We start from the raw sequence: 70,422 nt of genomic DNA, 5'->3' as shown, positions 1-70,422 counted from the left end.
CAGGTTGACAGTACTCCTTAAAAAATGCAGCTGTAGCCAGCATTTCTCTGCATGTTGCAGAATTCCTGTTCTGATGCCCTTAACACTAATAAAGAGCAGCTTTAAACACAACTGTCTACTTCCTACCTCTCCTAGAATAATAGGTGGGTAAGTTATTTCCTTGCTACAATAGGAAAATCTCACTTCCAACCATTCTTAATTGCAATGTAATGAAATGATTTTACCAGCGTCCCATCAGGAGGCTTTAATGACAGATTTCACCTCCACCTTTCAAGAAATGCTCCGTTGTTTCTTCATAAAACCCTTAAATTGCTTAAAAAACTAAAGCATTCAATGATTGTACCACAAACAGTTACAGAATTAAAACCTCCTGCCTGACTGCTCTGCATTTACATTTAAATAGCTCACTTCAGTGGGACCTGGGGGGGGGGGGGGGGAATATTTTCTCTGTTTTCATTTTTCTTAATCACCTTTGATTATTTGAAATTTTAGGATTTCAAAGAATTTTAACCCCTTAAATGAGTCTCACAACATCTTTCTGGGACTGGTTCGTGGATTTGCGCTTCACTTTTTCAGAGGTGCATTACAGATGCCACTATTTCGGGTCTCAGTTGTCTGGCCCATCCAGGGGGACTCACTGGCAGGGGGAAGAAACAACTGCTTAGAAAAGAGAAGGCAGTTAAATTCACCATTTTTCCTCACAAAACACTTAAGCAAAACTATATTAGGGACTGCAGTGATAGGACAAGGGGCAACGGGTCCAAACTTACACAGGGGAAGTTCAGGTTAGATATAAGGAAGAAGTTCTTTACTGTAAGGGTGGTGAGGCACTGGAATGATTTGCCCAAGGAAGCTGTGAATGCTTCATCCCTGGTGGTGTTCAAGGCCAGGCTGGACAGAGCCTTGGGTGACATGGTTTAGTGTGAGGTGTCCCTGCCCACGGCAGTGGGGTTGGAACTGAGTGATCTTAAGGTCCTTTCCAACCCAAACCATTTTGTGATTCTATGTGGTTAAAATAATTATTTACATCCATTTTTGTGTTAATATTTGCATGTAAATAAATTGCGTGGATTAACGCATTTTAGATGAACTTGTAATTTTCAAAATCAGCCTGTGAGGCACTAGGGCAGGAGAGGACAGCAATATGTTTTATGTTATGAGACTCCATTGGCACTGCACAGCAGGCAGCACAGTCTGACCTCTGCTGAAACACTCAGCAAAGGTTTTATCCCAGCAAACAGCTGGGATATCTCCTCACTAGCAGCCTTCTCATCCTGCTAAAGACCACGAGTGGAAGGACCACTATGTTACTCATCCCTGTTTCTCAGGGCAGTAATGGGCATATAAATGTTTCTAAATTGACAGGTTCTAAAATTCATTCCTATTTGTCTTCCAGCTGAGTACAGGATGCCTTGAGTCATGTGTTCAACCCTTCTTTTGTGGTTTAGAAACATATTTTCACTTAGTCATAGACTGCCAGAGCATGAATTTAATCTTCTTCCCCTAAAGAGTGGGTTCAGACTCACCAGGGTGGCCATCGGCTGAGGAGAGTTTTGCCTGTTCTGCTGCACTAACATTATTTATTGTGGATGCACCAAGTCCTCTTGAAAACCCTGACTCCAGTCAAAGCTCTAAGAGCTGAGATCCCACAGCCTGCTAGTCCATGTCTGGTGCCCCAGACAAACTGCTGTTGCGGAGGTGGACCAAGCGGTGCATCACCCTCTGTATTATGAACAGACACAAATAAGGAGCTCGGATCTCTTTTATCCCCAGGTGTTCATTCCTTCTTGAGGACTTTGGATAGATAGCATACTCCTGCAGTTTGGAGATGATTTATGTCTGTGTACGGATGTGCACAGATGTCAGGCTGTATTTATTCATAAGAATAAAACCATATCTCATGGGTATTTAACCAACAAACACTCCCACCACTGTGATATGCTTGCAAAAATAGCAACTGTATTCATTAAGGATTAAGCAGCAAATGATCATCTTCAAAGCGTGTTTCAAATGCAGGCCCCAGCATACAGGTTTTGTCACATAGCTGTATTTGAGGGAGCGGAGGGGTGGGGAGGAATAGGTATTACATTCTTGCGTTATCCTTTTGGTTTTGCAGTCCATGCTGAAAACATGTGCCCAACCCAAGGGTGATGTGTGTTGTCTTTATTCTGTCAAGCTGCTGTGGCTGTAGGAGCGCAGCAAGCTGGCAGCTAGCAAGACAGCGTACTTTAACCAGAACCTGCAAACATATAATCAGTGCTAGTTACACATGGAGTGCAGCTCGCTTCAGTAGGTGCTGCAGAGCTTTATTCTATGGCCCTGTTTCATAAGCAGTGTTTTTCTATAAATACGCTGGAATTAAACATTAGCATTAGAAAGGAGAAAGTGGGAATATGGCTTTAATTCATCTAGGCTTCACTGGCATAAAAATACGTCAGGCGTTTCTTTCATGAAGCTTAACAGGAACACAGAGATGGGATTTCAAGCCTGTAGTATTTTTTTTCTCTCTTCTCAAGTAGTAAGATTTCTCTTAGAAAAAAACATGCTAAACATACTGTGGGGGGAAAAAAAGGCATTTTAAGTGTATTATTAACCTCTTCTGTTACTACTTTCAGTTGTGAACCAATGTGTATAGATTGCTTTCATTCATGAATGACTGCAATCACCAAGGTATTTACTGCCATTTTTAAATGACTATAGAAATCAGTGGGCTCATCCCATCAACCACTTGTGCTTCACCACTTGAAGTCGGTAGGGGAGGTAGAACACTGCTGGGGACACTTGTTGGTGTCACAACAATGTTAGGAGCAAGCCGAAGCACAGTGCTTTGGTTGACACTTAGACCTGCAGAAATCAGTGTTTAACAGCACTCTGAACACATAATCAGGTATTCTGATATTGTAATTTCAACTTGTGAAACAAAGGCAGTAAGAAAATATCTTCCCCATGGTCAAGCAGGGTAACACTGGGACAGCCAGGAACACCTCTCCTTCTGAAATACCTATGTAAACCCAAATCCTAAGGCAGCAAGACCATAGTGCAGCTTTCTCTCACCTTTGAATTCAGTGGGGTTTCTAACAGGTGAATGGGAAAAAACAGCCCTATCTCAAGAGACCTGGGCATGCACATCAGTCTCAGTGTACTCAACCCACCAGGCTTTCAAGGAACAAGGAGCACTTGTTCTGAAAAATATGCAAGCCAACCAAATACAGGTTTCCCTTCCAAGAAATCTTTTTCTTGTGCAAAGGTACCAAGTTCTTTTGCTCTCAAGCCCTGTAGTCATCTGTGTGCATTGCAGTGCAAGAGTCTGACCCTCCACCAAAACCTGCAGAAATGCCTGTGTCTTTGCCAGTGAACTGCCTGTAAAGAAAAATCTCAAAAGAGAAAACCCTAAGCCTACAGGCTTTGATAAGGGGTGGATGTAATTACAGGTTTAGATGCTGCCTGCACATTGTTAGTCAGTGGTATACGTGTTGCAATAGTGGGTACCCGTTCCCACCACTGTCAGACCCTTTCCTTGCTCCTTTTTGTCTCTTGTGCCAATGTTTCACAAGGCAGTGGGCACCCCTGCTCCTGCTCCCTGCCCACATCCATAGTGGGGGTTATACACCGTAAGAGGTAATAGGCAGAAAGGTATCAATATACCTGTATACAAAGCACAAATGTGCCCTCAGTGGTGATAACAGCACTTACTCCTGTGATTTGGGAATGATCCGGTGCTGCTGGTCACAGCTGCTTTCAGAGGAGGGCAGAGCAGTAGCTGCCCATTGGCTCTTGCCAGCGCAGTGCCGCAGGCAGCAGGCAGTGGGTAGCTGTATCCCTCCCATTGCCTGCCACCACGTTTGGATCATTAGCTCTTCTCTGTGTGTTTTATAAGCTGCTGGGGGTGGAAGGGTCCTGTCAGGCCACAAGAGACCTGCCAATCTCTCCTGTTATTTCCTCGCAGTGGGTGCTCTGCCGATCATGAAAAGCATCAGTGTATTTTTTTTTGCTGCTTCTCCTCTGACTTTTTTTCTATGTGCTTGAAACAACTCAAAACAGTCAAGCAGCTTCTTTTTAAAAATAGTGTTTAAAAATCTCTCTTAATCTTTATGATTCTTTGAATATGTAAAGGCAAATAGTTATTGCTGACTGTTCAGTATTCATCCATCAACTCATTCATCCAACCACATTTTGAGAGAGCTAACATGCTTGTCAAGAAGAGAGTGGCAGGGTAAAACAGCAGAGTAAGATGAACAATAGGAAAAGGTTCCTTTTAAAACCAGTGTATTTTATTAAGAATTAATCTGCTGCAGGCTTATTAAGGGAAAGCAGTTGTTATAGAATCACCCTGCAGCTGAGCCTCCCTATGAATAAAACGTGGTTGTGGTTGAATTAACTTCACTCGTTTCACTCATTTTCTGAAGCAAGCCACAGCATACACACAACATGAATTACAGACATGGGTGCTGGAGCAGGGCTGAGGCAGGAGCTTTGCTGGCAGGGGCTGTTGGCCAGGCTGGCTCCTGCTGTGGGGTGAGAGGGGCCGCATCCTGCCAAGGGGTGGAAACCATCTATGTTTCTCTTTGCTCTGATGCAACAAAGAGCTTTGTTGCATTTGTCAGTTTTGTGAAAGAAAACATTGCTCTGTGGTGTTTCTTTTTTAACCCCCTGACAAGGGAAGGGCCCTGCAATGGGCTGGTTATGGGGTCAGTGGGGCTGGAGGGCACCCCCAGGTCTGTTTTCAGGTGGTTTGGAAGTGAAGGAGAAGTGAATCAGGGACCCTGGAGCCCACACAACTTTTGCACCCAGTAGAAGCCCACAGCACCCCTTGGCTTTGGTGAAGGCTGCCTTGAAGTGGGGCTGATTTGGCATCAGCTCATAGGCTTCAAAGCAGGAGGCTGTCTGCTTTTGGGAGTCTGCAGTGTTCCCCAGTGGGGCACCTACCTATGTACCAGCAGAGCTGGGGGACAGCTCAGGGAGGACAGGATCAACTGGTTCCCATCAAAATAAATGCTAAGACAGGGTGACCTCTGAAGACCTGCCTGATCCCAAGCTCCGGTGAAAGATCGCCAGCTCAGACAGCAGTTTGAGCCTGGGAGATGGGGAGGTGAGCTAACAACAGTCTATTTTGCTTCCAGAGAATCTCCCCATGTTCAAGCAAGCAGGAAACATGTTCCAGGCAGTAAGAGAGCCATGCAGACACAAATACATGCATCCCATCCGCAGGGCTGCTTGCTCTGAAGCTGTGTCCACAGAAAGACTGATTTCTTGTTGTTATAAAAGAGTGGGTGAGGGACCAAGGGGAAGCAGTGGTGCCTGTCCTAGCCTGGGAGGTGTTGCTGGTTAGATGATATAATTGACCAAAGGGATATTTTGCAACCCATTCCCGCAGTGCCAGGACACAGACTAACCGGGGACCACAGAGGCTCCCTGGGGGAATTGGCTGGTGGATACAGAGAAATCTCTGAATGACTGCACTTGGTGTGGGTGGTGAGCCGGGCTGCAGGGCAAGGGACAGAGAGAGCCCACATGGGCCTGTGACCCAAGCTGCTTCATTTCAGGGCAGCTTTTTTTCAGTCATTGTGACCAGTACAGACAAAATGTTGTTTGACCCAGATGGCAGACTGCACATCTGCCTTCCACAGAGCATCCTGAAATGCTGAAAACTCCCTTTCCTCCCACCTCCATCCCTCTTTAGCACTCCACTCAACGAGGCGGCTGCAGTAAATTTGTGATTTGATTGGAACAAACCCCATGATTTTGGCTGACCACATCCATCCAACAAAGTAATATACTTCCAAACTGACAAATACATCAGAATCTCATTGCCTGGATTTTACTCCCTCTTTGAGCCATCCTTCTGCTCTGCAGCCTTCCACAAACAAATGTGATTTTCTAACCAGGGCACCAAAACCAGCCACAGGAAAAGGCAGACTCCTTTCTGCAAGGCGTTTTCACACTAACACAGGTGAGCTGCTGACCTTATGGTGTCTGTCTGACCGACTTTGGCAAGCTGCAGCAACTTCACCTGACACCGGGTGGCTCCCCTAAGTGTGAAATTTCCTCCTGCTCTTTGAAGATCAAAGGAAAGCAAAGATAACTCCCAACTTTATCATGGAAACTAAAACCACCACCCCAGGGATTATATTGGACTTCTCTCCCCATTAGCACTCAGCATGTCCCAGGCTGAGCCCAGGGGCAGCAGTACATCCTTCTTCAATCACACCCAAGCTGGCAGGCTTCACCAGAGCCGCTTTTCACACTTCAGCCCAGATAAAGGGCATTATCTTTTCCAGCCCTCCAAGGAAGTGTCCTGCTGTTTATTCTACATGATCTCCCCTTGCTGTGCCTGCTGCCTCCCCTGGTGTCCCCAGCTCCCTCCCTGAGGGGGAGCCTCAAAAGAAGGGAATAAGAAGAGCCGAGATGGGAACACTGCCTCTTGGCAGCCTCTCCTGCAGACATCCCCCACTTGTCCCAGTGACCTTTCCCCACGGCAGTGGCTGGTTATGCAGAAGCCTTCTGCCTCCCCCCACACAAATGGCCGAGGCATATCCCCATCAGATGTCACATTCAAGTTCAGGAAAGCTCCTTGCAGCTGGGTTTGGTAATCACAAATGCCAGGAGCCTCTTTAGCACTTAGTGCAGGGAACAACATACCTTCCCCTTCTCCCTTCTCCCCACTGGCGGCCCCTGATCAATTCTCTCAAGCGTATCCGCCTGCATAGGTCATGCTCACTGCCAGAAAACCAGCTGCTCTTCACAGCTGGATTTAGTAAACTGAACCATGTCAATGCTTTAGCACTCGGTAGCACACAGATTTTTTGCCACCCACCCAGGGTTCCCATTGCTTCCTTCCTGGCAGAGCAGCTGCTGTACCCCATGGTGGCTGTCTGAAAGTGCTGCCTGATGGGATTTGGTTTTAACTAAGTAAAACGTTGTATCTTGGAGGGAAAGAAGAAAAAAACCCCAAACCAACAACAAACCCTCTCTTGTAATATGGAACATATGGCATCACAATATGATAAATACATCATGGTAGTGAGATTTTGAGCTTAGCATAGCCTTTGTCCACGGGTCTAATGTGCATTGTAAGAAAAAAGCTTTACGCCTTGCTCAGAATGAGATCAATATCATTAGCCCTGATGCAAGTCAGGATGCAGAGACATATGGATAAGCCTACAAGAAACATTTAGAGAGAAATTCAGGTCTACTCTAGCAGCAAAATGCTTCCTGTGCGAGCAAAGCCACATCAGCAAAGCTCTGCTTTTTTACCAGCAGAGCAGAAATATCCTCCGCAGGAGAAATGAGCTGTCCTGTGGAAAACACAGTTTTGCTGCTACAGTCCTTTTCGACATACTCAAGGGATCCATCTGGCCAGCTTGGTCAGCCCAGGTCTCACTCACTTCCTTTATGCTTTTGACAAATGTGACTGTGCCAGCAGGAGTGCACAGAGCAGCTGCACCACTTGCTTGAAAAGCCAGGGGCAGAGCCCACAATTAATCCCAGACTGCCTGACCCCCCTGGCTCTCTGTTAGCCACAGTAATTACCCAGGGCAATGTGGACATTGCTAGGGAGACCTCAGGTTAACAGCATCCCTAGGTGATGAACATGCACGGTTCTGCTCCATCCCTGCTAGAAATCTGCTTCATCTTGGCCAGCCTCTCAGGGCCCAGCCGGATGGCAGTTAATGGTCCTGCTGGAATTCGTGTCAATTGATTTTCCAGTTAACTTGACTGAACATGATTGGAGGCGTTAGAGCAGAGAGGATATACCCGCTGTTCCAGTTTGAATCCTGTAGACCTCATATTCCATTTTAATGCAGCAGCAAGTTTAGTTCCGATTAGAACAAGCCATTCCTTAAAATAAAGACTTAATGGAAAGATTCATCCAGGGCCTGATCTGAAGCCCACTGTATTCAGGAGCTGTCCTCCCCACTGATGGCAATAGGCTTTGGATCAGGGCCTGGAGGCAGCTCACAATGTATGGGCAATTTAATAACGAAAGATGACTCACTATCGAAAGCTGCCTGCTTTACAAAAGAATCTCAGAAATGGGGTATCTGTATGACAGAAATAAACTGCTATTCACACACACACACACATACAAAGGAGAGCCCATAAAACCCTACATTGTCATTTCACTTGGGAGCCTCAAGCCTGGTCCAATGAATGCTTGCTCATGTGAGTAACTTTACTATCATGAGTAGTGCAGTAAAATGAAATCTGGAAAAATGGTTATGCCAAAGGGGTTTGAGGTTGTCATCCGTTTTCCTGTCACTTCTGAGTGTCTTAAGAGTCCCAGCAGATGAGACACCTTTATGTGCTGCCTGTCCTGAAATCCTAATTATGACTACAATGAGCATGGGCTGAGGCTGGGGCAGGGATCCTCATGTCATGTAGCTGTAGGATTTATACTACATAAATCCATAGTTTATGGGGCTAGTGGGTCCCATGGATCCCATGCTAGGTGAAATGCATCTAGAGGTGCCTTCCACCTGTGGTCTCCTGTGCCCTATTCTGGCACATGCAAAAGATTCCTGACAGAAGTGAGTCCTAGGGCAATGGTGCCTATAAGGTGCTTTGAGCTTCTTCATCCCTTGCTATCCATCATTGTCACTCCCGGTCTTGTGTTTCTGGCTTTCTGGGTTTGTTTGGTGCTTGTACAGCTCCTGGCACAACAGGCCCTGCTAGGATTCTCAGGAGCTACAAGTAACAGCCAGCAAGCTAGCACTTGAAAGGGATATCTAGGGGCCATAAATCCTCTTAAATAACTAGACAAAGCTGGAAGAAGTGCTAAGCATTTCAGCTATAACTGCAGAAGTTATTTCTCTTGGTAATCTTTACATTCCCTGCAAGTGCTCATAGGCAGGATGCACACGGATGCACTGCAGCTGCTTATAGAAAAATGAACTCATTCGGTAAGCTTTACTTGGATGTCAGAGTGCTTTGAATTCTGAGGCTGAAATAAACAGACTAAAATGATCCCATTGCTTATAATGCAATGGTAAAACAAAGTAGGACTTTACAACTGAGGCCCTGGTGTCAGAACTTCATCTGATTTTCTCTGATGACTCAACCCGTTTCACAAGCTGTTTTCATATTCCTTATTTAGTGAACTTACTCATGTCTCGGTAAAAGCCTACGATGTGATAAAGCCAAGGAACCGTAACGTGTGGTACTGGTAACACCTCCCACGCCAAAAAAAATCCTACTTCCATATTTATATGGCTTTGCAAATTGGTTCCTGCCTTTTTCTCTCCGGAGAGTGAGCTGGCAGTGTGTCTCCTCCCCAATTAGCATGAAGCTGTGAAAAGTGAAGATAGAGGGTGAGATTCACCATGCCCGGAGCCCCACTTATTTCTGCCATGTTACAAGCACATTTGGACCTTTGACTTCCTGACAAGGCAAGTGTTGCTTTTAGCGTACAAATAACAATGCCTGCAGAATACCTTGTTCATTGAGCTTTGTCTCCTAAAAAGCAAAAGCAGCTCACACCAGAAGGCAAGAAGCTAAGGAGAGCTTGTGTTGCTCAGGGACTGGGGATGGGCACCTCAATATAAACTCCGTATGGAGCAGACGAATTTTACCTGGTCAGGATGGAATTTCTGCCTTTTGAAAAGTCCTTTAATCAGAGAAGCAGGAGAAGCCTTTGTAATCAGTATAGGCTGGAAATCACACCAGCAAATTACATGGAATGAAAGAACACGTAGGGACGCTTAACACCCACCCATCCACCCCCACCCCATATCTCTTCACAGTGTGATTTGCAAGCATGTCAAGACATGTATTTTTTGTGGCAGTTTACAGAAGAGTTTGTTTGTCTTGGAGGCAGAGAGGAAAGGCAGCATGTGCGACATAGAGACAGGGGCTGAGCATCAGCACTCATGCTTACAACATGACTGCTCTTTGCAAGCCTAAACACAAGGGACCACTAAACAGTGGTACAAACCCAGTTTAGCCACACACCGGGATCTGAAACATTCCCCAACTGACATCAAATAGTCCAGGACATAAAGGTGCGCCATCAGGAGTTTTAAGGGAGAGAGATGCTCACATCCCAACACAACCCTGAAGCAGCACAACCTACAAATTCCCCTTTTTTCTAACACTTCCTCTCATCTCCTTTGGATTCAGGTATCATAAGAGATAAACTCTAATCAAAGCTTTGCCTAAGGGTACAGTATTCCTGGCATCTTTCCCTCATTTGCCTTTTCTGATGTCTGAAATGATCCTGTGTTAACCTTCCCCTTGTTGTTACATCTATGTAGGTCTCTACTTTCAATCAGAACTTTGTTTTTGAGATCCTTATTCCTCTGCTAGGGTTAGCTGGTAGATAGACACAGGTATCTTGAAATAGCCAGTTCAGCCCCCATTACTGTCAACCCCCATTCTGCAGCTCTGACGTTCCCCACACACCTGCCTGAATGCGAACTTCCATCCTTAGGAGACAACTACCCAAACCCAAGCCCATTTTGGCTAAGAAAGCCTGTTAAGTCTTCCATCCTACCCAGTCTGTCAAATTGGCTCAGCACACAAGCCACAAAACACTATTGGAGCTGTTCTTTTCCCTAAGGATGAAGGTAGCTTTTGTGTGTTGGTATGTGGAAGCAGAGAACCAGGGCTCCTGCCTTGCCCATGCAGTTTAAACTCACACATCCCATCTTTCAGGTAGGTACCACCCTGATTTGTCACACTCACCTTCACACACTGGTGCTTGGATCCTCAGCTCCTCCCTGCCCGTGGGAGCAGCATGCCCAGGGAGGGAGGAGAGCACCTACTCTAATACCAAAGCCCTGTAGTCAGATGGCTGTGATATCCCCTCAGAGAGGTGGGATCGGCCGAGCAAGGAGCTGAGCTGGGGGCAGAAGTCTTACATTAGACTGAAACAGCAAAGCAGACACGAGCATGGGAGCGCATTCCTCTGGGAGGCAGCATTTACATCCCACTCTGCCCTGAATACTGGGGCTTCCTCCTGCAGGGAGGAGACGTGGATTGGGACCAGCCAAGTAGACTGAACTGGTCCCTGAGCAGGAGCACAAACCTCAGGCTCCTCTGCCCAGGCATGACAACCACCCCTCTTCAGGCTCCCACAGGGCTTTGGCCCTTCATCCTTGCTGAATCCCAGCCCAGCATCTTCCTCTGCCAACGCCATCCGCCAACACACTGTATTAAAGCTCAGGATCAGAGTCTTTTCTCCAAAACCAGAGCAGCTCCCTTCCCTCTCTGCTAAATACACGGCTTCTCCTTCTGGCCTGTGGTCTTTTCCACTGCAGTGGTCTAATCTTCCAAGGCCAGCAGCCCTTCCATTAACCCCTTCAGCCCATTGTCTCATGCTCTGAAGGTTCCCATGGCAAACATCACCAGCTCTGCAGAGTTTCAGCTTCCTCATCCTTGAGGAACAAAGATGGTCATTCCCCAAGAAGGGATTTTGTGCTGTTTTAATGACAGCTCGTGGCTACTCTGTCAAGGTAGTAGGTCTCCAGGATGCAGCCACTGTCACTAAGTCTAACAGCCTTTCTGCTTGGGTGCCTGTGGGGGCTGAGAGCACTTTCCAGTTCCCCAAGGAGAGCAATCAGATCTTTCAGAACATTAATTGATGTGCTTTTCCTGGATCATATTCCCATGGTCAGTTTCCCAGAGCCCAGGCAGGACTGCTGTTACATCCCCCTGACACAGGGAAGAAACCCAAGGCTCATCTCCAGTGACAGCTTCTCAACTGTCAGATTTGCTTCCCTTGGGATAGAAAGTTACAAAGAGATGAGCCCCACAAGGCACAGAGATGCTTTGTAACCCAAACACCTACCGTAGAGTTTTCAACTTGATAACTTGGAACTGCACATTACAAATGTGCTTGCAGCGATAAGCCAGGAAGAGCCTGAAATCTTCCAGCCAAAAAGGGGGCTGAAATAGCTCAGAGATGCTGGCACTTCAAATTAATGCTTTCCATTTAAAGAAATGAATAGATAAGCATTACCCACATGTAATGGTCCCCAGCATGATGCTCACCTCGAGGTGCCGCGGACCACCCGTGAGCATCACGCCGGGGACCATTACATGCAGCATCCCATGGCACGTGCTCAGGAAGGAAGTGTGGGCTGTGCCTAGCTCAGATCTTCAGCAAGATGGCAAATCTTATATAAAACATGCATGAATCAAAGCAGAAGCTCCTGCCTGGCTGCTGGGAAGTGACGCCACCGTGACTCATGTCATTCTGCTTAAAACAGTCCTCCCCCTCACCGTCTCCCCTCTTTAGAGATGCACCTTAGAGGCTTTCAGCAGAACCCAGTGATGCTCGCCCTCCTCTTCTACCTCCTTACATCACTTTCAGGCCATGACACTGTGTCTCAGGTGACTTTTGTGGCCACCAAGCTCTGCCAAAGCGCTTTAGCAGCTCACTCCAGATACAAAAAAGCTTTCTCTTCCTGACATTTTTTCTTTCCTTTATTAGTCTTTACACTCCATAAAAACCCATTGCAGGTTTCCTTTCACATTCACGAGATCTCCTGGAAATTATTGCCATTTCCCATACAGATTACATATTACAAAAAATAAAAAGGTCAACAGACAAAGAAAGACGCTCATTCTGAACTCCCTGCAGACACAGAAGCCAAAGAGAGAGACTGGTTTTCACAGACAAAGGCTGGCTAGAAGGTGACCACACACACACACTAAAAAGCCACATAACACTGAACAAGACCACTTGACCACACACGATACAAGTTAGGAACACATGGGAATGGATGGAGAAAGAGTTGGCTTGGAGCTTGTCAGGTTTTTTTGGTGTAAAATCCAGCAGTTACAGTGTTATCTGATGGGAAGTAACTGGAACAGAGGATTTGAGACATTCAAGTATTCTAGGGCTGTTCTTAAATAACAGATGGGAGGATAATAGCTCAGCAGGGTAGCCTGATAGCTTCTGTTAAGTCCCCTGCCTTAGTTAAAAGCACATCCAGTACAAAGGCAAATGCAGAAGTACAGGAAATGCAACACCTGAATGGATCCATGGTCTAGTTTGGTATCCAGTTACACTATGGTCAATACCTGACACTTCAGAGGCTGGAGCAGGATGGGATTTTCACCTGGCTGTGCAACCCTGTCCTGGGAAAGCAGCTCCCTCTCACCACCCCAGCCCTTTGCTCCCTGAAACATGACACAGGAGAGGGGAGGAGGAAAGCGGGAGGTAAAGCAGAACAAGTATTCACTCCCACCACCCCTGCGGATGCAAAGGTCGTGCTTTTCACTTTGCTTTCCTTCCTGCTGCTGCTGTTTATTGCTTGAAACGTTAAATAAGGGTCTTTTAAGAAACAAGAAGGGAAGGAGGTGGGAACTGAGAACATACTAAATGGGTTTCTCACTGCTCCCGAGGAATCTGGGAATACAGTAGTGGGTGCACACTCGGAATAAAAACCTAAAAAAGCACTTTCTTGTTTTAAAAAAAGGACCATAAAAGTTCAGAGAACCTGCCACACTTGTGTCTCAGTCACAGCACACGGGAAGTATGTCCCATGACAACCACTACGTCTCAGACCAAGTCGATGGGGTTTCTCTATTGCACGTTCATGAAATGTTCTTGTTGGGGGTCACAGTTCGGATCAGAGAACCGCACCAGCTCCGGTCTCCCAGGGTGTTTCAGCAGGATGAAGATGCTGTCATTGGGCTGAGTTTCAGCTGGTGAACAGGAGAGTGGATGGGCACAGAACTCAACACTGAGGTAGGAAAGGCGAAACAGGAGCCTTCAAAGTCTTTGCCTAAGGTCAGTTCTTCCGCAAAGAAAGACGCAGCTTCTCTTTTGCATGAGGCGATGGGGGGGCTGGGGGTGGAAGACAAGATCTCTGACTCATACTGTAGCAACTGGCCCATGAAACCAAAGTTTGGCGAGATCAGGCTCCGGCGCTGCTTGATGTAATCGAAGGCTTCCTCCAAACGGAGCTTCTTTGTCTTCATGAGATACGCCATGCAGATGGTGGGAGAGCGTGAAATCCCCGCTTCACAGTGCACCAGGATCTTGCCCCCCATTCGTCTGACATGATCTAGGGGAAAAAAAAGGTGTTGCAAACATCAGTTGTCACTGGGGATGCAGAGGACACTGTGACATGCAACCAGCACTGAATGTACAGCCAGTCCACCAGCAAAGAGAGGTTTGTTCCCTCACTGACTACTAAGGGTAATATAGAGAGTAAAAGAGAAGAGGGACAAAACCCAGAGATGGAGCTGAGCTGCAGATGGCACTTGGTTTCAGAATCTGCGTGTCCTGATTTGGTTCTTTCTGTATTTTTTTAGGAAATTGCTTCCGTTTCTCCTTCCCACATGCCTGTTTCTTTTTTGGAACAACTGACTTTGCAGAGCATTGTAAGATAGAGATCAGGTATCTGGGCAATGCTTGTATTTGCTGTACCCTCACTTCTCTGCCTGCGGCTCAAAGTGCTGACCCAAGCCCAGACCATCAGGTCTGTCAGATTCTGCAGGGCTGCCTTCCTCTCATCAGCTTTGCTAGGAAACCAGACCTTTTAAGTCTTAGCTCCCTGTTTGGCTGGTTAGCAGCACATGGCAGTACCAAGTGCTGAGCCCTTGGTGGGTGCCCTTGGGTGGAGAGGCTGAGCTCACTCCCTGGGGCCTCACCACAAAGCACATAAGGGCTGGTAGGCAGTTACTAATTACAGCCTGGTTAAAGGATGCTTGGACTTAAGTCAGGATATAAAAGGCTTATGCAAAGCACCCATTTTACACAACAGGAGCCAGTGTGGTTACTCACACAACACAATGATTGTTATTAGATTAAAGAGAATGCGCTTAAAATAAACCCTTTCCACACAAAAACTACAGTTCAAAAATAGACATTCTTTGCTCTATTGCCTTGAGCAATACGTTCAGGCTCCAATTTATGGATAACTGAGCTGAGTGTAGCACTCAGTGGAACAACGCAGAGCTGAGCAAGTTATCATTTGCCTGTCTTCAATTGTCTGCCTGGGGACTGGTGCCACCACAACCGGTTATATTTAACTACTGCACAAAATAAGGAAGACATGGACTTGAGTCATCCGCAGCATTGACACCACACGCCCAGATTGAAAAGAAAGTGAAAACTAAAGTCATCCTCAACCTGGGAAGTTTCCAATTGACTCAGTTATCAGAAGGGGTTGGGGATGGGACAGAATGTCATCAATTATCCTTTCCCTGAAAGGTGTGAAAAGTCCCTTACCAAGAAGGGAAGGGTTTTGCAGTTCTGCCTGCGCTGCTGAAGGACTCAACTCCATTGAGCAATGAGCCCAGTGAGTCTGTAACTGGGGGTTTATTCTGTTTCTCTCTTGAATGTTCCTGGAGAGCAACAGCACCAATTTCACCACCACCCTGGCTCCAGCTGCTCCACCCCACTAAACCACCCTGCACAAGGTAACACTCCCTTGTGTTAGCTGGCAGGGCTTGTGTGCACTCACCTCCCCAGCCTTATAAAGGGAGATTTTTCTAAAGGGATCTTCATTGCTTTGCACCCAGGTATTTAAGGGTGGGATACTGGTATGAACAAAATGAGCAATGGAAGGAGCTATGTGACAAGGAGAGGTACTGGATTTCTAAGACACTGGCTTTAAGATATCTCAGCAGAGCAAAGTAATAAGCTGACCCTGCTTCACCTGGCTTTTACAGGGTCTGGTATGCAAGGCCATGGAAACAATATGGTTTTCTTCCTTTACAAAAAGTCAACAGACTTTGGTGTTATTCAACCATACTTCTTAGCTCCTTGTCATGCCGAAGTTACACCTACACTTGCTTTGAAAATGAATCTAACCAGCTACGTGCCTCATCTGCCTGATGGCAGTCAAGAGGAGGCATTTCCTCTCCTGAGCCTCCCAGCCTGGGGAGGACAAAGCCCTTGCTCTGAATGTCCCTCCTCCTTCCTTCCTCATGGAAATCCCTCTACCAGGAGAAATGTTTGGGAAGGAGGGAGCATAAGCTGGACATCTGGGAACATACATAAAATTATGTGTCCTTCCCACCAACACACCTTTTAAAATAAATGACTTTAAAATACATGAAGGTCTGGAAATGTGTTCATTTGGACCTACCAATGAAGTCAATGGCTTCCTGGAAGTGTGAGCTGATGTCTGCTGTGTGACTGTCCTCCACTGGGATCCATTTATAGCAATACTGGTCTTTGAAGGACTCCGAGCTTTTCCTGGAGACGTTGAGCAGGGCCGTGATGTGCAGGTTGGCGAGAAACTCGCACTTGGAAGCGTGATAGGCACTACCAAGGTAGAGAAAAGGCAGGATTTCGACCGGACCACCCTGGAAGAGAAGGAGTACAAACATGTAATTCCTTTCCAAGAGTATTTAAGTCCTGATACCCTGCGTGGGTGCCCGTTCCCTCTCCCACTGGTGCTTTTGGACCTCAGTGCTGTCGGCCAGCAAATCACTGCAATAGCAAAGCCCACGCAGCAAGAAAGTTTTCATTTTCCTATCCACATCTGTGAAGCACAAAGTCACATCCAGCCCACTCACGTGCAGGATGTTTCTGGCTTTCTTTAAAGTGCTGCCCCTCAGGATGCAACCAAACCACTTTCAGATGGGAGAGGTCCATTCCCTCTGAGGCTTTACCAAAACACAGGCGAGGAGGGGAGCCACCTCCAAGCAGGGAGGAAAAGGAGGACAAGGAGGACAGAGGCTGCTCTCATTCAGCCCAGGGCTCAGCCCTTCCACTTTAAAGCAATAAAATTGGAGCTCCCCATCCCCTCACACCTCCATGGAGAGCAGCACCCGCTGCGTCACCCGCCCCGAGATGTCATCTCGGTTCCTCCTTCCTCAGCACAAGCAAAGGCTGGGTGACGAGACTGTGAAAGAAACAAAACCAGCCACCGCCTGACACCAGGGTTCTGAGATCACAGGTAACTTTCCGTGATGCACAAGCGCTGCTGCCAGCCCCCAGCTGTGAGAAACCAGCTTTCCACCCCCACAGCTGCCCCCACACTGGAGGGTCCACACACTGGGGACAGGCAGGAACCACACAGGGCGGAAGGATGGAGCCTGCGGTGGGAGATGCAGGGGGGCATCACCAGGGGCTCCCCCCAAGCTCCAGGAAACGCACGCCCCGGAGGAAGCAGCCTGACCGCAGGGTGACATCTCGGAGCACACGTATTCCCCGGGCTGGGCCAGCATGCAGTGACTTCCCCTGTGGAAACCCCGCTTCCCCTGCCCAAGGGCTGCTCTCAGGAACCGCTGCCTCTTTTCAGATGTGGCCCCAGAGTCATGGCCACCTCCACCAGGCTCAGATTCCTCCTGGGCTCTCAGAGGAGGCTCAAGCAATGCATACTACTTTGCCTGCTGGAAAATGATGCTCCTGGCAGCCTCTCCTCTACTCATTTTAGTGTCCCCTGGGGAGCCATGAGCTGCTGCCAGGCTGTGTGATAGATGGGACACAAATACAGTTTTGGGGCTGGACAGGGTGTTTTTACTCCTTCTATTGCTTAATTTTGAAACCAGACAGAGGCAATGCTGACCAGGGCATCTTATTCAACACATGGGCTGTCAACCTGGACTGTGACAACTTACTGACAGCCCACACCAGCACAAGGGCCACCCGCACCCTGCCAGCCTCCAGAGCTCAGAGGTAGGGGGGAGAAGACCCAAGGGGAAGGTCATCCACAACAGCCATGACACATACCTGGTCATAAGCAGGTTTGTGGTTGGTGCCCTGCTTCTCACAGTGGCTGGCAAGGTTTCTCTCTGCCTCAGTCCTCTCCAGGGAAATGAGTTTTCCATCCACACAGCACTCAGGATATTGCGAATTAAAGGTTTCATACCCCCCTAGGGAGAAAAAGGGAAAAAGAAAAAGGAAGATATGAATGTTTGTGCTTGCAAAACCTGGTTTAATTAACTAGAGGAGAAATGAGGCTCCATCGGTTGCAATGCAGTGGGGTAGCACTGCACAGCTATGGGCCCCAGGGGGTTAATGAGGGATAGTGCTCCCCTGGGAAATGCCTTTGTTTAAAAGGCTTCAGGCACCCAAAGTAAAACCTCTGTGACTGCTGACAATTATTAACTTGCCAAAAGCTGGTGGATCCAGATGAAAACTGTTAGTGAATGTAATTCTGTCGAATCTATCAACCATTAACTCCACTACAGCAGGGACTAAACTCCCTCCCACAGGTTTTATGTAAGAGCAGTATTCCCACTGTTTGAGATGAAGATTTCTGTGCTCAGGACTCATCTCTAAATCTGTTATTACTATTTACACTGTGACAGCATGAGAAATATTTTACTTGCATTTCTGAATGGACATAAGCACAAGAGGGGGATGCTTGCAACTGTGTCATTAATCACCACAATGCACGAGACAGGGAGGTAATGAAGACAGTCCCACTGAAACCAATCTATTAAATAACAGCTATAAAACTTAATGAAATCCTGTGACAGCACTTGACAACTGAATAGCCCCACATGAGCTATTCTGCACGGTTAAGGACTGCATTCATTTCATTCAGTGCACTGCTAATGAAAAGGAATTAATCCTGTTATTACATTGTTACTCAAAGTTTGTCGTCAGCTAAATCACCCTGTTTCCAGGCTGGGAATACGCTGCACAGAAACACAGGATCTCCAAAATGAATGTGAAGAAGCCAGGTAGCAGAAGCAGCCTGGAAACGTCAGCGGCGTGCCACATGTCTGCCACCTGTGCTCTTTCAGAACCGGAATGAATTGCGAAAGCTCTTGAACAGCCAGATTCAATAATCCTCCAGAGCAGGGCCCTCAAGTAAACACGGCTCAGAAAGCAAAACCCCAATGGGATTCATTCACCTGCAACTGTTTCACCCTGATAAGCGGGGTCAGTGCGGGTGTCCCCGTGCAAGGAAAGGTTATGAAACAAAGGAAGCGCTGAAGCTCTGAGCGGCCGCAGGGCCGCTGCCACGGGCTGCCTGGTACCTTGACATTTCAGCCCCGTACCACTGCTGTGTCATTGGTTTGCAATGTTTGAGCAGATGTGTGCTCGAATTCATGACGTGCTGCCGTCGCCCACTCAGCCCTGCCGTAGGGTCCTCGTGTTGCAAGAGGCCGGCACGATCCAAAGCCCACTGAAGGTGATGAAAGTGTTTTCCATGACGGAAGGCTGGAGGGTGACTTGGCACTGAGCTGGCACCCAGCACCTGCACCTTTACTCCTACTCCCCAGCCACACGCAGTCAGCTCGCCCCAGAGCTCACAGTGGGTCAAGCAGCCAAGGGACCATGGAGACCATAAGGGGTGTTTGTGTGTGTGATAAAGTGATACCCACAACAAGTGGGTCGATAAAATGATATCCCTAACAACCTGCAGTGTGAAAAGCCAGCAAGCGCAGGCAGCTCTCCACACTCCTCCGCTTCCCTGATCTCCAACTGCCCTTCCCAGGGAAGACTTTTAAATCCTCTTGTTTTTCCATAGCTGACCTTATCTCCTCCCTGGCCCCCAACCACTGGCACTGCATAGGAAAAATATGCTTATATAAACAGCCATTGACTCTCTGTGTTGTTGTTTTTACTCTTGAACGAACACAGAAATCCACCCCAGCCAAATCAGTGTGTGTGTTCGAACAGACATGCATGGCTCATGTCTCTGGGGCAGCAAACGCATGCAGCTGGTGAATGGTTAATTACAAGCCTTGAGGATCAGGATATTTGCAGGCCATTCTTACAGTGAGTCATCTCCTCATCCCATCCTCCAGCAATCTCCTCTTCCCCCTCCCCACTCAACCTAGCTTCCCGGAGGTCATTTCTGCAAATACTAGATGGCTCATCGCAGAGAGCTGGGCTGCGCTTTGGTTTTAATCAATAGATAATAGAATCCTTGTCAGCACCAAGGGAAGAGTCCTTATTTTATCTTGCTGGGTGATCTTCCCTCCACCACACAACCAGTGCTGTGCTGGGGCTGAAGCTCACCCAGAATGAAACTGCACCTACACAGATGAAAGATATGACATGCTCACCCCCTGAAAGGAACAAAGTGAGGGATGGAATACAGCTTACTGAGCCATCTGGCCTACTTGCCTACACTAGCTGCCCCCTGCCTGGGGCCATGCTTGTGGGGGAAACCTGCTCATATCATATAATCATTGATCAGTTTGGGTTGGAAAAGACCTTAAAAACCATCCAGTTGCAACCCCCTGCCATGGGCAGGGACACCTTCCACTAGACCAGGATGTTCCAAGCCCCATCCAAGCTGGCCAAGGTGAGATCACCTTAGCCCTTAAGCAACCAACACCTCCTCCCAGCTCTCCCACTCTTCGGGAAAAGGGAAATATAAAGGGAACCTCAAGGAGGTTTTATTTTCCTGATGGTTTTACAGCCCGTTATTTGAGAAGTTGGTGTTACAGACTCCCAGAAGACCCTTTATTCTGACCAGTGCCCACTGCTTCAGGGTGATTTATATCCCCTCTGCACAGAAACCTTCCTCCAGACCACAACAGCTTCCTGGGGGTCGGTGGTCCTGTTGAATCACCAGTGCTGCCCGCTGAGTCACCAGCTCCTGAGGCTGCATCAGACCTGAAACGGAGCTATGGACTTCATGGGCCTGCTCCTGACACCAAGAGCCCTTCCAGCTAAGGGGAACAGCATCAGGAAAGGAGGAAACTTTCCCATCCATGAAGGGGGAATGTTTTCAAGGTAAGACACTTCGCAATACACAAAAGGCACAAAGCAGAGCCTACACCAAACCCCTACCCCGGATAAACTGCCCACAGCCACAGTCACCACTTCAAAGCATGTGGATGGTCCATAAGGAAAGGATGATCTCCTACCAAATAAGCAGGCTGGGAGTCAGTAGAGCTTAATTCAGCCCCTGGTTTGCCACAGACTTCCAGGTGTGACCCTGGAAGTGTTTTTTCATCTTTGGTTTAATGAGGTCCCTAAGGGTTTGACTGCCCCAGCACAGTGCAAGTATCCCTGCCTTGCAGCAGTACAACTGGTGCTTTGGGGGGGACAGGGGCAGGGTGGGGCAGACCAGACAGAGACAAGCAGGGGTGTACCTCCTCATGGCATCTGGCAGTACCAGGATGGAGGTGCCTCTTCCCGGCGGGGATGTACTGGGGGCAGTGCTAGTTGTAGGAGACCAAACTGAGCACATCAGGGCAAGAACTGGCATGATGAAATGCTCAATAGAGGTGAATTAACCCGGGCCAGTGAGGACACAGGAGCAAAGTTAATTCAAGAAACATCGCCTGTTTTTCCCCTCCATTTGTGGCCTCGGGATATGGCAGTGGGGTCATTTAGGAACCCCGCAGCCCCTGGTGTGCGGTGACAGTGGCGGGATCAGAGCATTGCCCTGCTGCGGGGAGAAGCACAGGGCGGGGAAGGGGCAAGAACAACAGGGAGGGCAAAGGGACAAAGGAGCTGCCTGGAGAGCCGGAGGGAAGGCAGGGGTGGGAGAACAGGGGAAGGGCGGACTGAGATTTCTTTTTATCGCTTTATTGTACCGGGGTTACACGGAAGGAAAACAAAGAACCTCGATCAAAGGGCTGTAATACACATGAGGAGGTATTTCTGTCCCCCCACAAGCCCCGGAGTTTTGGTTATGGGCTTCCCCTGCCAGCCTCAGTATGTCCGATGGAAAGACAGAGTTCTCGGTGGAGGAGCAGGCAACGATCCCCGGGGTTTAGGCACCCAATACGAGCCGCCGGGCGGAGAGCTAGAACCGGCAGCTTCGGGTCTCCTTTTCCCCATGGGGCTGATTTTATTTTCCGCGCAGCCCCGATCCCTCTCGCCCACTTCTCCCTTTGATAATCCCCAACTTTTGCTCTTCTTCCCTAATATTCTTTGCTTCCCATCAGCTTATTAAACGCGTGGCGGGGGTGAGCGGAAAGGCATGTCGGCTCAGCCCGCCGAGTCTATCCGGGATTTGCGTCCAGTGGGTGGAAAAGAAACGAAATCCCGGCGTTACCTCCCTGCCCTCCAACACCAACCACGTTAATCGTGGGGGGGTAGTGGCGGAGAAGAACGGGACCACTGCGGGGCCGCCGCCAGCCGGAGGGGCTCTGGGGATCGATCCACACCGCCCTCCTAAACTCCTACCCTCCCGCTCCCCGCTGCCCCTCTCACCTTTCAGGAAGCAGACCCTGGCCCCAGCCTCGGGCAGGCTGGAGAGCAGGGCGTTGAGGACGATCTGTGCCGTGCTGTCCTTTTTCAGCTTCTGCCAGTGCCCCGTGCCCTGGTCCAGCACCACCACGGCCGCCAGCCGAGCCGTCCCCGCCGCCCCTTCACCGCCCAGCAGCAGCCGGGACCGGGCTGTTTCGTCGGGCACCACAAAGTGGAGCGGCACGGCCCCGCCGCGGGCTCTCCGCATCACCACGGAGTTGAGGTTGACGTTGAGCGAGCCGCGGAGGCAGGAGGCCGAGTAAGACAGGTAGGGCCGGCAGTCCAGCACCAGGCAGCGGGAGGGCTCCTTCCGCAGGAGCTTCCTCAGCTGCCGGCAGTCAAGGGACGTGACTTTCATGCCGGCCGCGGGGCAGGAGCAGGGAGAGCGGCTGGTGAGCCCCGGTGCTAGCGCGGGAGCGCGGCGGTAGGACGGGAGGGACTGAGGGACCGCGGCTCCGCGCCGAGCCCGGGCAGGGAATCCCGGCCGCCGCCACCGGGCATTTATATGAATGGGAGGCCGGGCCTTCAGGACACTGCCCATATAAGGGGAGTGACGCGCCCGGTTGCCAAATATGGGCATCCCCCGCCCCGCGCCGCCCGGCTGCACCGCCCCCTGGCGGGGATCCCCTCCCTCCACCGGTGCGCGGCGGGGGCCGCGGGCGCGCAGGCAGCGTTAGTCAGGCTGGAGGCAGAGGAAGCTGAAAAACGCCGCAAAAATCCTCCAGTCATCGGCCCCAGGCTCATCCCGGCATCACCCCTGCCCCGGGAGCGGAGGGAGGGAGGGAGGGACAGGAGGAAGGGGGGAAGGAGGAGTGGCAGTGCTGGAGCAGGGCTCTCACACCAGGTTGCAAAGAGGGGGTTCAGTTCCCCTTGTTCCTCCTTCTCTGTGCATGTTCTCACCCCCAGCAAAGCCTGATCACAGCAATAAGCCTGGATTGCCCAGGGGAATATCCTCGGGGATGTGGTTATCTGGCAGCAAAGGAGGAAACGAGGAGCAGCAGCTTGGGACAAAGCAAGATGTGGCATTTCTGCAGAATGAATGAGCGCTTGGAGAGCGGATCAGGGATGGGGGACACCCGCAATGGGAAAATTGCTTGCATGGCTGTCCCTTTCCTTGTGGTGGGCTTTGAGGCTGCGAGACTGCCTCATGGACCGGCAGGATATACATGAGAGACCTCTGCCTGTGCCTGTGTCCAGAAGCCACGACACTAAGACACACAGGAATTAGGAAATTGGGCACTTGCCTTTTCCTTGTAGATAAGTCTTACAAAGCGACCAAAAAGAGAACTGGAAATTCCTGGAAGAAGTCGGGCAAAAGGATGAGCTCCAGCTCACTGCGGCCCCAGAGATTACAGCGGAGCTGTCTAAGAGCAAGGCGTCATTTATTCTGATGGTGCCCTGAAAGTATGCTCACCTCAACAGGAGGCAGGAAGTGCCATCGCTGCCTCAGATTGCCTGCAGCTGAAACAGAGAAGCATGAAAGAGGCTGAGTGCGGAGGAAAAGGTTCGGGCTGATTAAAAGAATAGCAACTACTGGTTTCGAAGCACCTTCTCCTCCTCTTCCTCTTTCAAACCTCCACGCAGCCCCCGGCTGGCTCCTTCTAACCTGACCCCCCTTTTCCCCTCCTCTGAGTCACTCAGGGTATGAGGTGGAACAAAAATAGAAGCAGCTTGTGGGTAGGGGCAGATGTTCACGGAGCGCCTTAGCGTGGGTGCTTCACCTGGCCGCTGCCGTCATGCAAAGCAGCTCCTTCCCTGCTCCTGCAGCCGTCATGGACATGGCCAGAGCTGCATGGCTGGGTTGGGTGTCCCCATGTGCCAGTGTGGTCCCTGTCAGAGCCAGGTACCCACCAGGAGAAGCCATGGCCACAGCAGTGCTGAAAACCTTCACATCATCCCATGGGAGGGCTGATTCCTCCCCTACATTTTTCACCAGGGGGGCAATCTGGCACTGGCAGGGGCACAGTGACTGATCCCACCACAGGAAACCTCCTGAACACAACCTGCCTTTCCTGCCTCCCAGCCTCAGGAGCGGCTTCTTCCTCCCTGAGAAGCAGCCTGGCTCCCTGGGGGTTCGCCCCCCCCAGTAACAGCCCAGCTGGAGAACTGGTCCCAGTGCGGCACAGGGAGGGGGAGAGGGGCTAGCGTGCTCCTCCGTCCTGGGAGGAAGCGGGGGGCCAGTGGAGTCACACGAGAGCATCATTTCCTCTCAGGAAACCCGAGTGAAATGTGGAGGGGTGGGAAAGAGAGCTTCAACACCCACCCCCCCCAACACACACACACTCCTGGATGAAGTGAAGGGAGCAGATCACACCACCCCAACAAACAACCTCTATGGGGAATACCTGAAGTTTGGCCTGTCCTGGGCAGGGTGAACATGACCAGACCTGACCTGCAGCTGACCTTCCTGCTTTTAACACACCTAATGCCGAGCATCCAAACAACTGCCTTTCAGTAGATTACAGCTCTGCTTTTGTTTCTTAATGGAGTGAGTCATGGCCACCTTTTTATTAGAAGAAAATAACGAGGCTAACAACAGCAGTACTAATGCTTCCTCCCTGCAGGGTGCTGGACACGCAGAGTGTCCCTGACTTCTCTGCCCACCAGCGAAATGACTCGGTTGTACTTGGAAATAGATGAGCAATCGGGGCTGATGCTGTCAGGGCTGTGGGATGGACAGGGATACTTTTTCCCTGCTGGAGCAGCTCCTTCTTTTGTCAGGTGCTTCCAGACAGAAGGGAGAAAGGGGCTCGATTCCTGTAAGCAGAGGTGGTTGAGTAACTTAAACCACCCTCTGCTCTAGGTAGGAAACTCCCCTCCTCCCTGCAGCACTTTACATCATTCCCACTTCGGGTCTGCTGCATCTTTCTGCTCCTCCTCCCGCTTCCCCTTGATAATCTCCCAGGCTCTTTCGTCCTTTGTCTTGGGCTTTTATCGGGGCTTTCAGATCAACTGGTCCTTTCCTTTTCTTCCAGGCTGTATTTCCCCTCACCCAGATCATTCTTCCCTTCTCCCCTCCCCACCTCCTCTGAGCTCTTTGTTTCTGCCTGTTCACAGTGCTATGAAGGGAAACCCTCACTGCAGCTGGGGAGGAGAGGTTCCAGCTCCTGGGGTTACAACTGAACCCCCACCCCAGGTAAAAGCTCCCAGGGCACAGCATCCATGGGGGAGCAGCCAGCGGGCATGGCTCTAGGGCAAGATGCTGCCTTTTGGAGAGAATACAACTCAAAAGCAGCTTTTGAAAGGGGCTTAGGTGACTAAATGAATGGGAAATGTGTTTCCTGGGGAGGAAAAGAGTCAGGATCAGCTGAGTTTCTAGGGCTCAGTTTGTCTGAGCTGAGACAAGGGATGCCCTGTGCTGGGGGCTACAAGTGTGCTTGTCTCCCCAAAGAGTTAACCCCAAGACCAAAGGTGAGAGAAAGCCAGTGAGCAATCTTATTGCTGGAAAGGGGGCTGAGGGGAAGGCAGATGTGGGAGATCCATAAATGCTGTGGGATCCTAGTCTGGGGCTGGAGCTGTACCATATATCCCTGCTGGGGCACAGTCCTGAGCTCCCATCCTCCGGTCGGTTATGAAATGCAAGGAATGCCTCAGAGGAACAAAGCACAGCCCAAGACAGCAGAGAAGATGGGCTGGCATTTCTTTAATGTTATTAAGTTTTCCATAACATCAGTTTCTAATTTTGGAGTGGCTGATGTCGAAAGGCTTACAGCACAAGCAGTGAGATAAGTTTGTGCCGGTAAATGTAGAGCTGGAAGACAGGTAAATTTATACCCTGGGCTAAGGACAGCTGAGCAGTGGCAATAGGGGATTGTCAAGCTGAGACCTCATCTGTGTCATGACTTGGTCACTTTTGAGACAAAGTCTAAAGACCAGACCAGATCATGAACATCAGAATTCTCTCAGTCTCAGCAGAAAACCCCATTGCCAAAAGCTGATTCTAGAGGGTGTAAAGCACTCTCATACAGACTCTGTGTCATGGCAACCACCCCCCTCACTTTATGGCCCCATAGATATGATCTGAAGATGGAATCTTTCTTCTTGCCCCAGAAAGCTAATAAATAGATCAGTAACTGCTTGGGCATTTACAATAAAAAGAGACTTCATGCAGTTTTCATTTTAACTCTACATTCTGTAACAAATCCATAATTGTAAGTGACCATTCCCAAAGAATTAGGAAAAATGCATGCCACAGCCTATACAATTACGGAGAACCAAACAAATTCGTATTTATTGTGGCCCAGGTGCCTCTCAGACGTGGTTTATATTCCCAGCTCTGCTGCTGTAAACCAGAATTAAGCTAAACGGTGCCTTGGTTTGAATAGGAGCTGCTTGCGCTCAGCACTTCTGAAAGTCAGGCTGAAAGGGAATCTCAGGCTTACGTCTGATTCTTACCTGACTCATACCTATGTGACTCCACTGACTGCTGCAAGCTGCTGTCAACAGCTGCTGTCAGGAGTGAAAGAGGAATAAACTGATCCTCCTGTCTCCTTTTAGAAGCCACTGTTCTTTCTGTTCCACCAACTGATGACTTATTCCCATACAGATGGACAGTCAGTTTGGAAAACAGGGATTACAGCTATCTGCACAATCAAGTTTCAATTTCTCCACTCGCCTGACGTGGCTCAGAGCATCATGAGCCATATTGATGGAGCACTTGCAGACCCAGTTATGAATGCAAAGAACCCATCTTCCCATTTGCAACCACGTACCATCCCTGGGGTAGCAGCAGTAATTGCTTACATGGGAAAATGATTTGTGTAGCTGGCTGCCTTTAATGTGAGACAAAGCCCTTTTGTTCTTTTATCAACTTGCCAGTTCTCATTTGTTCTTTCCTCTTCCTGCCACTGTTTCCCCGCACGCATTTCTTGCCTTCTCGTCCTGTCTCTTCCCTTTTCCTGGATGTATTTCCCAGGAACCTGCTCCAGTTCTGCACTGGCAGATCTCCCCCCACTAGCACAGCCATCATTAGCCAGGGCAGGTTTTCACTTGCATCTCCTGGCTATTCCTGCCCATCAGAGCCCATCCAGCCTCTCACGCTGTGAATCCTAGTCCTTGTGTGTGGTTACTGCTTCTTTACACTGTTGGAAGCCATCAAATGACATAAAGTATTCTTACATAAACCACCAAACTGCCTATTAGCACAAGCATATCTTGGGGGAACACTGATTACTTTGGTCCAGATCTTTTGGAAGCAAATCTTATAATCGCTGAACCCGATTCCCTCAGCCTTGGTCTTTGTGAGTGATTCATTTCTTAAGCACCAGGTCGTTGCCTGGAGGGTATAATCACATAGATATAATCCACTGCACAGTGCGTGTTACTATGCCCACTCCACTGAGAACAAGTACATCTCCTGGGTACAGAAATGACTTTTTAAGCTCAAAATGGAGTAGCTGATGCTTTTAGCTGAGAACGTTTTGGAGCCATTTCAGTGGATACACAGAAGCAAACAAAATAAACACAGTAAATCCCATTACACCTCTGTTTTCTATAGCACTGCCAGTAGCAGGAAAAAACCCCACTCCACAGCCCCTGTTTGTTTGAAAGGCACAGGCAGTGAGAGCAGTGCATCATGATGCAAACAAACTCTCTAGGATTATCCAGCTCCAAGCATGGCACTGCACATCCCGTGCCTCAAACCCCTCTTTATCCCACCTTTGCAAAGAGAAAACAAGCAGAAGGTAGATGTAGGCTTTGGGTACCACCCTAGATGGTATTTCTAGATGGTACTGGGTCTCCTGCAGCCCATTTAGAAGGCAGTTGAGGGGAAAGAGGAAGCAGCTGGAGCCGCTGGGCTGGGGGAGGCTGCGGTGACAGCAAATGTGCCACCCAGAGCTGCAAAGAGGAAGAAGATAAACCAAGACCTCCTCTTTCACCCACGGTAACATGGGGGGTAATGGGCTTGAAGTGAAGGCAGGCACATCTGCTGTAGATGGGGGAAGCTTCTTGAGTGACGGCGCTGCTGTTCTCCACCGCTGGGGCTCCAAGAACAGGTTGAACAATGGTCTATCTGGACAGACTTACACAGAGCCGATCCTGCCTGGGGGTAGGGGTGGGCTGCGTGACCTTTCAAAGAGTCTGCCTACAGACCCTTGCGTTGCAGGCTTGTGCGGATCACGTTCAGGCACACAAGTCTGTGACTTGGTAAATATCGTTGGTAAATGACAAAGTAACCTGAAATAGCAACTTGATTTCATTGCTTCAAGGGTTGTCTCTGTCCCATGACCTCTGAATCATCCAGAGAAGAAAAAAATCATTTAAATTATATATTATCCCCCCCTCCCAAATAAACCTGGTGAAACAAACTTGTGAAAGAGAGGAAATAATTTACATCTTTTATGTTCCTTTCTCCTAGGCTCCTACTTACTTAACCCCATTTAAACTTTGTACCAGCTTATGACATCCGGTGAAAGTACACTACAGCTTATTAAAATTTAAAGCTGTTACTGCGAGGGAAAACACTGAAAGCTCTTTTATGGATTACCCAAGCCGGCAGGATGTGGCTTCCACTCTGTATCCTTTTGACGGCACAGCCCACTCGAGCATCTTCAGAACATAAAACATCCCCATCACTCTCAACCCGTTACAGCTTTCATTCTGAGCATCAAACTGATTCGTGCCAGGAGGGCCATGTTCCACCCTGTATTTCACCAGCAAAAAGGGTATCATATGCTAAGCCCATAAAATACATAGTTATATTTAAGCAGAAGTAAATGTGGAAGTAAATGCTAACAAAAATGCTGTTCATTTAAAAACAGTAGAGTTAAACCACCTGCCTGATCCCTGCCATGCATTTGCTCACCTTTGCCCTGTAGGAAGGGCATGATCCGAGACCAGCTGGACCTGGGTGATGATTTGTATTGGCATTATCAAAGCTGAACCAAGGCAGTGCCTTAGCTCCTTTTAAGTCAACTTTGTACTGGGAACTGTTCCCAATACGATGCTGCTGCTTATAGTACGAGTCTTTGCCACACTTTCCTACGGGCGGAAAAGAGCCCGTGGGGTGACATTGCTGATTTCCTCTGCAGATATGGCAAATGCCTGTTGCACAGGAACTCCTACAACAGAAAGCACCTTGCTGCTCTGCTTGCAGACTGCACCTCCAGCAAGCCCTTGTAGGTATGACAAAGTCAACTTTTATTTAGCTCCTGCTCCTGGGAAAGGATGGTCTCCTTTGAACAAGAGGGTGTCCCTGTATGGGCCTACCTTCAAATGAGCTCCTTCAGTTGATGCTTTGGCTTACACAAGTGCAGACAGGCCTTGGGTTCCCACCTCCCTGGCCCCTCAACTTTAAGTGCATTTAATCTCACTTTGCAATGACTTCCTCCCTGAGGGCTTGGGGGCCCAGAAGAGGCTGTTGTATCAGATTTAAAAGGGGGATTTCCAGGTTTATTAAGAGTTTCTTATTTAATTTCAATTTAAGGATTTCAAAGATAGGCTCTTCCTCTAGCCCTTCCTAAGTTCCTCCTGGGAAATGCCTCTTCTGACATGGGCTGCTCATGGTGAAGATCTCTAGGGCTACCTTATAGCCTATGGCTACCAGATAGTCTCAGCCTACAGTCCTGATAAAGCAAGTAACAGCCAGTCCTCCAGGGCAGAAGGAAAACACTAACCCTATAAACAGATGCTTGCTCCATCCTTCCCGCACCCAGTGGGTTCTGCTTTGCTTTCCTTTGTTAAACTATCCACAGAAGGGTCCGAGCTGAGCCAGAGGTCATCACACTGGAGAGGCTGGACCATCCTGCACCATCCTTTTCTCCAGCTCCAGGGTGTGGAGTGAAACCTCTGGCTGAAGACGACCATGAGGCCATCGCATTTCACACCACTGCGGAGGTTTGCTCCATGAATGTGTGCTGGAGCCCCTGCAGAACACGGCTTTTGGGCTGTGAGCTTTGGTAGTCTTTATTATTCATGAACTGTGAGCAGGGACTTCAGTCATACAGCATCACGCTGCTCTCTGCCTACGTGCAGGAAAACCTAGAAATCCAGGGGAAGAAAGTGTGCATCAGCACAGCCTCACCATCCCATCAGCACACAATGGAGAAGGCATTCAGGCTGGTCTAGAAGCTTCTGTGTAGGCAGAAGTCAACTCACAGGGAAAAAGGGGTGGGAAGAGAACATGGCTGAGCTGGGAAAAAAAAACTGTCACTTGTTAACATCTGTCCAGCATTTCTTGCAGTGATAGTGAAAACCCAGTTTAGGAGGGGGTGGTGAAGTGACCCTCTGTGATTGATGCTCATCTCTCATTCCCACCACCAGGACCGTGGTACACACACACACGCTTCCTTTCCTGCACCCCTGGGACCTCTCAGCATCCCCCCGATAGGCAGCACTCTGGGAAGCGGTGCTGCAGTGGGAGTGCGGTTTGAGGAGCAGCTTCCCGGGAAAGCTGGCTGCTGGGACACGCCACCAGCCAGACCTTAGCGGTGCTACTTTGGGAATCGGGACCTCTGACGCGTGTTCCACTGGCTGAGTCACTGCCAGTTTTGGGTTGTTTACAATACATCTCTTATCTACCAGGAAGGGGAAAAAATACTTATTTGGACTGATTCAGTCCAGACTGATTTGGACTGATTCAGTCCAAAGATCTTGGGCACCTGAAGCCATGGGGCTTAGAGAAATGCAAACCAGTGTTGCCTTTGGAAACTGTTCCACCAAGGGAGATCAGTCCTAGAGAAACTGTGCAGCCATGGTGTTCCCGTTGCACCACCTGAGCCTACAGACAACAGGCTGCTGAAGCTGCTGCTCCATTTTTTATCCTAACAGCTCCAGGAACTGACTACCCGTGAAGAGCAACTAAAGCTTTTCCACGAATAGAACACATTTGGGATATTGTTAGCCTGGCCTTGGCACTGTGATGAGCTATGAATCCACGGTGGCAGGGGCTTTCTTTTCTATACTTACAGCTATGGATCACAGCGGTACCCTCCATGCATCACATGCTGCTAGCTAGCCAAAAATGCTATCAGACCATACAGGTGTCCCATCAATGAGCACACACATGGTGTGGTGCCTCTGAACACAAACCTCCAGAGGAAGGGCAGGAAGGTAGCCAGGGATGTGGAAAGGACACAGCTTGCCAGGGTTTCTCTCTGTCTGCTCTCTTGTGGTGGGATGGCCAAGGGAGGGGAAAGCTATAGCCACGTAAGTGCAGCAGCAGGATGAGGTCAGCCTGGCTCAGCATGTTTTTCCCATATGGTGGCACCATCTTGTCACAAGGTTAGTGTGACAATCCTGCTTATGCATTTTCTATGGATGTGTTTAAAGAAGGGAGAAACTGCACTCCCTCCCCACAGCAGGGAGACCACAGGAGAGCTAGGTGCACATCTTGGCAATACCCCAATGTCGTTCTTAAAGGCAGGGGAAGTATCTGCTCCCCTTTCCCACTGCCTCCCCAAGCCCTACCCTCTAGGTGGCCTGGAACTGCACAGAACTCGATTAGAGATATGAGTCCTCCCTGCCTAGGACAGACCTACAGTATGGGACAAGAAGGATACTTCACTGCTGGCTTTCACCCTGATCGACACAGGTTAGACTGTCACTTCCAGAGGGCTCATCCTGACCAGCTCACACTTGGGACATTCTTTGCCCTTTCCACGCTGCAGCTTTAAGCCCAGAGGGATGATATGATGTGTGTTCTTTGTGCTGGCCATGCAGCCCAGAGTGGTGTAGGTGGCTCTATTTTAAGATAATTCCCCCATAGCAGGTGAGAGGTCGATGTGCCTGCTTCTGCTGCTCTTGCTGCTGAGACAGAAACCTGCAAGAGGGAGGTAGTGATGATACGAGGGGGCTCCAGAGGGAGCAGCAGGTAGGTATCCTTCCCTCCACCAACACTCACTTTTGCATTACTTAGACCAGGTCCCAGGGGTTGGTGCTGGAAGGTGTTTTGAGGCTCAGCCTCCTCCACACAGGCTTACTACTTAACAAGAGGGCATTGTCCCTGTCTGCAGGAAGCCTGGCCTCATGATGCTGAGCAGGACAAAGGCTTGATTTACCCTGTAAAAGAGCTGGAAACCAGAAAGGAGCCAGAGGCGGCCAAAGCCCGCTCTCCCTGTCTGAGACACTTTGGGTTTTGATGCAGTGGGGTGATCTGCTGTGGGCACAAGCGGGCAGGGCTCAGGGCTGCCTGCCTTCAGCAGGAAGTGCTCTGGGACATGTGTGGAAATGGGAGGTCTTGGGACATTATTGCTCTGATCCTGCCTGTTTCCCATGGCCTAAATCGACAAGAGAAATGCTTCAGATACTCCACAGCCAGACATGAACATACTCATTTTGTGCTTCACTTGACATTTAAATTACAGCCTCCTGCATTGCACATCTATCCTAGTGCCTAAGAGATAAAATGGAGCTTAATGTTTGGAAAAGCCACCTCAGATCTTAGACTCATAGAATGGTTTGGGTTGGAAAGAACCTTAAGATCATCCAGTTCCAACCCCCCTGCCACTAGACCAGGTTGCTCAAAGCCCCATCCAACCTGGCCTTTAACACTTCCAGCCCTTTGATGCTGGTAATGCCCTGCCTATTTCAGAGGACAACATACAATGTGTTGGCCTTTCCAGATGCTTTCTGCACTCCAAAAGAATCCAGAAACTCCTGCTTCCTGCCATGTAGCAAGACAACCAAGACAGGGATTACAGGGGACATGCAAACACCCCTCTGAATGCAGGTGAGGAGCTGCAGAGAGAGAGGAGGGACCCCATGACCAAAGCCATCACATACCTGTGACCAGACACAGGACTGTCTTCCCCAGGATGTGTCATTCTAGTCAGTGACAGCAGCAAAGCTTTCACTGCTATCCTGGAGGGTGAAAAGGACCCCTTTTCCCACCACCTCTACCACCTGAGTTAAAAGAGCCAGAAAGGGTTGAAATAAAGAAGATAAGGGAGAAATCATGGCATTGTCTGAGGGAAGATGGGAATGTGGAGCCAAAGTTCATTTTGTACATCTCCGACAGGGAGGAGCTCGGGGCAGGCAGTGATGGGGACCACACAGGCATCTGACTGAAATGAGTCTTGAAACTGTTGTGAGAAATGCCTTCCTCCAGCCATAAGTGGGGCAGTTTTCTAGCTCACCAGGTTATGACTTGGGCAGGTTAATCCTGACATCCTCCAGGCTGCTGTATCTAGACACGTACACATGGACATGCAAAAAAACTCCAACAACCAAACCAAACCAAAGATCCCCCCAAACCCCCATCCCAAAGCACTTAACTGGAGCCAGGATTTAGCACCCACCATTTTTCACAGCAGGTCATCTCATCCATTTATGCAGCTTCCATTCTTTGTCTGCACATTCCGTACTTAGGTAGAGGCATTTCTCCAGTCTGGTCATGACTGACAGGATCATTACAACACATATTTATTGCTGTGCATTGTAGCTGTCAGCCTAAATCGGATCACCCTGGGAGAAGCTACAGCAAGGGTCTGTCACGTTGGCTATCGTGCAGATGTGGTCCATGGAGGCAGGAGCTGATGTGACACGCTGAGCCACACAGCCAGAAATAAACCCTGTCCTGTGGTGGACACTCATTAAGTACTCTGCTGCAATGATTCCCTCCCTTCCAGGCAGTTCAGGCACTCGTGTCAGCTGGATATGTTAGAGACAAACCAGAGGAGTGATTGACATGAGTTTTGACCCTGACATTTGGGATTCTGAGACCTTACGAGTGTAATGCTGTCACGTCAAATACCATCCCATTAATTCTCCAGTGAGCACAGGTCAGGGGGAGATGAAGCCCATCAGCAAGCAGCAATGGTGTTGGTATTTCCTTGCTGTTAAATGCCTGTAACTTCAGCCTTATTACCACATGCAAAAGTATCCAGATAGGGGAGTTCTCTCTTTCAGATCAGAGTTCAAGAAAGGATGCAGAAATAGAGGCAGATTCAATGTCAGATTTTGGTCACAGCAGGAGCAGGCTTCTGTCTGCATGATTAATTGCAAGGTTGTTTTAGCTGAAATGCGCACTGCAAAGGATTTCTAATCAACAACTGTAATTAAACGCATAGCGAGGCATTTTCTTTTTGCTCTCACACATAAGAACTGGATTGCATCCCTACAAGCTGTCAGCCAACTTATTCTTGCTGTGGGCCTGGTTTAGGAGAGGTTCCTCCTAACAATACAGTCCCAGCTTGATTAGCTACATAGTGCCTGTTCTATTTCTGTTTCTTCCTCCAGTGGGGGATTCCCTTTTAATTAACTGCAGAAGAGGAATTAACAACAGAATTAGAGGCAGAGGGGGAGCAGAGTGTGGAGGTCAATTCTTTCAAGTCAAAAGGGTTATTTCTCACCAGCTGCGGCAGAGTATCTTGTCCATCACTTCCATGGAGAAAATACATTGTAGTCCCATAGAAAATGCTGCAGGATTACTCGAATTTGAACTTGGAATGCTTTCAGTCATCTGCCCTGCTTTCCACTGCACATAGTAGATGAGGCCAGCACAAAAAGACAGGGATGGGAAGCTAAAGTCAACCAAGTTCATGTGAGAAATGAGGCTCACATTTTTAGTAGCGAGGATGATTAACCACTGGAACAAACTACCAAAGGAAGTGGTGAAGCTTCCCTCTCCTGATGTCTCCAAATCAAAAAATGCTCTAGTCAAGTAGGAGATACAGGGTTTGACTCGGAAATCACTGGATCAGATCGTCATGCCTGAACAATGAAACTGCGTACATGATGTGAAGACACAGGGATCACATGGCTGTCCCTTGGTCTGATCGAAACCTATCAGCAGCTCACTGTACTGTAGCTAAAAATAAGCCCTGTTTGAAACAAGCTGTGTTTGTAATAGTTTAGACTGGCCCCTTTATGGCTGTGAAATGAGCAAACTGGAGAGAGCATCCTTTACTGGGTGAACAGGCGTGCTCTCCTGGGAAAGCAGCTATTCCACAGCTATAAGTGTTCCAAAGCTGACAAGGACATCTTCCTGCGTGCTTGCAGCACCAGCCCTAAACCAAGTCAATATTTTTAAGACAAACTTATGTCATCAAAACAACTGATATTTGCAATGGCAAGTGAAAAAAAAGGTGTATGGGAACACACAGCTTTTGCACCAAGTCCTCACAGAGATCAAAGTGCTTACAGAAGGGAAATAGAGAAAGGAAAAGATGATGCCCCACAGAGTGGGGAACAGAGTTCCCTGGTGGGATCGTGTGTAGGGCTGGGGGCAGGGAACCCACAGCTCCTGGTCTCCAGGCCAGGGTCTGCACTGAGTGATGTAATGGGATGGTGCCACTGGCCCTCTTTTGGGGGGGCAGCTGACGTCCCCAGCCCTCATGGTGGGCACGGTAGTCCCTGAAGCTAGCACAGAGTCAGGATCCACATCACTATGGCCACTGTTACCTCAGAGGATGAGGATCACTCACAACTGACCCAATGGGTTTGAAAAACACATCCAGCTTCAGCATGTCTGAATGATGGAGGGTTTGTCCTTGGTGGGTCCCCATCAGTGCGGTTCCCCTCCGTACACCTGGGGCTCTGCAGCCCCATGGCTCACACCATGGCAAGTCCTAGCAGGATATGAGAGCAGAGGCAGTAGCAATCATACAAACACCTGAACTGGCTAAATGGTAAGATTTCCTCAGCATGCCATACACGCTGGGCCTTGTCAAGAGTGGGGTCTCAAAGGGGTTAACGAAGGTGGGCTCCAGACAAAGGTGATCTCTAGGACATCCTACTGCAGAGGGTTGCCTGGACCCTGCACAGCCCACCTCCTCGGCTACTCCTAACTATAGACCATCCATCATCTGCCTGCTCAGGGTAACAGCAGCAAGACAATACTTGGATTTGCGCATCTTCTGATGCAATTTAATTGCTGGAAGCAAAGCGGAAGAGTGTCTTCCCTATAAGCTCAGGGAGTTTCCAGGGATCGTGTGCTTTTTATAGCTCCCCAGTGGGCTCTCCTTACACTTCGTGAGCACAGAATGAAACACTGCAAGTAGTGGAAAGAGACACAGAGAGCGAGAGGCAGTGCCAGAGATAATGAGATAAGAAAAGCAGGGTGTCATCATCCGCCTGATCCTGCAATCATTATCTCGGGTGGCAGTTCCCATTGCTTTCATCAGGGTCTCAGGCAAGAGGAGGAACACCGGATCTGGCCCAGTGTGTGTGATCATATCAGTGGCTCGTTGTCACAGAGCTGGGAATTACTGCCAGCACGTTAACATCCTCCACCACCCACACTTTTGTTCTATCGCATCACATGCCCTGGAGAGTCACTGGCTGCTGCTACGCTGTGCTCAAAACACAACGGCCAAAAAGCTTTGGTGAAGGGGCGCCAGAGTGTTTCCTCCTGCCATTCAAGCCACTTTGGGCTCCTACCAAACCAAGCTATAGGGCTTGTGCATGCCAACAGCCCACGGTTCCCAGCAGCCGGAGGCATGGGGAGGGGAGGTTAGTCAGCATGCAGAACGGCTAGGCTCCCCAGCCCGGTGATTTGTTTGTCTGATTTCAAGTGTGATGCAACCTGACAGCACTGCGAGGGTGCAGGGGTTTCATTATACACTCACTCTGCACCTACGTTTTGTGCCCCTGACCCACTGAGGTGCAGCACACCTGCAGCACTGATAACCAGCATCAGGTTTGGGAGCGTGCGACACCCAGAGCTGTATCTCTGTGCAGAGCTGTAGTCAGACTGCATTTAATAGAAAAGTTATGTAAGAATCAGGAAAGAGCTTTCACCTTTTACCACTATCCTGGTGGATAAAGCCTGGGCTTTATAGCTCCCTAGACAGAAGAGAACTGGTTCTCTGCCGAGGGTGTCATAGCACTTGCTGGGAAGTGACCCACAGAGTCAGGTTCTGGTTGTGTGTCCATAGGGGACACGCACATGCAGAGGATGAGCCTGTGCATCATCCATTTTGCTATTGCAGCTCAGGCCTAGAAACATTCCTTACACCTATTTATTATCAGGGACTGCCAGCCCCTCAGCTCCAGGGATTTCACCCCTGTTTCCAGTGATGTGGTCGCATTGTCAGTGCAGACACAGTGCTCCCGGTGAGCATGGGAGGGAGCCGTGCGTGCTGCTCACCTCCCCAAGCTTTCAGCAATGACTCTGCAGCAAGCAAACAGCTCTCAACATCAAAGTGGGGAGGAAAGGCCATATCCTGATTGAATTTGCTTGTGGTCAACGGCAAACTTCACCTCTCACTACCATGCTTTATATGCTAATGAACCCTACGTTTTCTTTCCCACTTCTCCCGGAGGTGGACTCCCTTCTGGATCTGATAAGAGCCTCACCCTCATGAGGGCAATCAATTAGCTGGAGAAATGCAGCACTGAAGAACCCAAAACCCAAATAAGCTTTACATTCCCTTTCAGTAGTTCCTGTATGCTTTGCATGTGTGACTGCCCACTGCCGGTTCCCTGCTCTCTGATCCTCCATGGATGTGCCTAGAAACAGGGGTGAGAACTGACATTGCTTTAGGCCAGATCATCTGTGAGAATTTTCTGAGTCCTCTTCCATTGAAGCCTCAGTGTCAGGAGAGGGTGTTCCTTCTACATTGGGGCCTTAGGTAAAGCAGAGCCTTGGCATCTAGCATTATGCATTTACAATAGGACCTCCCCTCTGCTGGCCTATGACCAGGCTGCCCAAGGGGGTTTGAGCTTGTAGAAATGTCTTACAGTGGTTGTCTTTACCTAACTTGTCAAGACTGTGCTGCTGCCCTACCAGCACCTAGGCACTGCACAGTTTAATGCTCATCTGCTGTTGCTTTGACATAGGCTCTCTCCCTGTTTTTTCCCCTCCTTCTCAGTAAAGCACAGTGGAGAAGGCAGAGTAATGCACCATAAAAGCCATGGCCCTCCAAGGAGCTCTCCTTCACAAAGCTGTGTGCAGAAATGAGACATTTTGGGCCCCTTTGCATTGCAGTGATAGCTCTCCAGGGCAGCACTTGGACCAGTAAGTGTAGCCTGCCCATCTCTGGGGTGGTCTCACCTTCTGTCTGCCCCCTGTTTCATAAAGAATGAAATCAGAGGAGAGAAACCACAGATGAGTCAACACTTACTATCCAAATAGGACCCAGGGGACATGAACTGGTGGCTTAGCCCTGAAAGAGATATGACAGAGGCAAATGAGCATCTGCAGAGGGAGGGCTGCATCAGCAGAGTAAGGGGCAGGCTGGCAGGGGACAAATCTGTCACATGGAGACTGGCAGATTGAGACGAATGGTCTCTTGCAGCTGGGTGAGTGTAGTCAGTCAACAGAAGCTGGAAATAAGTACAAAGCCACAGGTTGCCTTTCAGACTTGGCATCCACAGTGAACACAAAGCAAAGTCAACAGGCTGCTGGGAATACCTGGTTTCCAGGCAGTTGGGTCTACAGACTCATAGAACACTCAGAGGCACTTGGGGAGAGCTGAAATGCTAATTTAGGTCAGTGCTGTGCAAACTCTGCAGGGTTTGGGTAGCAAAAGGCTCCAGAAACAACCCCACCATTTGCTTTGCAGTGGAAAGAAGTGAACCCATGGATACACCTCTTGTTCTGCTGAGCGAGGGGCTTAGAGGGGCACCCCAAGCTGCCTCCTGCATGCACACATGATGGCAGGGTGCCTGGGGGACACGGAGCAGCAGTTCTCCACCAGACCTTGCCCATCGCCTGAAGATGCTCTGCTTCCCACAGAGCCACCCTGCACACCCAGCCACGCAGCACATGGCTCGCTCCTCACCCTCAGCAGGATCACAGCCAGCAGCGTGCTGTGCATTAACCCCGAGCAGGATTAGAGCCACTTCAGAGGAGGTTTCCCCTGGAGACTCGCAGGAGATTGGATTTGTTATCCGTTTCCTGTTGGGCGAGTCCTCCGTGCTCGTTCATGCTGAGAGGTCACGGCCACCCTCTCACCATAGCGCTGCCGACAGCCCAAAACCCAAACACAAGCTGCTCTCGTTTATGGCCAAAATACCCCAAGGGCCCTGCTCTTTGGGGGGCTGATGGGGGCAGCACGTGGGGGCAGACCCCCCGCAGACAGGGCACCGCAGGAGGGACACGGTCTGCTTTCTCCCTCCAACCTGCTAATGTCCTGTTTCCTATTTCAAGGCTGTTTTCATACCCCTGAGGCAAATAGATCTAAAAGGGGGATGATGTTTCAGCCCCCATCTGTATGCACACGGGAAGCCCTAATTCATGCCAGAGCTGAGCTGAATGATGCCCTTCCTCCACATCCCAATCGCTCCATAGCTGCTGGTGGGCTTTGGCAGCTTCTTGACGTGGGGTCCTCCCTCCCTTCTGTGCTCCTGTGCTACCCCCTACGTGGACCCAAAGGCAGGTTGGCAAGCTGCAAACAATCACCCCAGGCCTCCGTGCTGCCCCATGGCTGTAATTGGCAACAGATGAAGCCAGACTATTTCCTGAGAGACAAGAGTTTTAACAATCCCTAAAGCCTCTTAGGCAGCAGCAATATCCTAAATGGGAGCTTTATTCTCCGCACCGCTCAACAGAGCCTGTATTCAGACATTAAATGCTGAAATACTCACTCAAGAGCCCCACTCAGGACTGGAAACCTTCCCCACAGGCCTTAAGTGTCCTGGATCACCCCTGGGGAGCTGCAGAAAACACTCACATCAATGAGCTGTAAATGATGCCTCAAACCAGAAAGCTCCTTGCTGGATCCAGAGGCACTGGACTCCCAAACCCTGCTGAGTGTCCCTGTTCATGGGGGCAGCTTTTGTGTTCCAACCCATCCCCTGTGCAGGGGAGCATTGGCACATGGACATGCCCAGCACCCAACAGTGTGACCCTCAGGCCACCAGGACATTTTGCTTCCTAGGAAGCCAGAAGCCTCCCAGCGCGAGGGAGGTCAAAGTACTCCACTTGTCCTGTCTCATGCATGGGGCACAGGACATACTGCTAATGCAGCTGGCAGGAATGGAATCAGCTAGGCTGGAAGAGACCTTTAAGATCATCAAGTCCAGCCATTACCCCAGCACTGCCAAGACCACCACTAACCCATGGCACTGAGGGACTCATCTACGCGGTTTGTGAACACTTCCAGGGATGGTGATTCCACCACTGCCCTGGGCAGCCTGTCTGAGCACCCTCTCTGTGAAGAAATTGTTCCTAATATCCAATCTAAACCTTCCCTGGTGCAGCCCGAGGCCATTTCCTCTTGTCTTATCACTTCTTCCTTGGGAGCAGAGACTGGCCACCTCCTTGCTCCATCCTCCTTTCAGGCAGTTGTAGACAGCAATAATGTCCCCCTTGATGGTTCTCCAGACTGAACAACCCCAATTCCCTCAGCCATTCCTCATCAGACTTGCTCTCCAACGCGCACCTATGTTCACTGCAGGTACCTCCTTGAGTTTCATGCACCTCATACCCCTGTCCCATGGCCTCATCCCAGCCACGGCTGCAAAGCCCCTGCTGCCAAAGAGCAAGGGAGCCAGCAGCTGCCAAAGGTGAATGTGAGCTCACAGCATCCTTCCAGAAGCTCCTTTAATCTCAGTGACCTCGGTGGGTGGATGGCAGCCAGCTGCCATCACTGCATCCTAAGCAAAGCTGAGGCAGTGTGACCACTGCAGGAGTTAAAAGGGGGTGGGTGGGGGGGAAAGGAAAACAAAGTTGCCTGGCCAGTCTAACTGCATTAGGTTGATCTGATTTCAGGCGTCTCCTAAGACACAGCATCCCTATTTATCATAATCAGCTTACTGCACAAGGACAGCGTTAACTAGGCTTTACCGGATTAAAACCTGCCAACTAATTCATAGCACCTACCCAACCAGTACAAGTGGGCTGAGCCTCTGTGCTTTGTTTAAAACATTTTAGCTGGCATTAAGTAAAGCAGAGCACCTGTGGAAGGTGGAAAGGTACAAAGGCCCTATTGATCCATCAGCATTATGAGAAATCCCACAATGAAAGAGCACAGGAAATAATGGTCCAAGTGTAGGAAGGTTAACACTGAGTAGAGCAGTAAAAGCACTTAGCCAGACTGTGTCTTGACAGGGTCCCTCTCATTCCAGATGCTCAGGGCTCTGTCTGAAATTACCAGCAATGTGGCTCAGCACCAGCTGCAATATTCAAACTAAACTGGAATTTGCAGATAAAACACACTGTTAAACCAGCCTGGAGGAGCTAACATCGATGGGTATGTTGAGGGGCTGGGGTCCCACAGAACAAATGCTAACCACAGTGAGGCCAAGCCAGACAACCCTGGTGTGAGCAAAAATGGAATTTCACCAATCCTACAGAAGGAAATGTAAAAATAAAGCTATGCTTACAAAAAAACCATAAGAAAAATCCCCATGATGGGGTATGGCTAGAAACCATGATCATGGCCATGCAAACCCTCAGCATCCATACTAACACCCTGGAGCAAGCCTAAGTCCCTCTGCCTGAGCCATGGGGCACCACACATACTGTAAACTCCCATGTAGGGCTTGTCTGTCCCTGTAAAGCACAAGACATCTGATTTGAATGGCTGAGGTGCTCCCTGTGAAGGTGACTGCTCCACACTACAGTAACCTTCTGCTGGTCATTTATCAAAGGAGCTCTCGGATGATTTGAGGTAAGCTTCTGATCCGGACCAGCCATTCCCCACCCCTCTTATCATCACTTATACACACTGCTTTACCTCCAGCCCTCTTGTTGCTGCAGGGTTCTGGGACATGTATTTAACCACAAAATCCCAGCAACCCAGCTGGACCCAACACAGAGTTTTTGATTAGCTTGTGAGGTCCTCTCCAAGCCCAGTTCCTGTGGTCCTACAGGTTACCTCAAGGCAGCTGCTTTGATTAAAGATGAATGCAAACCACGGCCCCTGAAGGCTTCAACATAAGAAGGAAACAAGAACCCCAGTGTATCCTCTTTGCATGGAAATCCCACACTGGGGGACAAGAGGAAGTGGCTTGACTCAGGATTTTTGCATGTTTGAGGTTGGCAGAACTGATATTTGTGCATTGACACATTAGATAATTAAATAGAAGCAGAGTCAGGTGTTGCCTTCCTCCATTCAAGCCTCCACCTCCTAAAATAGGGGATGACCTTTGATTTCCCAGCAACACCCACGTCCTTATATAAAGATAGGAGCCCCTCCTCATCAGGGTGGATATGGAGCTATTGTGGTTGGTCATGGCTCCTACCACATCCCATAACATGATGCCTGGTGACTTCTCTTTGATGGGCCCTGCTCCTCACGCTACAGAAAGCCCCAGATCTTGGAAGAGAGAAGTGGATGCAGAGGAACTGCAGCAAAATGGCAAAAAAGGGGAAAAACTCCAACAAAGTCCCAGGAATGTATTAAGCCGCTCCCAGGACCTGAAAAATGACCAAAGGTTTCATGTATCAACAGCCCTTTTTAGCCAGCTGAATCTTTACACTGGTCAGTGCTGCTTGTCTTTGTCCAGACACACCCCAGAAGGAACTGCAGGAAACAGTAAATGAGAGGACCATACCCAGGAATTAAGCCTGACACTGTCCTGTCTCCACTAACCCAAACTGGGAAGTTGCACATTCCAGGCTGAGTCCCTTGGCAAGCCCTGGCTGGCCCACTGCAGGTCTGAGCATTTCTCACCCAGCTCCTACTCTGTGTCCTGGCAGATACAGCACATTGACTGTCTCCTCCCTGTCTATGCTGCTGCTTCATCTGCACATGAGCATGTGTTGAGGTACAGCCTCCAGCTGCTCCCACCCAGCAGCAGCCAAGCAGCCTTTGCTGTGGTTGGGAGGAAAGGGGAGGGGATGTGATGGGGCCAGGGCAGAGCAGGAGGTAGAAGGCACCAACCCCAAATATTTTTCCTCTCCCTCTCACTCATCCTATTACCGACACGTTTATTACTCCAAGCGCTGATCCCTCGTGACTCAAGCAATACAAACCAGACCCGGCTCCTCTGCAACACCCACATCAAGAAAGCCAGTCCATGTGTTAGGCCTTTCCAACAACAAACCTCCTCTCTCATGCCTGGAGTCCCCATATTCACCATTGACACCTCTGCTGCCAGTGTGGCCAGTGGGATCTTATCAGCTGGGGCAATGCAGCTGCAGGGCAGTCAATCCTGGCCTCTCCAGGAGGATGCATCCTGCCATCCAGCCTGCTTGCAGCAGCAGATAAGGGCTGTGTTACACCCAGCTCAAGGCAGCTTCCAAAACCGTATCTGGGAGGCTTCCGGGACTTTAGGACATCGTGATGGGGAGCTGAGCTTGATCTGAATGGAGCAGAAAGGTCCAAACAATGCATTTTTTTCACTTTTCTCACTTGCTGGTTATATGCTTCTCCCCACCCTGCGTCTCAGTTTCCCCATTTGTACAAAGGGCCCAGTGATGCTCAGAGCACAAACCACACTGTGCTGGCAAAGTGCTTCTTGGGGAAAGCTCAAGCACAACATAGGAGATGGTTTACTGCAGTTCAGAGATGGCACATGATACCTGATGTTTAATGTGCATGGAAAATGTCTGTGAACTCTGTGCTGGGGCACTGTAAGGTCACACCCTGCCAATGGACCTTCTGTACGCACTGGTACTGCAGATGTGTGAGAAGGATTCACCACCCAGACATGCAAGAGGCTGAGGATTGTTATGATTAATCATTCTCTGTGATGTGGAGGAACTAAGGGTCTCTAGACTTTGGTCAGACTGGCAGGAAGCCAGATACTGGATAAACACAGACCCAAAGATTGTTCCTGTCTCAAGGCATTTCTAACTTAAGATGCTCAATAAGAATCTTATATGCAGCAGTGGAGAATCCAGAGCAAAGGGGTAGTAGTCACACACGGATGTGGAAAATATTCTGGGCTATCACCAAGTCAACTTTGCATACTCTGGTGGAGAATTTCTGGGTGATAAATCTAGTGGTCATTTGCAGAATGGATCCAGCATCTTTCTCAAGCTGGAGCTATGCACTCCAGGACTCCTGGTGTATTCAGAACATAAAGCACTAGTTTGCCCTTCAGTAAAGCCTGGCTAACATCTGCCTCTCACCGAACATGCTCAGCCAGGCAGTCTGCCCTCCCACTGCTCCAGCCAAGAGCAGAGCCATCCTTCCCACCCAAGAGGTTGCTGGTGGAGGAGATGGACACCTCAGGGGGCGGTTTTGCAGCTGCACTGATTTAACAGCTAGCTGCTGCTGCCCAGCCCCTGCACAGGGGAGCACAGTGAACTCAGCTCCTCTTAGGCCACACATCAAAGTAGATGGAGAAAAGTGTGCCCTACGTGCTGCAGCTATGCCCCACACCAGCAGCACATGAGCCACACTGGTGAACCAGGCAGCTCCCTACCAGAAATACATATATACAGCAGTGAAGCTGTACAGATGGAAAGCTCCTATGTAGAATATCTGGGGTTGGTCCAGCATTAAGTATACCGAGAGAGTTGTTGTTAGGTTCTTCTTGGTGTACTCACTTAAAAAAATCCCTTCATGAGATCCTAAATTAGACTATAGACAAGAAATAGGAAATTCAAACCACTTCTGCTCCTCAGTCACAAAGGAACATTGGAAAATCTCTGGGACTATAAAAACCACCCCAGTGTGCAGTGCACCTTTCACACTCTGCTCACACAGCATCTCAGGTATTCAGGTACTGATTCCTCCTCCTGCTGCATGGGCTTTCCCAGGATTCAGCAGGCAAGCTCCAAATCCAGCCAATCACTCAATCCCTGCTGTGAGCTTTCTAAAATGTCTTACAAGGCAATGATTCATAAGAATAATTCTTTTACCTGACGAATAACATTTGCAGGGCAGGTGCATTGCCTGTCAGGAGACCAGTGCTTTGTTCCTGAAGCTGCCTATGACTTGGTATAACTTTTATCTCCCCCCCCCAGCAAGTCACTTTTTACCCCTCCATTGCTGTCACCTTTCCCTAATCTTTCTTTTTAGATAGGCTGAATCCTCTCACACTGCCTCCTCCATAATGGGCTGGCCTGTGGTCCCTGGGAACTGCTCTGCTGCTTTCCCTTTTCAAGTGAAAGGTGGAACTGGAAGCACGATTCAACTCCCTTTAAAATGTCATAAAGCCTTTTAATTCTCCTCCTTTGAGAGCTGGGTGCTATTTTCATCTCATAAAATGGGTACAGAAAGAGGATAAGTCAGTTAAGTTGTTACTAAAATCAGAGGTAATTGGTTTTGTAATGGCTCAGGAAGGCTGTGTAAGATCACACGTCCCCAGACCAAGGGACTGAACCTCTCCTGAGTAGAGATTTTAGCAGTGCTCCAAACACCCTCTGTTCAGAAGAAATCCTCTTCATTAATACCTTACACAACACATAAAGCATTTTGCTTTTCTTTTGGTGGGGTGGAAAACAAAAGTTATTCCAGTTATACAAGCAGGATTCCAAGATAGATGTTTGTTTTTTTTTTCCATAAGGAAATAAGTAAGGTGAAGAATATAATTTTTAATACAGAAGGATCCTTGGACTATCTACCAGAACACAACATGAATACAGCCACCCTGTGAGAGACCAAACATCCCTCCAACCCAGTATCCTGTCTCCAGTGGTTTCCCACAGCAGATGCCTAAGGGAAAAGTGTGAGACTGATCAGGCAGCAAAGCCTCCTCAGCATGCTCTCCCCTTCTGTGGCCAAAGGGTTTCCTGAGCCAGAGACACTCTGCTTATGTCTAACCACCCTTGAGAGAGGTCTGCTTTTTGTGCTGCACTTATATCCCTGCAGGGCCTGGACTGCTGTGATGCGGGATGCAGGGAGGCAGGAGCTTGAGGACCGCTCTTCCCACCCTTGAGATGCTGCTCAGCCTCTGCTGTGATAGTGCCCAATAACCATAAATCATCTAAGATTTCCCTTCCAGAGGGCCTCCTTCTTCAGCCACTGCCTTTGGTAGGAACAGAAATAGGTCAATACAGAGAAACTAATGAAAATCTCACCCTTCATTAACAGTTGTGGATGATATTGGCTCATCCTGAGTCATGACATAACTCTACCCGGTAACCCACATATTGTGCACAGGCTATGTTTTGCCCTGCAATCAAAGAAATAATCATTGAGATGTTTACTGCAACCAGACGTTATATAATAGCTGTGGCCAGTCTTACTGGCTACGTTGGTCACATCACTTAACATCCCCATGCTGATAACAGACGAGTAACAGGAAACAAACAGGCAAAAAACCCACAGAAACCCAGTCAGTAAAACCCCCTCCAAACAGATTTACATTGATGTTGCTCTTCCACCTCAAAACTTCCTCCTGCATATCTCACTAGGGAATCTGGAGCAGTTGCTGGGACCACCTATGACCAGATTCCAAACACATTAAGATGCAGACAGCCAGAGCAGGATGTCTAGTCATGGTTTCTAAAGCACTTGAGTTTTCAGGTTAAGAAATTGATACACAAACTTAAGCTTGTGTTGAATTCCCAGAGAAGCTACATCATTAGTGTTGGATTCCTCTTCTGCCCATGCCTGTTTGATATTTAGGAGCTTGGTCTTTCTCCGCTGTCTAAGCCCCTAAGCAAAGGTACCTCAGAGAATGACTTATCCCATCTTTAGATGCCAGCTAAGAGGATAAGGAAAACTGACTTTTATAAGAGGTTCTCTTCCTTAGAGAAGAGAATTACACAATAGAGAAGAGGAATTACACAATAAGAAGGAATTACACCTCATGTTTGGGTGATGATTACTAGGTGAGAAGAATTTCATTACTACATGCCCACATTTGTGTTTTAGAGGTGACTTGAGTGCTGAGGACTTCAAGTCTGCTTCCAGGTAACAGGACTTGGGCTTTAAGTTGCTTCTGGAAGTAGTCCTCTAAATATGTATTAAGTATAACTTCAACGAGGGATGGGAAAGAGCAGAGCAATGTTCCCCCTCTCCAGTTCTCTGTGTGTGTTTCAGCAAAGTGCACCAACACCCAGTGCCTCGTGTATGTCCTTGTGCAGCACTGAGCTTCCCCTCTCCAGCTTGATCACTGTCAGGGAGGCAAGTTCGTGTCAGGAAGGTTTTCTGCAGCAAGTCCTTCTGCAACTGCTGATGATGCTACAAGAGCTCTGATAGAGCACACAGCATCTCCAAACACCTCAGGTCTCGTGAGGTCTCAAACCCCGCTCAAAGCAAGGATAATTCTGCATTTTGGGCTCTTCCCCAGGCAAGTTTGGAGTAGTGATGGCAACAGCACAGCCTCTCCAGGACCTGTCCCAGTGTCTGACCGCCTGTGTTGCATAAACGGCTCCCCATGACAGCTGCCCTGGTGGCTGGGGTCTGCCTCAGCTATTCTCAGGCACTGTGAGCTCACTGAATAAGATAACTTCTATCCCTCTGCATAAAAACCTAATTATGTTAAGGCCTAGACACATAATGATTGAAAAGTGCTGGGCAGATTAAAAGCTTCATGCTCTATCTTTTGCCCATCAAAGCACCCCATGAAAACACTCTACCTGCTAATTATGGGTATGCACACAGGCCCACTGGGCTTGTTTTTGCCATGTTATTACAACGCTGTACCTGGCAGGGTGAGATGAGAGGTCAGGGCTGCAGATCAGTAAACAGGAACAAAACTGGGAAACCTTAAAGACAACTGTAAAGTGAAGTTTTTCCACTCAAAGTTTGATCTATTATTGTAATGAATGTTGCATCCTGCAACAGGAAGGTAGAAAAATAACAGGAAGGATTCCAAGGAGAAAAGGACAAACCTGCAGTCAGAGAGAGCTGGGCAAAGAAAGTCTTCCCAAGCTCATCAGCTTCAACTGAAAAATGGCTTTCAGCTCACCCTGCATAATGTGATTTGTATGCTGTTCAGAGCAATCATTAGACGAGGTAGTTATCTGGCTCTGTTATGTATTATGGTACAGGTGCAAGGTCTGGAATCCCACATAATTGCTGCATAGATCTAGATTTAGCCTATCATCATTTTTCACATTAGCTTCTGAAAGAACAGAAAGAGCTTTACAGTTGCTGTGTGGTGGGCTGTGAAGCCAGATTCACTCCTTCAGTGATCCCCCAGGCAGGGGAAAAGGCTGTGGGACACCAGACCCAGAGAAAGGGATGCACGGCTCACAGAGATGGGCAGTGCTGCATCTGGTTGAAAGCCAGAGCCAGTGTTGTGAAGGAGAATATAAGCCAAGGAACAGATAATGACCCATTACTAGCTGCCCCTCTGAGTACACATGGGACACCTTCCCCTTGGGGAGCCTCTGTAGGCTCCTGTAACCAGACCCATGTGGAGGCTGATGCACAGAGAGACTCAGTGGTGTGCCTGAGATCATGCAAAGGGCAGCAGTGGCAGGGATGGTATCATGAGCCCCTGTCCTGGGCTTTAGTCACAAAAGCATCACTGTCATGCGGTTAGGTTGTCTTGGCAAGGGGAGATCGGTTTTATTTAGAAGTTTCTAGGAAAGCTGCGCCCTTGAGGCTTGTTTAAACAAGTACATCCCAGGGCTTAGTTTATAACAGCCTGCGTTGGTGCTGCTCGGTGCAGCCCCTGCAAGGACCACATGTACCCAGTGCTCTCTGGCCGCCCCCAGCTTTGCCAGCACTGCCTGTCACAGCCCTGCTGAATCCTGCCGGGCACTGTCCGGGGCAGTGTGTCACCGTGTCCTACTAACCACGGCTCCCCTGCCCTGGCAGAGTGACCTGCACCCCTCTAATCTGTACCCAGCTCAGCCTAACGCAATCCCCACTGGAATGGCCCGTAATTAACACTGTGTAACCACGGGATGGGGTGAGGCGCAGGGCGGAACCAGTGGACAAACAAATAAAACCAGGACACTGAAACCAGGCTAGTGCCCTTCTAGCAATGTCACCCTGCAGCCGGCTTTCCCATTGGGATCCAGGGGCACCCTGACATCATGGTTGTGATCGCTCACGAGAGCTGGGCACTCTGATGTGCCGGAGGGCTGAGATGGTGCAATGCTAAGAGCAGGTAAATGCTGTGATGCTGCACTTTCAGTTGGGTGTTTGCTGGCAGGGAGCAGCCTGGGCAGCTCTAAAGAAGGAGCAAAGGAGGAGGTCAGGGCTGCAGAGCAGAGCTTTGCGCTCCAAGTTCAGGTGACTCCCAGACCCTCTGACAGCACTGCTGCCCTCACTCTTCACCCAGCCTCTTTCAAAGGGATTCCCCTTTTTGCTCCATACAATTGGGAGAAATTAAGCACAAAATTATGTTTTTGCCACTCTTGTACAACCCATCCACCTTTAAGACAATGTTTTTGTCTCTTGTTTAGGAAGGGGAGATGAAAACCTTTGGCTATAGGAAACCAGGGCTATCCTCCCTCAGGAAATCCTCTGGTTAGAAGCTAAAACTTCAGATTCATTTACTTGCCTGATTACTTGCTGTAAGGTAACCAGAGCTTGGCCTTTACTGCAGGGAGGAGACTTCCTCAAGAAGCCAACCAACTCCCCTGCCATGAAATATAAATCACCTGTAGCAGATATAGGGCCTGGATTCAGCTGGGGAGCCTCTGCCCTGGGGCTTTCCAGGTGCAGAAGAAACAGAAAGCCTCTGTCTCAATAGGTTTACAATTGAGGACAATAAGAAAACACACAGATGTCCTAGATGTTCTTACCAGACTCATTGCAGAGCATTAGACACCTTGAGAGAAAAGTCATGTACTGCTAGTTAAGGATTTAACATCTGAGTAATGGGATTGCTAGCCAGGAAGGTAGGCACTGCCATCCTATGTAAGAGAGATGAGGGATGGGGAGGATTCACTTCAAAACTGAGTCAGTGATAAAGAAAGCAGCATGGGAAGAAGTCATAAGGAAGTTATGATAGGACATATCCTAGTGATATGACAAGGGGTAATGGGTTAAAACTTAAACAGGGGAAGTTTAGACTGGATATAAGGAGGAAATTCTTTCCTGTTAGGGTGGTGAGGCACTGGAATGGGTTGCCCAGGTAGGTTGTGAATGCTCCATCCCTGGCAGTGTTCAAGGCCAGGTTGGATGAGGCCTTGGGTGATATGGTTTAGAGCGAGGTGTCCCTGCCCATGGCAGGGGGGTTGGAACTTGATGATCTTAAGGTCCTTTCCAACCCTAACTATTCTATGATTCTATGATTCTAAGTTTGGTGTGACCAAAGCAATGGGTTTTGACCCCAGCCTCGCCAGCAGCCACATTTTAAACCAGTTTTGTGTATTTTATTCCTCTGATATGGGCTCCTGACATGTGGTGTTCCCAGGGAGCTGATGAAGTGTGGAGAGCCAACAGCCAACTTGCAAGGGACTGAAATTACCCGGTGGCCTCTTCAGTGGGCAATGGCTTCATCTTTCCCAGTGTCACTGAGAGTGGGAGCCAGGGGCCGAAGGGACCTAAGCAAACCTATTTCTTCCCTTAACAAAGTAAATCCATCACATGTCTACAGCAAACTGTGTTGTCAGGCCAAAACCTTCCCTGGAAGCACAAACCCCATCCCAGCCAGATCGACTCCTGCCGTGTTGGCAGGACTTTGAGCCTGCCCCTCTTCACCCCTTCCTCATCTAGTCCTCTCCTTCCCCATCCTTGCTAGGAAGCCAGCTTGGTTCCTTGCCATGCTTTACCTGCATTCCCAGTGCAGGAGGGCAGCTGACTCCAGGCAGGAGCTGCCCTGATGAGCTGAGTGCTCACTTGTGTCTTCATGCAGGTAAGGATCCTCCCAGAGCAGCATTAACCACAGCAGCAGGTGTGTATCAAACAGCTTCCAGTTCTTACGCCTAGAGGCATAAGGAGCCTCTTGTTTCCTCTGTAAATAATTAGGGGGAGTTTGATGAGGTCTCACCAGGCTCTTCATGGCAGCAGCTTGAACTGCTCGTGCATTTCCACCCCAGAGCACCTGGGCCACGGGGAGCAGAGAGCAGGAGGGCTCAGAGGCATCATTTAGCACCACAGCATTTGCAAAGACAAAGCCAGGTTTCCTGTTGCAGTGGCATGTTCAGAAAGTGTTTGACTTAGGGGAAGAAGGAAAGACCTATCCTTTTTACCTTTCATAGCCACCCAGCTGGGCTGTGACCTGTGAGGTACCAGGTACCTGTGGATGGAGGGAGGTTAGGGACGATGACCCTGGCAGCAGAAGACCAGCTGCAGCATGTGTGCCTGGATAGCCCACCGTGGTTTGCTGGTCAGAGGAACCAGGCCCATTGCACTCATTGGAGTGAAGTCCAGAAGAGGCCATGAAGATGCCCCGAGAGCTGGAGCACCTCTCCTATGGAGACAGGCTGAGAGAGCTGGGCTTGTTCAGCCTGGAGAAGAGAAGGCTGCGTGGAGACCTTAGAGCAGCTTCCAGTGCCTAAAGGGATTACAAGAAATATGGAAAGGGACATTTTACAAGGGCCTGTAAGGACAGGACAAGGAGAAATGTCCTTAAACTGACCGAGGGGAGATTTGGATTAGATATAAGGAAGAAATTCATTACTGTGAGGGTGCTGAGGTGCTGGCACAGTTTGCCCAGAGAAGCTGTGGCTGCCCCATCCCTGGCAGTGTTCAAGGCCAGGTTGGACAGGGCTTGGAGCAACCTGCTCTAGTGGAAGGTGTCCCTGCCCATGGCAGGGACTCAGAACTGAATGAGCTTTAAGGTCCCTTCCATCCCAAACCATTCTGTGACTCTATGCTTGCAAAGGCAGTGGGATGAACACTCTGTTCACCAGTTTGGGTTATGCTGCTACCACCAACACGAGCCCACACCCCTGCCCATGCCTCCCTCTATACCTCACTCACCTCATTTCCCAGACCCTTGCAGAAGCTGTGGGGAAGAGAACACTGGACTGTCCAAAGCAACCCGCTCCCAGCTCCCTCCTTGGCTTACATGTCCCTGTGCAGATCAGCCATCACATTCACACAGGACATTTGTCAGTAGTGCTCCATCAGCTCGTCTGTGCTCTTCTTCATGGCCCTGTGCAACCAATGATGGTGAAAACTCAAATCAGTGATGCACAGGAACAATTGAAACTGTCTTCCCGTTCATTCATGACCCCCAAAGCCCTCTCCCCTCCTCTCTGTTTTCAGAAAGGGAACATTTTAAAGACTAATTCTCTTAGGATGAGCTCTGAGCAGGAGAAGGGAACAGTTCATACTCATAAGAGCTTCTCTGGCTTGGCTGCTCTTCACTCATCAATCAAATGGACATACATGGGCACTCGTAAACAGCTCTGAGATACGTGGGAATGATGAATGTCAGTGAATTGATGCTGGTCAGCTTGATGGCCAAGTGTACTGCTAAAAGAGCATCAGCACATGTTTTGGCTTTTAGGTGTTCACTTCATGTTTGTAGATGCTTTGACATTTAAAGCAGGTTTTCCACTGGCTACATGGAGCTTATTTCCTCCTTGTCAAATTAAATAAAAAAAGAGAAAAAGCCCTTTTAACTTTAAAGAAAACAAGGTTTACCTTTTCCACCCTGCCAAGAAATCAGATATAAATGACTTGAGATGCAGCCTGGCTGCCACTTGAGGCTGTCAGCAGCCACTTGCAGAAGAATATTGCCTTGGTTCATAGGTATCATGTCACTTGTCTTAAACATCTTCTGCTTTACTGGCAGTGCTGCGCTTCTGTGAGTGGCAGAGTAACGTGTGCAGGACTTTGTGTAGGTGCTGCTCTAAAAGCAGTTTATCAGAGTGTGAGCTCTTCCCCTGCTGCTGCGCCTTGGGCAATACCAGAACCTGCTCTTGGCAGTGGAGCAGCTCATTTTGTCTTCAAAAGCCCATATTTTAGGAGTCCCAAAATGAAGGGGATTGGTGAGAGAGGCTGGGGATGTCAATTCAATCTCGAGAGCCTGTGAAGAAGAGAGATGTCAGAGAAGTGCATGAGAAACCATCATGTTAGAAGAGATGTGGTACTGATGCCAAATCTGTGTTTGTGTGCACCAAACTCCCTCTCTGAATCCAAAACCATGATGGCACAGGAGAGTTTGGGTTTATACCACAGCACACACAGTTTCCCGAGTGATTGAGTCTTTCCTGGTTGCAATTTGTCTTCTTGCTAAAGGAAAGTTATTTCTAAATCACCTATGGAATTAGTTATTGTCCTGTTGCTGCTCCAAAATAAAACCTTTGTGAAGTAAGCAACAGTCCTGAGCAGCAGCTCTGGGAGCCAGGAGCAGAAATCAAAGTGAAACAGCATCAAGAACAGTTTTCAGCTCTTTAAAGCACTAATGTTGCCCCCTGGGGAAGAGTATTCATCTGTAATGAAAACCATATTGCTTACACTTTTATGGCTGCACAACTCGGTCTTCTGTGAGATTGACTCACCTCTGACACTTCCATGATGGGAGAGAGTAGAAATACTTTCCTCCCCAGAATGAGGGTTCACCCCAGGCATTCCCAAAGCAGCAGGTTATTTTTTGTGCTACTGGTCAGGATTTGCCTCTGAGATCATGGCCACAGCAGAGGAATGAAGCCCTGAGCAAGTTAAAGAGCTCCACAGCATATCTGAACAAGCTCTACTGTTTTATATCTCCTGCATCAAGACATCAAGGGGAGCACATGGAGATTTCATGGTCCTTAGCCCACAGGTACCACCACAAATCTCAAGGGCTCTTCAGGGAACAGAAGGAAATCCCCTCTAACTCTGCTGTGACACTGTCACAACCTCCTGCCCATACAAATACTGTTCCTTTTATGAAAAAGAAACCTTTTCTTGTTCAGCAGGAAACCCCTTTGGCTGCAGCATCCAAAGAGCAGGTTCTAAACACTGGTGGTGGAAGGTTGGAGCTTGGTCCAGCAGCACCTCTACAGTACCAGACATGGACAGCTGCAGCTGAGGAGTATCATCATATCTTGGACACAGGTGCAGAACCATCAAACCCCAGCATGCTGGTTTCTCTTACACCTCCTCCTTCTTCCTGTACACTCTATTCCATAACATAAGGCCAGAAGAGTTGGAGGATGACCCTTCCTTCACCAGTCTCATTTTGAAAACCAATCTGTACCAGTAACATGTGCACTGATGATGCAAGTGAGAAGTTGCCATTTCGAGCAACCTACATGTTTTGCTAGAAAACCCAGCAAATTTCCAAACTCTGCCCTGGAGACTCTTGTGCAGCCATTGATAAACCAGGCAGGGCCTTTTTCTTACATTGTCTGAAGCCGCCAGGGCTATGTGAACTTATAAAAAGGGACCTATTAGCAAAACACTGTTCCATTCACACATGAAGGGCCAGGCTAGGACCAGGTCATGCAGAAATAGTCCCACACTGTGGACCAGCAGTATTTTCATAGGATCATAGAATCACAGAATGGTTTGGGTTGGAAAGGACCTTAAGATCATCAAGTTCCAACCCCCCTGCCATGGCCAGGGACACCTCACACTAAACTGTGTCACCCAAGGCTCTGTCCACCCTGGCCTTGAACACGACCAGGGATGGAGCATTCACAACCTCCCTGGGCAACCCATTCCAGTGCCTCAGCACCCTCACAGTAAAGAACTTCCTCCTTACATATAACCTGAACTTCCCCTGTTTAAGTCTGAACCCCAACCATCCCATTCCAACTGTATGAAGATTTCAGTGAGGGATGGGCTTCCTTGCCACCACCAAGCTAAATTCTGTGCTGAAAACTTCCACCCAAGCAGGGAACTGCAAATGAGCTATGGGAAGGTGGTGATTTTTGAAGCAGGGTGTTGTACCCGCGTCAGGGACAGGCTGTTCCTGAGGCAGCCAACCTGTCTGGTTGTCATAGCCAGGCATCCTGTCTCTGACAGCAGCCCATAACAGATGCTTAGGGAAGATATAAATGCCAGGAAAGCCTGTAGTGAGACTTCCCTAGAAATACCAGAGACTTCCTGGACCAAAAATACTATCTCCATATTCAACAGCTCTCAGCAGATTTTTCATTCACCACTGTGTGCAAGAAAAATCATGTGGAAAAGCATCTTCTATTGTTCTAAAAACTGCTACCTGGCATTTTAATCTGATTCTCCACAGTATAATAGCTACTCCCTCATCACTGTCTCTGTGACAGGACCTGGAACCCCATCCTAGCTGGTTGGGCCCTTTGTACAGAAGCTGCTCTGAGCACTCTCCTTACCTTCTCCAGTTCTGCTATAAGCCAACAAGTGACCCACCAAAACCTTCAAACAGCCAAGAGCCATGTTGTGTATCTCAGCAGCGAGGGGATAGATGGCTCCAGTCACTCAGGTCCAAGATGAGAGAAGCTCCCCAGGGCTCCTTCAGTTGTGTTATGAGCCACAATGGCCCTGACAAGCCCCCTTACAAGAAAATTTGACTTAAATATAGAAGGTGGCAAGCAGATGGACCAGGAGAAATGCTTCTTTGTGCTTTTGTGTTCTCGAATCTGGTACACCGTGGAAGAGACCCCCCAAGAAAGTCAAGGCAGGACCATAGCTAGTAATGTCTTGTGACAAGTGCATAAAGCAGGAAGGAATACACTATAGATCAGTGCTGCTCAAGCCAGTTTTTGCCAAGGCTGTGCCGCAGTAAATTCTGTGTTAGCACATCCACTACTGAACACTGAGAATTATTGTCTATGATAACTGCGAATGAGGTCTCTGATAGTGACGCTCGTGAAGGTCAAGCTCTGAAAAGACGTACCAATTTTCTACCATTATGACTCTGATCAAGTCAGCAATGTCTGAAATTACAGCTGCCCCAAGCATCCCCCACAAGAGAAGAGCCCTGCCTGATGAAACCACGGCAATAAGTGATTCAGATGCAGGTAACCATCCTTCATTTCTTCTGACTTTGGTCAGGCCTTAAAAACACTGAGTCAGGTTTCAAATCAGCATAACCTTTTGCCGTCTTTTTTCAGTGAGGGAAGATACAATCACGCAGCAGAATGATGACACAGAAATCTGCAGCAGAGGATCAAATGTGCAATAATAAATCGATACTGCAGCCACCTCTTACCATTGATAGTGCTTAGTCATTTCTCCTTGTGTGCAGCCCTACCTCTGCTACCCCTTCCACCTCTCCTTTCCCTGGGACACCCCTAACATGGTCTCAAATCATCAGGCTGTGCTCTAAGGGAACTGCAGGAACAGGGCAAAGTGTCTCTTGTGGCTGAGTCTGCTCTGTATGTGCAGGTGCTATTTTAAACCATCGTGCAAAAGGATGCGGCTCCCATCAGCCAGGACATGTCTGAGCTTCTGTGAGACAAGGCTTTGCACTTCAACAGGCAGAAAACAGCATGAACTACTGCTGTCGCTGTGACAATACCCACGGTGGTGAATGCTGCAGCACTAAGTTATGGGTTAAATAAGCACACAGCTATAACACAAATCAAAGTAGCCCAGAGCAGATGTTATTTAGGTGGTGGACATTTTCTTAAATTAAATGTTTTCTTTCCCATATTGCTATGAGGAGGAGGAGTATCCCAAGTCAATCTCAGCTCACCAGAGACTGACTTAGCTGCTCTCTCTCACAGTCTGCATGGCTGCAAGACACATCACCAGCTGAATCATCTAGACTCAGAAGAACAGGGCTTCTGCTTGTATTAGTGTGAAGGATCTGACTTGTTCCCCATGCCTGTACTGTTGTGGCAGTAGACAAAGCTGGGGCACGCACAGGGTTGAGCTTTATGGATGGGGAGGAAAAGAACAAGAGAAGTGAAGGTGCAACAGGCACAGAAGATATAACACAGAGAACGAGTCATGGATCCATTGGCTGTGCTCCTTTCCAGCCCCAGGGAAAACCACACTGCGAATCTCCAGCAAGTGGTGGCATTCATCCCATGGCACTGTACTGCTTGGCTCTCCACCTCAGATGTGTTCCCCTCTTGCCTCTGGAGCACAGCTTGCAGAGGGGACCAAGTCTTGACTACACAGACCTAGAAGCATCCTGAGCAGCCAAGGATGGACTCTGAGGGTGAGTGGCTCTGGCTGAGCTGCTGTTGCAGGAGGCTGTAAAAGCAAGAAGAGAGAGAGGACATACATTCCCTCTCTGGAGGCATCTGGAGGTTTGTTAGTAAGCCAGCCCTTGCCCTTTGGTTGTTCTGCCCCCTTAGCCTTCAAGCCTAGCCAGGCATCCCGAGTCTCCACCAGACACAAGCAAATTTAAATTAGATTGCAATTAAACTTGCTGTTTAAACAAAACCTGATGTTAATGGAATGGAATCTGTTTTCTCTTTATCCCTGCTCTAAACCAACTGACTGAAAGAAATCAAGAACAGAATATAGCTGGGCACATATCCTAGAGAATCAAGCTGCACCTCAGCCCAGGAAATCAAACATGATTAAGCAACTGAGATGAATCCCCCAGTGCTGTGCATGCCGTGTTACCAGTGGAGGATGAGGAGCTGGAGATCTTGTTCACAGGCTGGCTGATTCTATTGTTACTGCGGGTACATTCCCTAACAGCCGGCAGTGTGGGTTTCTGACTCCACAGCAGGCGCTACAGAGCATCACATACTCTGCTAACTGTGCTCCGTGCTCATGGGCTGACCCACACCCGGAGCAGGACCGGTGCTTCCCCTGTCCTCTATCGCAGTAACCCACCTCTGAGCTCCCATTTCAGTTCAACATCAAGTATTTGTGTTCATGGGAGATGTCAAACCCCCACATGACTCCTTACCTTTAGCACATGCCTTGTTCTTGCTTTGCACATATCAGATGAGACCATCTATAATTCTCCCTGCAAAGATCACTTGGTTGCACAAGCACTGCCTAAAGCCTGGGCAGGAAGGAGGATGTTATACCATTAAGGAAGAGAAATTCTTTTCCACAAGGAAAAGCATTGGGCTCAAGACCTTACAGCCCTTATAATTCCTTCCCTGAGCTCACAAATGGCACTGGCTTCTTGTCACAGCATTACTGGTCTCTCGCCAGCTCTGTTCTCCTTCTGAAATACTTTCATGTTGTCTCTACCCAGCCATCTTATCTTGAACGGCATCCAAAAGCTCTTCCCCTTCCTCTTCCCCTTCCCCTTCCTCTTCCCCTTCCCTTTCCTCTTCCCCTTCTCCATCCTCTCTTCATGTCCAACAGTGCCTGCTCTCTAGCTTAGCATGGGGATTTTCACGATGCCGCATAATACATAACATGCCTTTGCAGCGTGTGAAATCCCAAAGGCACCTCTGGTGCCTCAGCTATGCAAGCAGGTGCCTGGGATAAGGCACCAAGAGGCACATAAGTCAATCACCCACACATGTGTTATGTTTTGGCTTGCATCTTGTTTCATGTTTTACAGGGAAAAAGGCAGACCCCTCTTGCTAACAGTTCCTAAACAGGAGCCTAAATCACAGCTTCGGCCTGTCTCCTTTATGCCAGCACAGGCACTAGGTCCTCAGCCTTGTCCTGCCCACAAACCCCTGCTGAAACAGGTTGGAGAGCTTTAGGACCTAAATCCTCCTCTTGGGTTATAAACAAGTTTCACAGGACAGCTCAGAGCTCAGCAGCTGGAACAGTGCCACGCTGCCATGTGCGGCACATGAAGCGCTAACACGTGTCCATAATGGATTTGCTGGGATGAGTTTCATGTTTCCTCCACCTGTTGCCCCTATTGTGGAGTCTTCCCCTCCCTGGGGTTTTGTCTTCATAACTCAAGATGTCTGTTTGTGGGGAAGCAGAGCTCGGTTGACCTTACTCTTTGCCTTGTCTCATCCTGAGAGGAGATCTCAGCAATTCCCAGGAGCAGGATGCATGGTCTAGGGAGAAGGAAAACAGCCACAGCCTCTTCCAAGGCTGTTAAGCTAATCAGATGATAGATAGCTTGATGTTTGCATCCTTAGAAGAAGCCCAGTTAAAGGAGGACACACAGTTTCTATCTTCTCTGCCTTAAGAGATGGTTGTAAATTAATTCACATATTACCCAAAGTGGGGTTACCTGGGTTAATACCTAATGGCATTGTCCAGATGAGCTCCCTCCTATTTGGGCCACAAATTTCCTGAGAAAGTTTGCTTTCTGAGGCCAAAAACAGGGTGAAAAGGGCTCCACTGTCCCATAGGCAAAAGGCTAAGCTCAACATGGTCAGTCATTGCATTGATGTATAGAGGACCAGGGACCAGTACCAGTAACAAAATTCACAGATTATAAATTAAAATTACTTTTAATAGCAAAAAAAGCCATAGTAGGGCCAAATCCCTTCAAAATGCAGTTGCATCAAGGCCTGGATTGCAGTAAGGAATAGAAACATTCTGGGGGCAGTTCATGGTGGCAGCTAGCAGTGAAATGAAAACTGAACTTGCTCCCATATTGGAGTTGAAGGGCAGTGGACTACCAGATCACTCAGTCTGACCTCCTGTAAGGTGTAAACTTTCATGTCACACAGTGTTTCCTCCCAAGGCTTACAGCTTAAGATTGACTAAAGCACAACCTTCATTAGAATCATAGAATCACAAAATGGTTAGGGTTGGAGAGGACACGGTGCCATGGGCAGGGATGCCTCACACTTGACCATGTCAGCCAAGGCTCTGTCCAACCTGGCCTTGAACACTGCCAGGGATGGAGCATTTACCACTTCTTTGGGCAAACAGTTCCAGTTCATCACCACCCTCACAGTAAAGAACTTCTTCCTTATATCTAACCTGAACTTCTCCTGTTTAAGTTTTAACCTGTTACCCCTTGTCCTGTCGCTACAGTCCCTGACAAAGAGTCCATCCCCAGCATCCCTATAGGCCTCCTTCAGATACTGGAAGGCTGCTATGAGGTCTCCACGCAGCCTTCTCCAGGCTGAACAGCCCCAACTTTCTCAGCCTATCTTCATATGGGAGGTGCTCCAGTCCCCTGATCATCCTCGTGGCCTCCTCTGGACTTGTTCCAACAGTTCCATGTCCTTTCTATGTCTTCACAAAGCCTTGGTTTAACCGGATAGAGGAGACCCCACCACCGGTCCCTTTGTGCGAGGCAGGAGGCCAGGCTCAGGCCGCCGCGCTCGCCACCAGAGGAGGGGGAAGCCGCGCTCCGGGTACCAGCGCCTCTGCTGTGCTTGCCCAGGCAGCGGCAGGGGCGCTCCGTCAGCCGGGCGAGCGCACGGGGCTCGGGGGCCAGCGCAGCACTCACGGCTGCTCCGGGAGGGCACCGCTGCATCACAGCCTCGAGAGCAGCCACCCCGGGGGCCGTGATGGTCTGTGCGACGTGGCTGATGTCACACGGACGGGGGGGGGGGGGGCTTGAGGAACCCGCCTCCCTCTCCCCGCGGCTCAGCACCCCCTTGACAGCTCGGTTCCTCCCCCTTTGTTTCCCCCATCCCCAAATCGCTTCCTCTGCAAGCAGTGGTGGGGCCGTGCTCTGGAGATGACCCAGGTTTGTGCACGCAAGAATCCATCCAAACCCAAACCACAGCCTGGGGAGTTTTTTTAGCAGGGCTATTTTCAACCCCAACAGCACAACAGAAGGTGAAATGACACATTGTGGTGGAGCTGCTGTGACGTCCCTGTCACTATCTCAGCTCCTGGGAGAAGATTCTATTCCCTCTTTTGTGCTGGTTTTGGGGCTTGTGAGACCTGCTTCAGCTCATTAACCCTGCAAAAAATGAGCTGGTTTGACTTTCAGGTTATTTCTTTCATGCTGTGGACACAGGTTAAAGCACTCTTTGTAACATGCTAAAAAACCCCTCCAGTGATTTCAGGGGTTGGAGTCACAGCAGAGGCCACCCATGGCTGCCCTGTGCAATGGCGAGACAGCACACAGCAGTGGGGAGGCAGGATGGGAGCAGGGCTTGGGGTGAGGAGAACCCCTCAAACCAGCTCCATATCCAAAGGAAACACTGGCCAACTGCATTCTGGGTGCATCACCAGCTGTAACGACCCCAAACCAGCTTGTTTTCTGCAGGAAATAAGGTGTGTTTTGTTCTTAACATCAGAAGAAAACCAGCCAGACCTAGAAGAGCACAGACAATACAGCAAAGAGCCTGATTTCTAAAAAACTACTTAAATTACTGCCCAAATACCTGCATTTGGTTGCTGCATGTGGCTGCCCCAGGAATGGGGCAACCACAGCTTCTCTGGGCAACCTGTGCAAGCGCCTCAGAACACTCACAAGGAAGAATTGTTTCCTAATGTCTAATCTTAATCTATCCTATGTCAATTTAAAGCTATACTCGTCGGTTCCCAGTGCACCAGTGAAATACAGAGCTTTTCAGAAAGGTCAAGGATGAAGTTCATGACTGACAGTTAAATAAGTGACCAGGCATGGTGCTCTTCACAGCTTGCTCCAGTAGTGAAAGGGAGCGCTGGGATCTGTGCCCTGGCTGTTTTGCACAGGGGAAGCACCAGCTGCACTGATGTCCTCCCCACTGCAGCTCTGTTGCCCTCAGATACCCTGTGGCCTAGCTGGGCTGCCACAACAATTATGTCTCCCAGTTGTCTGAGCACCGTTCCAGGTTACTAGCAGGTTACTGGCTACTAGTGGGGTGGCCTGGGGTGCAACCACCCCGTGGGTACCATGCTGGGATGCTCACCCATGCACATTTAATCTGCTGTAGGCGCCTCCAGATGTTTGGGTTCTGAAAAAAAAACCCACCCCAAACTAAAATTAGGTGACCAGGCAAAAGCTCTATGTTGCTACAGATACTCACTTTGGCTTCTTTTGGGCTCCAGGAGTCCATTTGCCCTCCTCTCCCAAACACCATTATACAGTTGAAACCTCTGTGCAAAACCCTGGGTTTGGGTTGCTTTAGTTGCATCAATAATCATTTAATAATTAACTAAACCTGAAGAATGTTGAGTGCTTCGTTCTCTTTCCTCCTCCTCCCAGTGACACAACACATTGTTAAGATCATTAGTAATCATATAACATCTGATTTTCATGTTTGTTGTTGCTGTAATATTTGTGCCTTTACAAATTACAAAACCTGGCTTTTCAAGAGAGACTGGGGGTGTGTGGGAGAGAAGGTTGCAGCCTTGCCAGGGCCCCAAGGATGCGCTGTAGACCTGGACTGCTGAAAATCTCCCTCACCCTCAAGACTCCTGTTGCAGCTACCATCATTTCTGTTTTGTATAGGGTCTATTTGGTCATTAGTTATGACCTCCTTAGGCAAGAATGTCTAAGACAGTGGTACTGCTTGCTTTCTAATAATTCAAAGAGCTCTTTGATGATTGAGATGTATGTACCAAATTTCCCACATAACCCAGACCAGAAAATTTCACCAAGTGGTTAATAACAAAATAAGAAGAGAAGATAGAGAATGCAAATCGCTGTGACTTTGAGGAACTCCTGATTACTCTTTGTTCTGAACACTAGGAGACAGATATCCAAATGGCTGGACAATGCAGTGGCAGCACTCTTACCTTATTACTGGAGTGGTGCAGAGCATGATTTGCTGTTCTGGAGGTACCTTAATGCAAAACAAGAGTATGTTGAGCATCAGTATATTAATACCAGACACCAACAGCAAACACAACTGTCTATGCAGAACCCTGTTAGAATTCTGCACTGGGGTGCCTCCTTGTCAGTTGTTCTTCGATTATCTGATGACTCATTCTTCATACAATACCAATTGTCTTTAAGCTTTGCCCTAGTCTTTGGTGACCCCATCACTGCCCAGATGTCTTGAAGACAGACTGCATCACAGAAAAGCTGCATAAGCACCAAAAAGCCCCCTCAAACAATGATTGAAAGTCATCTAAAAGCCTGATAGAAACATAGAGCATTTCCAGGCAGGAGAGCAAGCCTTCTCTGGAGGATTACATTAAACCGCTTACTCAGCTATACCAGACTTTGTGGTACAGCACTGTGCTAATCCTCACCCAGCACCTCATGCTATGGGAAGTGATGTGAGTACTGAGGGTGTAATAAAACCTGCAGTCAAACAGTGCTGCCAATGCATTATGAAGTCCTATTATGGATCAGTCTTACGGCTGCCTTTAATAGAGCTGTTAACTAAGGTGTTTGTCTCGCCTTTGAACAAGCTGTGGTCAGATATCCACAGAAGACCAGCTCAGGAGCTCTTTCTGAAACAGGTCCTTCTCCATCTGGGCATGGCCAGCATTCACAGCAGAGCCCCTCTGCTGCTGTCGCTTCTTGGCATGTGACAGTCCAGTTATGATGTCCCAAGCAGGGCTTCCCAGGTGACGTGGAGATCCAGTCCCTTTCATCACAGTGGGAATGAGTCATTGTGCTCCCCCACCTGAGCTTGAAAAACCTCACCCTTCATTTCATTATTCAAAACATTTGCAGTTCTGCAGAGGAGGGTTTGCTGATATTTCAGAAATGAGGAGACAACTGCTTCACGATCTTGTAACTAGGGAGCAAACGAGAGCTCCTTAGAAAATGGGAAAGGATTGTGGGGGAGTTGCACATTTCCCACCCAACTCCTGTGCTTTTTGCATTACAATTCAGTAGCTTAACCAAGGCTTCTACCACAGCTCTTGTGATATAAGGTGTTTTCCGGGAAACACATCTTGGGAGTCAGAGCAATCTCTACGACATTTAGGAGTTAATACCAACAGTAAAAGCACAGGTTTATCATTCACAGGACTGAAAAACGTGGGCACAGGAAGCTTTGAAATTCAGAACCAAGCCACCAGTGAAGAACAACCCACCTGAAATCTCTGCTTTTTGCTGTTGTTTTTGGAGGGTTTAGCTATCAGCATTTACTGCTTGTGCTTTAACCCCCAAGCAGAGTGAATGGTGTTGCAGTGAGTACTGATCAACTTCCCTGCATGCTGCTTTGGGAAAGAAAAAGAGAAACGATTGTCCCATATGGGACAAATTAGCACGTACCTCTAAACATATTGCGTCCTGGTCTGTATACTGTAAGGCCAGGCACAACCACAAAACTCATGTAGCCATTCTGGCCAAGCTGTGGTTGAGGTATGCTGGAGATAGCAGACCAAAGAGCATGTCCCCTTCTAACAACAATGCTTTGCCTGAGCAGGAGTCACAGGGGTTTTTCTCAGGCAGTAGCATCTCCTCCGAGGAAATCCCCACCCCAGCTCTGTTTGTATCCTGTTCCTTGCAGCATGCTGGGCTTTGCTTTGCAGTCCCTCCATCAGTTGAAGGGTCGGTTGGACCCAGCTGGTCTCTTTCAGCTGGGCATAAGGCAGAGGAACAAACAAATAAAGACGCAGCTGATGTTTTGTGGTAGAGTTCACAGTCTCCTCAGTCTCCTTTCCTCCCCCTGCTCTCAGCATTTTCTATGAACAAAAAGCTGTCAGAAATAGGTACTGGAATCTGGTCACTCCATCCATCATGGATGGCTCTGTTCTGTTTTTATAATGCTGCATTTCACCCACTCAGGGGCTTTCGTAGAACAGGACACCTAAAATACTTACACCTTGAGCAACAAAACAAAACCCCCAGCTGCAGACAGTTCTCTATCATGTTCACTGTCACTGTCGGGTGTGCTTTTTGCTAGGGAGCTAGTTTTCTCTTAAGGGAAATAGAAGCAGCACAAGGCCTGTTAAGTAAATCTTTTCTATCCAACTGTTAAATTGTCTGTGATTTGTCATTGTGACAAAGCCACACTGGACTGGTTACAAACTCCATTATAAGGAGACAATTGTCAAGAGTCACCTTGAAAGCAATTAATCTTACCTAAGTCTTTAGTTGTAAATGCATGAAATGATAATATGCTGAGCTTAGGGGTGCTTCATTTGCTGCTGAATACTGGTAATAGGATAGGACTTGTGTCACCTTATTGATCTGTGTTTACACAACACCATTGAGCAGACAAGCTTAAGGAAAGGACCACATTTCCTTTGATAAGAGGTATGCCAACGACTTCCCAATGGCCTGACAAAAGAGAGGAAGGGAATGAACATGGTCCCTTTGATTCAGAGATGTGGGCTGTGCACAGGTCTCCTTTTCATTTAAGTCAGAAGATTTGCAGGCAGTATCCTCCTCTTTGATATACTGCCTCAGGAATACCTGGAGGGAGAGAGCCCACCCAAGCAGAAAGGACTAGGGTGCCATCTTCTCCTTAACCCTGGCCATAACTAGCCATGTTCCTCCAGAAGGCAAGTGTATAGGGAATTAAGTACTTTTTTCCTCATAACTGATTTGCTTTCCAATGCTAGTGCTGGCTTGAAGGAGGGAGTAAGACCACAGCAGCCCTGGCTTACATTTGCATGAAGATGCTGTGATGTTGCATGTCCCATTGCTGTGTCTGTTAAGGCTATGCCAGCTTCAGGTGCCCAGATGACCCAGGACAGAGACAAAGAGCTCTTCAGGAGGAAGGATTGCACTGCCTTGCATGCATGGGTGAGCCAAACACTGTGAGCAGCCTGGAAATACAAATCAGAAAGCCATCAGGGCTCTGGCTAACGAATCTGGAGAGAGCCAGTCATTCACTTCTAGCTGAACAGTGGGGGGGAACCAGCAGGGTAAGTCTCCATTCATCCACAAACATCCTCTTTCTCCCCTCCTTCTCCCAAGAAAGTAAATGCCACATCTTTTGTACTTCTTAAAATATCCCTTGTTAACATAATGAGGCCATTGACAGTAACCTCATCTCAGCATCCTACCACGATTCTGACAATTCAGCAGCATCCTCACTGCTCCAAGGAATTGGAAAACACAAGCAGTGCGGAAAACACAAACATCAATGTGCAAAACAAACACATCTAATGTATCAGAGCAGCAACAAAGAGCCTCCAGAGACTGCAGGGAAAGCACCTATTTGTTGTGGAGAGCAAACCCAAGGGGCATAATGAGCTGGTGAGGCACAGTTCAGCTTCTGGGGATTCAGAAGGTAATTAGGGAAGGCAGAAGTCAGCAGAACAGCACATTACACTATGACTTTGTTAAAGGCGTCAGCACTCACCCCCTACTGAGAAGTGCTCTCTTTCCCTCCACCCCCGGCACATTTTATTACCAAAACCCAGGGTCATCTCACACGAATGCAGAAGTTAATTTTAAAACCTCAAAATGCAGCTTGGAATCTTCGACTTTCTGTGCGGGAAACGTGTAGAGGAAACAAGAGAAAATCAAGTAAGAAGGAGGTTGGTCACACCGTGACATGAAATGAAACTACAGCTGCAAAACTACATGGGTTTTTATGGCTGGGGGAGCCCACAGCAACATTTTGGTCTCCTGCCAACACAGGCAGCAGCACGAAACCCACCACCATATGGGTAGATCAGTACATATCTGCCACAGGTTCTACTGAAACCAGGCCTGATACCTGGCGCCAATACAGCTCTGACCTCAGTGCAAAACAAGTGTTTGTTTTAAACATGAATCAAAGAAAAGCCTGTCTATAGTTGGTTGCCTCAATATACTGATTGGAATGGGATATATCTTACACTGAAGAGCATGCAAAGCTAAGGTGTCATTTTCAGGCTAGTATGATTGCACAGTTCCACGTTTTAAGTCCTTGGAGTTTTGGTAGGAGACCTTGTTCTTGCTCATTTGCTTTTCTGCTTTCAGTTACAGCTAAACACCCTGTGTGTGGCTGAAACTGGACAAAAAACAACATTGTTATGAGAAGGAGTGATCTCATGGCATTTCCGAGCAGGCAGGGTACCAGGCACTGCAGCAGCGTGTTGCCATTACTGCAGCAACCGGAATATTAGGAGAGTTTTCCAGAATGACACAATATGGAGAACAGCAGGCTTGCCTATGCTGCTTTGCAAGGCCGGCACCACATGGCCCAATACATCATCCCAGATGAGACCAGACCCTCTTTGCAAGCTTACTTTTCCAGAAAAGAGGAAAAGATCAAAGCTGTGGGAGTACTTTTAAATACAGAGAGAACTGCCTTGCTCTGTTCTGCTGCATGAGAGGGACTTTGTTGGAGAATTAATGGCTTTTAGGTCAAGAGAGTAACCTTGTAGTGCCTCCACCCCATTCCCAGCCATGCTGACCTTCATTACACCTTGACTCTTTCAGCCCATCTGCCTATAAATTAGGACAGACGGGTTACGCCCTTTCCTTCTCCTGTAATGCACATGAACATCTCCGCAGTGCCGTTGGCACATAAAAGCTTTTGCCCTTTCTGTTTCCCTCCCTAGATAATGAGCCATCTATTAAGGAGGCAGATGCAGTTTTAGCTGGGGATATCTTATGTAATTATGTGGGTGAACAACAGAGACGGAGAGAACAGAACATGGTGAAAACCAAGAAAAGCCAAACAGGCGGAATTGCCAGAGCCCCACAAGCTGTAATGTCACCAGTGCTCTTCCCCTTTGTTATGCCCCTACCACTGGAGCCTGCAACACAAGGTTTGTTCCCCACACTCCCAGTCAGCCCTTTTTCCACACCTGTAATCTATCAATAAGCCTCAAAGTCCAGCTTTTCCCATCAGTGTCAACTCTTTACATCAACCAGCTCAGGACAGCTGGATATCAAGCAGTCAAGCCTTAGCCCTAGGTTCCCAGAGGAGCAGGGTTTTGTCTGAGATTTGTGTGTCTCATCAATCCCCCACTCTTAACTGTCAGCCAAATAACATCTTTCCACTCACTTGATTTCTTTGGCATAATGTCCACCATGTGTTTGTGTGCTGTTCCTTTGCCTGTGCCTGTATTCACCTGGACTTCCAGATGTTCTCCGGTCAAAACTGGTGCAGCAAGGCTGCCACCCTTACTCAGCCAGGGAATATTGCAGAGGCACTCTTTGAGCAGAAAAACAGCAATACTGGTACCAAACGGGGAATAAGTGTGGAAGAAACACAAGAAGCTAAAAACATTCTTCAGACTTTGGCAATGTATGGATAGAACAGTCACAGGGGGATTTGGGTCCCAAACATTGCTTTGCTTCAGTGCCGATCTGTGATTTGTTTTAGATGTGGGTGCAAATCCACCCCAACTCTCACAGCCTCCTGATCTGAATGGTAAGCTCGGCCTTGGGGTGAAAAGAAAGGGTTTTGGGTTAAGTTTCTGGCAAATTGCTACTGACCTTATAGTTTTGTTATTTTTACTCCAGTTACTCACCCATCCCTACCCTAAAGCTGACATAAGCTTGGCACACAGACCTCTCCTGTGGGATCCACTTGTAGCTGCCAGTCCTGCACGCACACACACACATTAAATCTTACCTAATGAATAATTACCAGGGGACTGGGACATTTCATTCGCCTGATAACAGCACACACCTCAGGGGATGAAATAACGTTTCGAGGCTGGACACAAATGGATGTCATGGTTTACATTACGTGATGGTCATTGCAAAGCCCAGGCAGAACATGAGGAAAAAGGTAGGAAAAAAGTCTCCTATGGGATAGAGCCTGTATATTAACCTGGGAACAGGCAGGTTTTTCTTGGAAGATTTTACAGTTCAGGAGAGCAGTGCATGGGTGAGATGAAGTACTGATGCTTTCACATCACAGATTGGAAATGCATGCATAGATGTGAGAAATGACCTGCACAAGATTGCAGAGGAACTCGGTGGCAGAGCCACAGACTCTCCGTTGAACCTATTTCTCGATGCTTTACGTACAGCAAAGTGATATGTGAACCAAAGAAAGGTCAGTGAGGAGCTTTGCTTGCACAGGCATAGCAGGAGCACTAAAGGTCACCGAGGCTTTCAAACAGAAGCTGGAAATCCACATGGGATGTGCCATCCCTGGTCTTGGGGTTACCTCTGAGCCTCCTGCCCAAGGAAATAGGTGCTCTCTTGGGATACTCACTCCAGGGAGCTGTTACACTGCCTCCTCTTCTGCAGCAAAAGCAGATACAATCTGACCTGCCCATTACATAGCCACAGACAGCCCTCACATCAAATGTGGCCGTGTCTCCCTGTTCTCCTCCTTTTCATTTCATGCTGGTGAAAAACACTCTGCTGATTACACTGGAGTCTACTGACTCACAGGCTGGAGTGATGAAACCTCTCCTTCACCTCACCCAGCCAATGCACGTGCAACAGGATGTCCTGGGACCAGCTTGAGGGCTGGAGGAGCAGTTTGGTTTCCATTGTCCACTCCCACATCAGCCTCTCAGACAAAGATGCAAAGAAAAGGGTGCTGAGTGGAAGAGGTCAGAGATGCCGGTGCACGCTTGTCTGACTGGATTTGCAGTGACACTGGGTTTCTAACCCACAGACCAGCAAGCACTCTGCTGCTGCTTCAGGGTTGTGTTTCCTCCTGTCAAACGGACCTAGATCTGTGCTAGATTTGCATTCAGTAACACTCAGTAGTCTTTGCTTCTAATGTCTTGCATGGCTGCCTCCTTTGCCCACCACGTTAGAAGGGGATTTGAGCCCAAAATGTGAGAGCATCATGCAGGAAGCAGAATGATTCTGGGGAAAATAGCACATGATGCTGTAAATAGAGACTACATGGGAAGGAGTGTTCAGAAAAGGCACTGAGTTAATATGTTATGGACAACTTTACATTGGAATACAAGTTAAATAGGTTCACAGAACACAAAAGTGAATATGTTTTCCGATCTCTAAAACGGATAGTGTATAAATAGACATCTAAGGCTATTAAAAGATATTTTAAAAACCCATGAAAGCATTCAAAAGACATAAAATTATATTTATTCCTCAAACTCTCCACAAAATCACTACAGCCATTTTTTCCCCCCTTTGAAAAACAATAGGAAACAAACTGTTTTTATCTTACTGTACCTGCTGTTAATGCCTTTATGGGGCAAGGTAATTGCTAAGCACATCGTGTTGAACAATTTGTTACTTCATTAGAGGAACATTTGTCATGCCTTTGGAGATGGCAGAAGAGAATTCCCCTGTGTGACCTTTGGAAAGTGGAATCAGTGACATTACTGAGAAACCAAGGTTGAGAAGCTTAAAAACAGACTTAAGAAGGGTTTCCCATGCCTCCTAAAAAAGACACAACCCGCACTTCCACCAGAGCCGAGCTAGCTTATTCCAGCCCTTTTTAGACCATTAATGATTTGTGCCTAACTAGCACAGCATTCACTGATGAAAGCACTGCAGGGCTCCTGTGCATAGCCCTGCTCTCGTCATCACAGCAGTACAGGACATAACACCGTGGGCTGCCTGTACTTGGAGAGATGATCATGAGCTCGATTGTGTGCTACAAACAAAGGGAGAGCCATTATCAGACCCTGCCTTGCCAGGCTGCGTGAAAAACCGCCTCTGCAAATTGCATAATGCCCCTGGATGCTCCCAGCAGTGCCATGGCAGGCCCACGGGGCTGGCGCTCGGACAGGGAGGAAGCTGGATCTCCTCCCTCCCACCATCCCAGCATGGGAAAGCTCAGGAGAGCTGTTGTGTAGGCAAAAAAACCCCTCACTTATCTCCTGGGAAAGAGCTGTGCTGCTCTGGAATGACGTCTGATGCACAGAGCTGTGGTCATGGATCACAGGAAGCCTGGCATGGTGGCAAGATGCAGTGCAGAACTTCAGAAAGCATCCAGAAAGGGAAACAGAAGAGATGTCACACTTGTTCTTGTGTGTCTATCACATCCATGTCCCTCAGCCCATGCTCATCGTGTTCACTGAGACAGTGAACCCCAGTTTTGATCAGTCCCTGTGCATTTCGATAAGAAACTATTTAAAAAACAGGTAAACAGTGCAAATACAAAGCCAATGTATAAAGAAGACCCCATCTCATAAAGCACGGAAGAGGTGTAGTTTAACAACACAGCAAGGCTGATGTGGTACCTTGTTCCCTGCTGTTTGTGGGTTGGATGAATATCTGTGCTTGCACCAAGGAGGGATGTGAAGCAAAGCGCAGCTGGTATAGAGAGAGAGGGCTGCCTGATT

General features: G+C 48.6%; 1 protein-coding gene and 3 long non-coding RNA genes across 5 annotated transcripts; 1 reads left to right on the top strand and 3 right to left on the bottom strand.

The window, feature by feature from the left end:
- Window positions 1–12,405: 12,405 nt before the first annotated feature.
- On the bottom strand, window positions 12,406–22,556 carry DUSP5 (dual specificity phosphatase 5). Its single transcript, XM_061372663.1, has 4 exons — window positions 22,037–22,556; window positions 17,636–17,778; window positions 16,044–16,263; window positions 12,406–14,012 (listed from the first exon to the last, which is right to left on the bottom strand). The coding sequence occupies exons 1-4, from the start codon at window positions 22,428–22,430 to the stop codon at window positions 13,612–13,614; spliced, it is 1,158 nt and encodes a 385-aa protein (XP_061228647.1). The 5' UTR covers window positions 22,431–22,556; the 3' UTR covers window positions 12,406–13,611.
- Window positions 22,264–23,616, top strand: LOC133222714 (uncharacterized). Its single transcript, XR_009728344.1, has 2 exons — window positions 22,264–22,340; window positions 23,495–23,616. It is a non-coding gene; the product is annotated as an uncharacterized LOC133222714 (long non-coding RNA).
- Window positions 23,617–25,700: 2,084 nt separating this feature from the next.
- Window positions 25,701–51,789, bottom strand: LOC133222701 (uncharacterized). Its single transcript, XR_009728342.1, has 2 exons — window positions 51,628–51,789; window positions 25,701–30,052 (listed from the first exon to the last, which is right to left on the bottom strand). It is a non-coding gene; the product is annotated as an uncharacterized LOC133222701 (long non-coding RNA).
- A 5-nt stretch (window positions 51,790–51,794) lies between these two features.
- LOC133222700 (uncharacterized) lies at window positions 51,795–70,128 on the bottom strand. Of its 2 annotated transcripts, XR_009728341.1 has the most exons (4): window positions 69,305–70,128; window positions 52,773–53,087; window positions 52,417–52,672; window positions 51,795–52,231 (listed from the first exon to the last, which is right to left on the bottom strand). It is a non-coding gene; the product is annotated as an uncharacterized LOC133222700 (long non-coding RNA). The 2 variants fall into 2 exon arrangements; XR_009728340.1 differs by lacking the exon at window positions 69,305–70,128 and having other exon boundaries at window positions 52,773–54,130.
- Between the last annotated feature and the right edge of the window lie 294 nt (window positions 70,129–70,422).

The sequence above is a fragment of the Neopsephotus bourkii genome, unplaced genomic scaffold (assembly GCF_033783945.1).
Source record: "Neopsephotus bourkii isolate Nb327-2 ecotype Australia unplaced genomic scaffold, CSIRO-AGI_Nbou_v1 NB_1615, whole genome shotgun sequence".
Taxonomy (NCBI): Eukaryota; Metazoa; Chordata; class Aves; order Psittaciformes; family Psittacidae; genus Neopsephotus; species Neopsephotus bourkii.
This window is presented reverse-complemented; position numbering and strand designations above follow the sequence as displayed.

Coding starts and splice junctions, on each gene's coding strand:
- DUSP5 (XM_061372663.1), bottom strand. CDS start 22,430: ATGAAAGTCACGTCCCTTGACTGCCGGCAGCTGAGGAAGCTCCTGCGG. Junction 16,264..17,635: donor ACAAACCTGCTTATGACCAG/GTATGTGTCATG, acceptor CTTCTCTTCCAG/GGTGGTCCGGTCGAAATCCT. Junction 14,013..16,043: donor GGAAGCCATTGACTTCATTG/GTAGGTCCAAAT, acceptor TTTTTCCCCTAG/ATCATGTCAGACGAATGGGG.